This window comes from Coenobita brevimanus, chromosome 67, assembly GCF_032717465.1.
Source record: "Coenobita brevimanus isolate Jiangsu-jjx chromosome 67, ASM3271746v2, whole genome shotgun sequence".
Lineage (NCBI taxonomy): Eukaryota > Metazoa > Arthropoda > Malacostraca > Decapoda > Coenobitidae > Coenobita > Coenobita brevimanus.
The window spans coordinates 18,141,421-18,213,509 of NC_137020.1; positions in this window are offsets into that span (position 1 = coordinate 18,141,421).

The window sequence follows — 72,089 nt, forward strand, 5'->3', positions numbered from 1 at the left end:
GAAAGAATTTTCCGTTAGGAAAATACGTTCTTAAGAACGTGACAAACAATCAGCGATGATACTGTCAATACCATTAATATGTCTAACATCCAAATGAAAATGTTGAAGGAACAAACTCCAACGTGTCAATTGCTGATTCTTCACCTTCGAATTATTAAGAAATTTGAGTGGGTGGTGATCAGTATATACAATGACAGTAGGTCCACATGCAGGGACATACACAGAAAAGTGCTGCAGGGCGAGGATCAGGGCTGATAGTTCCTTTTCGATAACAGCATAATTATGCTGAGAAACAGAAAACTGCTTACTGAAATAATAAAGAGAATACTCTATGCCATGATCATCGTCCTGCATTAACACAGCTCCTGCACCCATGTTAGTAGCATCTACAGCAAGTTTAAATGTCTTATTAAAGTTTGGTGCAGCCATAACTGGATCATTACATAAGACATCCTTTGCTGCATCAAAACTATTCTGACACATATCAGTACAGACGTGTTTTCTTTCTTAACCTTAGAACCCAAACCCCGGGTGAATTCCATCTGACTCGCATGACGTCATCGCCATTGTGTATGGTTCCCGTGCTCCCAGGGTTACCAGTCCTCCAGTACCTTCATTTGGCAGCCAGTTATGGTAGTGGAACGATACACCATCACTGTCTGCACGTGGGTCTCTGCTGTAGGCCTTGGTTCATAGGTGCAAAGACTGAAAATCAAAGTGAACATCAGGTTTCTACCACAGGAGCAGGGGCATGGGAACCCCTTCAGTGGTGTCCGTAAGGACCTGGGAGGACGTGGGAGGTTTTCCAAAGGCATGTGCTGAATTTTTTTGGGGGGAGTGATTTTTTTCATGAAACAAGCCAAAATATCTCTGCTTTTAGTCACTATTTTTATTACTCAGTTTCTATAACAAAGTGATGTAATTTTCAATACTTTGTAATGTTAACTTAAAGTACAAAGCCTAAAGTTCCTTCTTGTACATTTATCAAAGCTCAGTATTTGGTATTTTTTTCCAATTTTCCAATTTTGGGTGAAAAACACCCAGGGTTTGTGATAGTGTTACTAGAAAGAAGGGTTTGTGTTCTAGGGTTAAGCAATTCAGTGAGAAGGGCCTCTATTGTTGCAAAGTTCTTCAAAAAACGACGGTAGTAACTGATACTGCCAAGGAATCTCCAAAGCTCGTACCTGTTTTGTGGTGCCTTAAAACTCTTTATTGCCTGCACCTTAGAATCAGGGGGGCAAACACAATCATGACGAACCTCATAACCAAGGTATTGAACTTGTGCACATTTAAAATGAACTCACACTTCTTTAAATTTACTACAAGGCGGGCCTCAGAAAGCCTGGACAGCAAAACACCTAGTTCTCTCAAGTGGCTATCCCAATCATCGGTAAAGACTACTGCATCATCCAAGTATACCACACAATGTTTCATGCCACTGACAACCACGTTCTTTAATTGCTGGAACATTGCTGGGGTGTTTTTCACACCATACAGTATCACATTACATTGATATGTTTGTCCGTCTGCCACAAAACATGAGACTTCCTTAGCCCGTTAGGTCAAAGGCACTTGCCAGAAGCCTTTCTTGATATCTAGCTTGGTGATATAACTAGATAAGTCAATGCAATCGATGCAGTTCTCAAGCCGGGGTAATGGGTATGTATCAGTCTCGTTTAGCACATTCACCTGTCTGTAGTCTATGCAAAAATCTTGCGGTGCTGTCTGGTTTAGGCTGCAAATTCACAGAGGGAACTCCGGGACTAACACAGGGGGAGATAAGCCCTAGATCCAACATATAGTTGAGCTCCTGATGCAGCACGCCAACATGCTGAGGACTGACTCAATAAGGGGGCAACTTCACAGAAATGGCATCACCACATCCACGTCATGCTGAATCCAATTGGTCTTCCCAGGGGTTCTGCTGGACACTTCGTTGGAAGCTGACAAGAGGGCAATTAACTGTGATGCTTGGTCCCGAGGCAGATGTGCTAACTTGGAGTAGACAGTGGACTCCGCCTCATCATTCTTTGACGGGCTACAATCTGGAAACTCGCAGTCCACCTCAAATAAGCCGCTATCAACACCCTCCTCAGCTGAAGCAACAGTGACGGAGACAAGGTGTACTGGAGCTGAAGAATCTGGTGCATGATGGTACGGTTTCAGCATGTTCACATGGCATGTTCCTTCTATCAGGGGTCTCCACCAGGTAGCTGGTGTCTCCAATTTGCCGCACTACTGCGTAAGGACCACTATACTTAGTGGCCAACAGCTGCCCCTGGAGTGGCAGCAATGCCAAAACCTCATCGCCAACCTTAAACTCCCTCAACCTGGCCTTTCGATCGTACCACACCTTCAAGTTGTCATGAGCCTTCTTGAGGTTTTCCCTGGCCAGCTCCAGAGTCTTACATGGGTCTTGAAGTCCTGCACATAATGGAGTAAGCTCTGGCTCTTGGCGAGGTTACTGCTCCAAGTCTCCTTGTCAGGACTGTAAAATATCTTAATACATAAAAACCAGCAACATACATAATATAGTCTAGAGGTTAGGTCAATGTCAAACCTAGGGGCCAAAGGAAGTGACGTTAGCACCTCTCCAGAATGCCTCTCACCAGCACAATAGCCCACAAACAGCGCCTCGTGACCTTACACACACATACACACACAAAGGCTTCTAGAACATTTCAACAACAGTATAGCCCACGTGACACGACCCCTGTGAAACGAGAATGTAGGAATCAGAGATTAGAAGGGGGCTGGCGATCGTAGCAAGAGGTTGTACAGAGAGAGAGAGAGAGGAGGAGACTAGCAACAGGGCGAGAGTGTGGCAGAGAGAGAGAGAGAGAGCAAGACAGGGAGGTAGCTAGCGGGACTCCACTTTATACTTCACTCGTGTGTGAGAGACTTGTTCATATTTCCAAGACAAATAAAAAAAGTCCCATACTAATCTTCATATATCCTGTCATTGCATGACAAAAGGGAACGAAGATTATCTACTTACAAAGCTACTCACGTATAACAAATGCTCGCCACGAGTCTAATATATGTATAACTGATGTACAAAACACACGACAAGAAGCTAAAAAGGTTTCTACAAGATATGGTGGTAATGAAAGTACGAACCTCGTCTACAAAAGCAGGCAAAACTGTAACGAAGATCAGCTCCAGTTCTACAGCTGATTCTACATTATTACAATTCTACGATCAAGTAACCACTAGCGGGTATAGAGCAAGAAGAACGAGTTTACAAGTTTACGAGTTTAGGCTACGAGTCTGCGAGTCTACAAGCCTATGAGTCTACGAGTGTACGAGTGTACAGTTGAGTCTACATTATCAAGATAAAAAACAAACAATACCTCTCACAACCAACAACTCACAACCAGCTCCTGACAGTATTCTCTCCAACCCCCACTCCGTCTCCCCGATCATCACGCTGATGTAGAGGTGAAGAGGTCACACGACGCCTTGCCAGTAGTTTAACAAAATACTGATACAAACAATCTTCCAATTTCTACGACGAACCAACGAACTACAACCATCTACTATCAACTACAAGTAACAAGTCTACAAGACATCTCTATAATCTTATACTACACGCACCTACAAGTAGTGACATTCTTCATCCCACAACGAGTAAATCACAAGCAAAAAGGACCGAGAATACATCGAGAAAGAAAAACAAAACAAGCAAACGAATAGTGAGAGTTAGCTCACAACCCAGGCGGTGGCTGAATCGGTAGAGAGGCGGCCTGCAGTCCTGATGGACCCAGGTTCGAATCCCGGCTGGGGCAGGGAACAGTTTAAGGATTTGAATTTCATAAAAACAGACTTTTCTGATCTACCAGATGACCCACCGACATGTCGTAAAAATACCCCCGCTAATACCATTACACCAGTCCTGTATGAGACAGCCCTAGCACGTATTCAATATGGATGGTGGGTGTTAGCCCCGAAGTGGTGACATGTGGAGGTGTAGGAGGACTACTGGGCCTTGGGATAGTCTACTGCCCCCGAGATATATAGGCCCTGAAGCCTTTGCCCAGAGTCAGACACGTAAAAAAAAAAAAAAAATACATCCCCCACCTGACCCCACCCTTCTCTCCAACCTACCCACCACCTCCACCACACCACAACGCTGATGCAGGGGTGACGACGGCTGCAAAAACCACGTGGGCCTGACCCAGAGCCCTCACTCACCACTCACCTTTCTCATCGTTACTCAACATTACTCATCGTTTCTCATTTACTCACCACAGCTACCAGGGTGTGAGAAGTCGACGTTGCTAGTGTTTTGTTTTGCTGAGAAATTAAGGACAACACAACACGTCAATCAACTTACCACCTGTACCACCACTAACACCATTCCCACCACAGTAAAAACTAGCGAGTTACATAGTTACTTCATTTATCAATACAATACACAGTGATTGAAAAAAAACTTCTGCAAAAACATATAAAATGTGCTGTATAGTTACTGTACAACTTAAATACTTATACCTGCTTCAGTTATATGCAAATTCAACCACTAAATACTTGCACCAACAATAAATATTCTACACTGTATATATTCATTCATTTATTATAGCATTTATTTACTACCAACGAGTATTACCATTTATACCTACATAAAATACGTGCTTCATACATACAGCTATACATTATTACATCCACAAAGTAATAAAGAAAATGTACTCTTCGCCGCACTGTTGCATCTTTATCTCTTTTCTATCGCTACTTCAATGGTCACTGCTCCTCTGAACTGTCTGCATGCATTCCTCCACCCCTACGACGGGCGCGTAGCACCCGTCTAGCAGCAAACTCTCATCCCTTTTCTGTCCAACTCTCTAATGCAAGAGTTAACCGTTACTCCCAGTCCTTCATTTATGCAACAGGTCAGCTCTGGAACTGTCTCCCTCTGTCTGTATTTCCTACTTCCTATGATCTCCAATTTTTCAAACGCAGTGTGTCCAGGCATCTGGAAATGATCGGATCTTGAATTTGGCTCTCTCTTATATTTTGTTTTTCTCTTGGAAGGAATAGTTTTGCAAGCTCGTTGCCTTTGGTTCCTTCTTCCTCACATAAAAAAAAAAAAAGAATCTGATCACCAGTCCAAACACTCCCTCTCTCAACGCCAGCCCCACAACAACTCTGTTCTCCATTCAAAATTCTCCCCTTTTTATACCCTCCGGCCATATGCATGCATCAACACGCAGCTAGAGGCAGACGAGAAGTATACAAAATAGAGTTAAGCAAATTAATCTCTCCTCCATACTCCAAGAAGTTATAAATATTGCTGGTGAATACAAATCTTTATGTCGCCAGTTTAAGCTCCACGGGAAGTCACTGATATTAAAACAATTTTAGTCACACCCGCGTCGAGAAAGCAAACAGAATTAACTAAGATTTTATAAATATGTGCATACCAAACACAAAACATGATAGCCAGTGCATGTGCGTGGATGCTAGTATACATAGCATCAACGTACACATCTCGCTAGGTGACACGCATGCATTATACATACATGAATAATATACATAAAATATATAGACATTCTTACACATGTAACATGCCTACACCTAAGAAAGAATTTTCCGTTAGGAAAATACGTTCTTAAGAACGTGACAAACAATCAGCGATGATACTGTCAATACCATTAATATGTCTAACATCCAAATGAAAATGTTGAAGGAACAAACTCCAACGTGTCAATTGCTGATTCTTCACCTTCGAATTATTAAGAAATTTGAGTGGGTGGTGATCAGTATATACAATGACAGTAGGTCCACATGCAGGGACATACACAGAAAAGTGCTGCAGGGCGAGGATCAGGGCTGATAGTTCCTTTTCGATAACAGCATAATTATGCTGAGAAACAGAAAACTGCTTACTGAAATAATAAAGAGAATACTCTATGCCATGATCATCGTCCTGCATTAACACAGCTCCTGCACCCATGTTAGTAGCATCTACAGCAAGTTTAAATGTCTTATTAAAGTTTGGTGCAGCCATAACTGGATCATTACATAAGACATCCTTTGCTGCATCAAAACTATTCTGACACATATCAGTACAGACGTGTTTTCTTTCTTAACCCTAGAACACAAACCCCGGGTGAATTCCATCTGACTCGCATGACGTCATCGCCATTGTGTATGGTTCCCGTGCTCCCAGGGTTACCAGTCCTCCAGTACCTTCATTTGGCAGCCAGTTATGGTAGTGGAACGATACACCATCACTGTCTGCACGTGGGTCTCTGCTGTAGGCCTTGGTTCATAGGTGCAAAGACTGAAAATCAAAGTGAACATCAGGTTTCTACCACAGGAGCAGGGGCATGGGAACCCCTTCAGTGGTGTCCGTAAGGACCTGGGAGGACGTGGGAGGTTTTCCAAAGGCATGTGCTGAATTTTTTTGGGGGGAGTGATTTTTTCATGAAACAAGCCAAAATATCTCTGCTTTTAGTCACTATTTTTATTACTCAGTTTCTATAACAAAGTGATGTAATTTTCAATACTTTGTAATGTTAACTTAAAGTACAAAGCCTAAAGTTCCTTCTTGTACATTTATCAAAGCTCAGTATTTGGTATTTTTTCCAATTTTCCAATTTTGGGTGAAAAACACCCAGGGTTTGTGATAGTGTTACTAGAAAGAAGGGTTTGTGTTCTAGGGTTAAGCAATTCAGTGAGAAGGGCCTCTATTGTTGCAAAGTTCTTCAAAAAACGACGGTAGTAACTGATACTGCCAAGGAATCTCCAAAGCTCGTACCTGTTTTGTGGTGCCTTAAAACTCTTTATTGCCCGCACCTTAGAATCAGGGGGGCAAACACAACCATGACGAACCTCATAACCAAGGTATTGAACTTGTGCACATTTAATGAACTCACACTTCTTTAAATTTACTACAAGGCGGGCCTCAGAAAGCCTGGACAGCAAAACACCTAGTTCTCTCAAGTGGGTATCCCAATCATCGGTAAAGACTACTGCATCATCCAAGTATACCACACAATGTTTCATACCACTGACAACCACGTTCTTTAATTGCTGGATCATTGCTGGGGTGTTTTTCACACCATACAGTATCACATTACATTGATATGTTCGTCCGTCTGCCACAAAACATGAGACTTCCTTAGCCCGTTAGGTCAAAGGCACTTGCCAGAAGCCTTTCTTGATATCTAGCTTGGTGATATAACTAGATAAGTCAATGCAATCGATGCAGTTCTCAAGCCGGGTTAATGGGTATGTATCAGTCTCGTTTAGCACATTCACCTGTCTGTAGTCTATGCAAAAATCTTGCGGTGCTGTCTGGTTTAGGCTGCAAATTCACAGAGGGAACTCCGGGACTAACACAGGGGGAGATAAGCCCTAGATCCAACATATAGTTGAGCTCCTGATGCAGCACGCCAACATGCTGAGGACTGACTCAATAAGGGGGCAACTTCACAGAAATGGCATCACCACATCCACGTCATGCTGAATCCAATTGGTCTTCCCAGGGGTTCTGCTGGACACTTCGTTGGAAGCTGACAAGAGGGCAATTAACTGTGATGCTTGGTCCCGAGGCAGATGTGCTAACTTGGAGTAGACAGTGGACTCCACCTCATCATTCTTTAACGGGCTACAATCTGGAAACTCGCAGTCCACCTCAAATAAGCCGCTATCAACACCCTCCTCAGCTGAAGCAACAGTGACGGAGACAAGGTGTACTGGAGCTGAAGAATCTGGTGCATGATGGTACGGTTTCAGCATGTTCACATGGCATGTTCCTTCTATCAGGGGTCTCCACCAGGTAGCTGGTGTCTCCAATTTGCCGCACTACTGCGTAAGGACCACTATACTTAGTGGCCAACAGCTGCCCCTGGAGTGGCAGCAATGCCAAAACCTCATCGCCAACCTTAAACTCCCTCAACCTGGCCTTTCGATCGTACCACACCTTCAAGTTGTCATGAGCCTTCTTGAGGTTTTCCCTGGCCAGCTCCAGAGTCTTACATGGGTCTTGAAGTCCTGCACATAATGGAGTAAGCTCTGGCTCTTGGCAAGGTTACTGCTCCAAGTCTCCTTGTCAGGACTGTAAAATATCTTAATACATAAAAACCAGCAACATACATAATATAGTCTAGAGGTTAGGTCAATGTCAAACCTAGGGGCCAAAGGAAGTGACGTTAGCACCTCTCCAGAATGCCTCTCACCAGCACAATAGCCCACAAACAGCGCCTCGTGACCTTACACACACATACACAGACACAGGCTTCTAGAACATTTCAACAACAGTATAGCCCACGTGACACGACCCCTGTGAAACGAGAATGTAGGAATCAGAGATTAGAAGGGGGCTGGCGATCGTAGCAAGAGGTTGTACAGAGAGAGAGAGAGAGGAGGAGACTAGCAACAGGGCGAGAGTGTGGCAGAGAGAGAGAGAGAGAGCAAGACAGGGAGGTAGCTAGCGGGACTCCACTTTATACTTCACTTGTGTGTGAGAGACTTGTTCATATTTCCAAGACAAATAAAGAAAGTCCCATACTAATCTTCATATGTCCTGTCATTGCATGACAAAAGGGAACGAAGATTATCTACTTACAAAGCTACTCACCTATAACAAATGCTCGCCACGAGTCTAATATATGTATAACTGATGTACAAAACACGACAAGAAGCTAAAAAGGTTTCTACAAGATATGGTGGTAATGAAAGTACGAACCTCAACTACAAAAGCAGGCAAAATTGTAACGAAGATCAGCTCCAGTTCTACAGATGATTCTACATTATTACAATTCTACGATCAAGTAACCACTAGCGGGTAGAGAGCAAGAAGAACGAGTTTAAGGGTTTACGAGTTTAGGCTACGAGTCTACAAGTTGACGAGTCTGCGAGTCTACGAGTCTACAAGCCTATGAGTCTACGAGTGTACGAGTGTACAGTTGAGTCTACATTATCAAGATAAAAAACAAACAATACCTCTCACAACCAACAACTCACAACCAGCTCCTGACAGTATTCTCTCCAACCCCCACTCCGTCTCCCCGATCATCACGCTGATGTAGAGGTGAAGAGGTCACACGACGCCTTGCCAGTAGTTTAACAAAATACTGATACAAACAATCTTCCAATTTCTACGACGAACCATCGAACTACAACCATCTACTATCAACTACAAGTAACAAGTCTACAAGACATCTCTATAATCTTATACTACACGCACCTACAAGTAGTGACATTCTTCATCCCACAACGAGTAAATCACAAGCAAAAAGGACCGAGAATACATCGAGAAAGAAAAACAAAACAAGCAAACGAATAGTGAGAGTTAGCTCACAACCCAGGCGGTGGCTGAATCGGTAGAGAGGCGGCCTGCAGTCCTGATGGACCCAGGTTCGAATCCCGGCTGGGGCAGGGAACAGTTTAAGGATTTGAATTTCATAAAAACAGACTTTTCTGATCTACCAGATGACCCACCGACATGTCGTAAAAATACCCCCGCTAATACCATTACACCAGTCCTGTATGAGACAGCCCTAGCACGTATTCAATATGGATGGTGGGTGTTAGCCCCGAAGTGTTGACATGTGGAGGTGTAGGAGGACTACTGGGCCTTGGGATAGTCTACTGCCCCCGAGATATATAGGCCCTGAAGCCTTTGCCCAGAGTCAGACACGTAAAAAAAAAAAAAAAAAAAAACTACATCCCCCACCTGACCCCACCCTTCTCTCCAACCTACCCACCACCTCCACCACACCACAACGCTGATGCAGGGGTGACGACGGCTGCAAAAACCACGTGGGCCTGACCCAGAGCCCTCACTCACCACTCACCTTTCTCATCGTTACTCAACATTACTCATCGTTTCTCATTTACTCACCACAGCTACCAGGGTGTGAGAAGTCGACGTTGCTAGTGTTTTGTTTTGCTGAGAAATTAAGGACAACACAACACGTCAATCAACTTACCACCTGCACCACCACTAACACCATTCCCACCACAGTAAAAACTAGCGAGTTACATAGTTACTTCATTTATCAATACAATACACAGTGATAGAAAAAAAACTTCTGCAAAAACATATAAAATGTGCTGTATAGTTACTGTACAACTTAAATACTTATACCTGCTTCAGTTATATGCAAATTCAATCACTAAATACTTGCACCAACAATAAATATTCTACACTGTATATATTCATTCATTTATTATAGCATTTATTTACTACCAACGAGTATTACCATTTATACCTACATAAAATACGTGCTTCATACATACAGCTATACATTATTACATCCACAAAGTAATAAAGAAAATGTACTCTTCGCCGCACTGTTGCATCTTTATCTCTTTTCTATCGCTACTTCAATGGTCACTGCTCCTCTGAACTGTCTGCATGCATTCCTCCACCCCTACGACGGGCGCGTAGCACCCGTCTAGCAGCAAACTCTCATCCCTTTTCTGTCCAACTCTCTAATGCAAGAGTTAACCGTTACTCCCAGTCCTTCATTTATGCAACAGGTCAGCTCTGGAACTGTCTCCCTCTGTCTGTATTTCCTACTTCCTATGATCTCCAATTTTTCAAACGCAGTGTGTCCAGGCATCTGGAAATGATCGGATCTTGAATTTGGCTCTCTCTTATATTTTGTTTTTCTCTTGGAAGGAATAGTTTTGCAAGCTCGTTGCCTTTGGTTCCTTCTTCCTCACATAAAAAAAAAAAAAAAGAATCTGATCACCAGTCCAAACACTCCCTCTCTCAACGCCAGCCCCACAACAACTCTGTTCTCCATTCAAAATTCTCCCCTTTTTATACCCTCCGGCCATATGCATGCATCAACACGCAGCTAGAGGCAGACGAGAAGTATACAAAATAGAGTTAAGCAAATTAATCTCTCCTCCATACTCCAAGAAGTTATAAATATTGCTGGTGAATACAAATCTTTATGTCGCCAGTTTAAGCTCCACGGGAAGTCACTGATATTAAAACAATTTTAGTCACACCCGCGTCGAGAAAGCAAACAGAATTAACTAAGATTTTATAAATATGTGCATACCAAACACAAAACATGATAGCCAGTGCATGTGCGTGGATGCTAGTATACATAGCATCAACGTACACATCTCGCTAGGTGACACGCATGCATTATACATACATGAATAATATACATAAAATATATAGACATTCTTACACATGTAACATGCCTACACCTAAGAAAGAATTTTCCGTTAGGAAAATACGTTCTTAAGAACGTGACAAACAATCAGCGATGATACTGTCAATACCATTAATATGTCTAACATCCAAATGAAAATGTTGAAGGAACAAACTCCAACGTGTCAATTGCTGATTCTTCACCTTCGAATTATTAAGAAATTTGAGTGGGTGGTGATCAGTATATACAATGACAGTAGGTCCACATGCAAGGACATACACAGAAAAGTGCTGCAGGGCGAGGATCAGGGCTGATAGTTCCTTTTCGATAACAGCATAATTATGCTGAGAAACAGAAAACTGCTTACTGAAATAATAAAGAGAATACTCTATGCCATGATCATCGTCCTGCATTAACACAGCTCCTGCACCCATGTTAGTAGCATCTACAGCAAGTTTAAATGTCTTATTAAAGTTTGGTGCAGCCATAACTGGATCATTACATAAGACATCCTTTGCTGCATCAAAACTATTCTGACACATATCAGTACAGACGTGTTTTCTTTCTTAACCCTAGAACACAAACCCCGGGTGAATTCCATCTGACTCGCATGACGTCATCGCCATTGTGTATGGTTCCCGTGCTCCCAGGGTTACCAGTCCTCCAGTACCTTCATTTGGCAGCCAGTTATGGTAGTGGAACGATACACCATCACTGTCTGCACGTGGGTCTCTGCTGTAGGCCTTGGTTCATAGGTGCAAAGACTGAAAATCAAAGTGAACATCAGGTTTCTACCACAGGAGCAGGGGCATGGGAACCCCTTCAGTGGTGTCCGTAAGGACCTGGGAGGACGTGGGAGGTTTTCCAAAGGCATGTGCTGAATTTTTTTGGGGGGAGTGATTTTTTCATGAAACAAGCCAAAATATCTCTGCTTTTAGTCACTATTTTTATTACTCAGTTTCTATAACAAAGTGATGTAATTTTCAATACTTTGTAATGTTAACTTAAAGTACAAAGCCTAAAGTTCCTTCTTGTACATTTATCAAAGCTCAGTATTTGGTATTTTTTTCCAATTTTCCAATTTTGGGTGAAAAACACCCAGGGTTTGTGATAGTGTTACTAGAAAGAAGGGTTTGTGTTCTAGGGTTAAGCAATTCAGTGAGAAGGGCCTCTATTGTTGCAAAGTTCTTCAAAAAACGACGGTAGTAACTGATACTGCCAAGGAATCTCCAAAGCTCGTACCTGTTTTGTGGTGCCTTAAAACTCTTTATTGCCCGCACCTTAGAATCAGGTGGGCAAACACAACCATGACGAACCTCATAACCAAGGTATTGAACTTGTGCACATTTAATGAACTCACACTTCTTTAAATTTACTACAAGGCGGGCCTCAGAAAGCCTGGACAGCAAAACACCTAGTTCTCTCAAGTGGGTATCCCAATCATCGGTAAAGACTACTGCATCATCCAAGTATACCACACAATGTTTCATACCACTGACAACCACGTTCTTTAATTGCTGGATCATTGCTGGGGTGTTTTTCACACCATACAGTATCACATTACATTGATATGTTCGTCCGTCTGCCACAAAACATGAGACTTCCTTAGCCCGTTAGGTCAAAGGCACTTGCCAGAAGCCTTTCTTGATATCTAGCTTGGTGATATAACTAGATAAGTCAATGCAATCGATGCAGTTCTCAAGCCGGGTTAATGGGTATGTATCAGTCTCGTTTAGCACATTCATCTGTCTGTAGTCTATGCAAAAATCTTGCGGTGCTGTCTGGTTTAGGCTGCAAATTCACAGAGGGAACTCCGGGACTAACACAGGGGGAGATAAGCCCTAGATCCAACATATAGTTGAGCTCCTGATGCAGCACGCCAACATGCTGAGGACTGACTCAATAAGGGGGCAACTTCACAGAAATGGCATCACCACATCCACGTCATGCTGAATCCAATTGGTCTTCCCAGGGGTTCTGCTGGACACTTCGTTGGAAGCTGACAAGAGGGCAATTAACTGTGATGCTTGGTCCCGAGGCAGATGTGCTAACTTGGAGTAGACAGTGGACTCCACCTCATCATTCTTTAACGGGCTACAATCTGGAAACTCGCAGTCCACCTCAAATAAGCCGCTATCAACACCCTCCTCAGCTGAAGCAACAGTGACGGAGACAAGGTGTACTGGAGCTGAAGAATCTGGTGCATGATGGTACGGTTTCAGCATGTTCACATGGCATGTTCCTTCTATCAGGGGTCTCCACCAGGTAGCTGGTGTCTCCAATTTGCCGCACTACTGCGTAAGGACCACTATACTTAGTGGCCAACAGCTGCCCCTGGAGTGGCAGCAATGCCAAAACCTCATCGCCAACCTTAAACTCCCTCAACCTGGCCTTTCGATCGTACCACACCTTCAAGTTGTCATGAGCCTTCTTGAGGTTTTCCCTGGCCAGCTCCAGAGTCTTACATGGGTCTTGAAGTCCTGCACATAATGGAGTAAGCTCTGGCTCTTGGCAAGGTTACTGCTCCAAGTCTCCTTGTCAGGACTGTAAAATATCTTAATACATAAAAACCAGCAACATACATAATATAGTCTAGAGGTTAGGTCAATGTCAAACCTAGGGGCCAAAGGAAGTGACGTTAGCACCTCTCCAGAATGCCTCTCACCAGCACAATAGCCCACAAACAGCGCCTCGTGACCTTACACACACATACACACACACAGGCTTCTAGAACATTTCAACAACAGTATAGCCCACGTGACACGACCCCTGTGAAACGAGAATGTAGGAATCAGAGATTAGAAGGGGGCTGGCGATCGTAGCAAGAGGTTGTACAGAGAGAGAGAGAGAGGAGGAGACTAGCAACAGGGCGAGAGTGTGGCAGAGAGAGAGAGAGAGAGCAAGACAGGGAGGTAGCTAGCGGGACTCCACTTTATACTTCACTCGTGTGTGAGAGACTTGTTCATATTTCCAAGACAAATAAAGAAAGTCCCATACTAATCTTCATTTGTCCTGTCATTGCATGACAAAAGGGAACGAAGATTATCTACTTACAAAGCTACTCACCTATAACAAATGCTCGCCACGAGTCTAATATATGTATAACTGATGTACAAAACACGACAAGAAGCTAAAAAGGTTTCTACAAGATATGGTGGTAATGAAAGTACGAACCTCGTCTACAAAAGCAGGCAAAATTGTAACGAAGATCAGCTCCAGTTCTACAGCTGATTCTACATTATTACAATTCTACGATCAAGTAACCACTAGCGGGTAGAGAGCAAGAAGAACGAGTTTAAGGGTTTACGAGTTTAGGCTACGAGTCTACAAGTTCACGAGTCTGCGAGTCTACGAGTCTACAAGCCTATGAGTCTACGAGTGTACGAGTGTACAGTTGAGTCTACATTATCAAGATAAAAAACAAACAATACCTCTCACAACCAACAACTCACAACCAGCTCCTGACAGTATTCTCTCCAACCCCCACTCCGTCTCCCCGATCATCACGCTGATGTAGAGGTGAAGAGGTCACACGACGCCTTGCCAGTAGTTTAACAAAATACTGATACAAACAATCTTCCAATTTCTACGACGAACCAACGAACTACAACCATCTACTATCAACTACAAGTAACAAGTCTACAAGACATCTCTATAATCTTATACTACACGCACCTACAAGTAGTGACATTCTTCATCCCACAACGAGTAAATCACAAGCAAAAAGGACCGAGAATACATCGAGAAAGAAAAACAAAACAAGCAAACGAATAGTGAGAGTTAGCTCACAACCCAGGCGGTGGCTGAATCGGTAGAGAGGCGGCCTGCAGTCCTGATGGACCCAGGTTCGAATCCCGGCTGGGGCAGGGAACAGTTTAAGGATTTGAATTTCATAAAAACAGACTTTTCTGATCTACCAGATGACCCACCGACATGTCGTAAAAATACCCCCGCTAATACCATTACACCAGTCCTGTATGAGACAGCCCTAGCACGTATTCAATATGGATGGTGGGTGTTAGCCCCGAAGTGTTGACATGTGGAGGTGTAGGAGGACTACTGGGCCTTGGGATAGTCTACTGCCCCCGAGATATATAGGCCCTGAAGCCTTTGCCCAGAGTCAGACACGTAAAAAAAAAAAAAAAAAATACATCCCCCACCTGACCCCACCCTTCTCTCCAACCTACCCACCACCTCCACCACACCACAACGCTGATGCAGGGGTGACGACGGCTGCAAAAACCACGTGGGCCTGACCCAGAGCCCTCACTCACCACTCACCTTTCTCATCGTTACTCAACATTACTCATCGTTTCTCATTTACTCACCACAGCTACCAGGGTGTGAGAAGTCGACGTTGCTAGTGTTTTGTTTTGCTGAGAAATTAAGGACAACACAACACGTCAATCAACTTACCACCTGTACCACCACTAACACCATTCCCACCACAGTAAAAACTAGCGAGTTACATAGTTACTTCATTTATCAATACAATACACAGTGATTGAAAAAAAAACTTCTGCAAAAACATATAAAATGTGCTGTATAGTTACTGTACAACTTAAATACTTATACCTGCTTCAGTTATATGCAAATTCAACCACTAAATACTTGCACCAACAATAAATATTCTACACTGTATATATTCATTCATTTATTATAGCATTTATTTACTACCAACGAGTATTACCATTTATACCTACATAAAATACGTGCTTCATACATACAGCTATACATTATTACATCCACAAAGTAATAAAGAAAATGTACTCTTCGCCGCACTGTTGCATCTTTATCTCTTTTCTATCGCTACTTCAATGGTCACTGCTCCTCTTAACTGTCTGCATGCATTCCTCCACCCCAACGACGGGCGCGTAGCACCCGTCTAGCAGTAACCTCTCATCCCTTTTCTGTCCAGCTCTCTAATGCAAGAGTTAACCGTTACTCCCAGTCCTTCATTTATGCAACAGGTCAGCTCTGGAACTGTCTCCCTCTGTCTGTATTTCCTACTTCCTATGATCTCCAATTTTTCAAACGCAGTGTGTCCAGGCATCTGGAAATGATCGGATCTTGAATTTGGCTCTCTCTTATATTTTGTTTTTCTCTTGGAAGGAATAGTTTTGCAAGCTCGTTGCCTTTGGTTCCTTCTTCCTCACATAAAAAAAAAAAAAGAATCTGATCACCAGTCCAAACACTCCCTCTCTCAACGCCAGCCCCACAACAACTCTGTTCTCCATTCAAAATTCTCCCCTTTTTATACCCTCCGGCCATATGCATGCATCAACACGCAGCTAGAGGCAGACGAGAAGTATACAAAATAGAGTTAAGCAAATTAATCTCTCCTCCATACTCCAAGAAGTTATAAATATTGCTGGTGAATACAAATCTTTATGTCGCCAGTTTAAGCTCCACGGGAAGTCACTGATATTAAAACAATTTTAGTCACACCCGCGTCGAGAAAGCAAACAGAATTAACTAAGATTTTATAAATATGTGCATACCAAACACAAAACATGATAGCCAGTGCATGTGCGTGGATGCTAGTATACATAGCATCAACGTACACATCTCGCTAGGTGACACGCATGCATTATACATACATGAATAATATACATAAAATATATAGACATTCTTACACATGTAACATGCCTACACCTAAGAAAGAATTTTCCGTTAGGAAAATACGTTCTTAAGAACGTGACAAACAATCAGCGATGATACTGTCAATACCATTAATATGTCTAACATCCAAATGAAAATGTTGAAGGAACAAACTCCAACGTGTCAATTGCTGATTCTTCACCTTCGAATTATTAAGAAATTTGAGTGGGTGGTGATCAGTATATACAATGACAGTAGGTCCACATGCAGGGACATACACAGAAAAGTGCTGCAGGGCGAGGATCAGGGCTGATAGTTCCTTTTCGATAACAGCATAATTATGCTGAGAAACAGAAAACTGCTTACTGAAATAATAAAGAGAATACTCTATGCCATGATCATCGTCCTGCATTAACACAGCTCCTGCACCCATGTTAGTAGCATCTACAGCAAGTTTAAATGTCTTATTAAAGTTTGGTGCAGCCATAACTGGATCATTACATAAGACATCCTTTGCTGCATCAAAACTATTCTGACACATATCAGTACAGACGTGTTTTCTTTCTTAACCCTAGAACACAAACCCCGGGTGAATTCCATCTGACTCGCATGACGTCATCGCCATTGTGTATGGTTCCCGTGCTCCCAGGGTTACCAGTCCTCCAGTACCTTCATTTGGCAGCCAGTTATGGTAGTGGAACGATACACCATCACTGTCTGCACGTGGGTCTCTGCTGTAGGCCTTGGTTCATAGGTGCAAAGACTGAAAATCAAAGTGAACATCAGGTTTCTACCACAGGAGCAGGGGCATGGGAACCCCTTCAGTGGTGTCCGTAAGGACCTGGGAGGACGTGGGAGGTTTTCCAAAGGCATGTGCTGAATTTTTTTGGGGGGAGTGATTTTTTTCATGAAACAAGCCAAAATATCTCTGCTTTTAGTCACTATTTTTATTACTCAGTTTCTATAACAAAGTGATGTAATTTTCAATACTTTGTAATGTTAACTTAAAGTACAAAGCCTAAAGTTCCTTCTTGTACATTTATCAAAGCTCAGTATTTGGTATTTTTTTCCAATTTTCCAATTTTGGGTGAAAAACACCCAGGGTTTGTGATAGTGTTACTAGAAAGAAGGGTTTGTGTTCTAGGGTTAAGCAATTCAGTGAGAAGGGCCTCTATTGTTGCAAAGTTCTTCAAAAAACGACGGTAGTAACTGATACTGCCAAGGAATCTCCAAAGCTCGTACCTGTTTTGTGGTGCCTTAAAACTCTTTATTGCCCGCACCTTAGAATCAGGGGGGCAAACACAACCATGACGAACCTCATAACCAAGGTATTGAACTTGTGCACATTTAATGAACTCACACTTCTTTAAATTTACTACAAGGCGGGCCTCAGAAAGCCTGGACAGCAAAACACCTAGTTCTCTCAAGTGGGTATCCCAATCATCGGTAAAGACTACTGCATCATCCAAGTATACCACACAATGTTTCATACCACTGACAACCACGTTCTTTAATTGCTGGAACATTGCTGGGGTGTTTTTCACACCATACAGTATCACATTACATTGATATGTTTGTCCGTCTGCCACAAAACATGAGACTTCCTTAGCCCGTTAGGTCAAAGGCACTTGCCAGAAGCCTTTCTTGATATCTAGCTTGGTGATATAACTAGATAAGTCAATGCAATCGATGCAGTTCTCAAGCCGGGTTAATGGGTATGTATCAGTCTCGTTTAGCACATTCACCTGTCTGTAGTCTATGCAAAAATCTTGCGGTGCTGTCTGGTTTAGGCTGCAAATTCACAGAGGGAACTCCGGGACTAACACAGGGGGAGATAAGCCCTAGATCCAACATATAGTTGAGCTCCTGATGCAGCACGCCAACATGCTGAGGACTGACTCAATAAGGGGGCAACTTCACAGAAATGGCATCACCACATCCACGTCATGCTGAATCCAATTGGTCTTCCCAGGGGTTCTGCTGGACACTTCGTTGGAAGCTGACAAGAGGGCAATTAACTGTGATGCTTGGTCCCGAGGCAGATGTGCTAACTTGGAGTAGACAGTGGACTCTGCCTCATCATTCTTTAACGGGCTACAATCTGGAAACTCGCAGTCCACCTCAAATAAGCCGCTATCAACACCCTCCTCAGCTGAAGCAACAGTGACGGAGACAAGGTGTACTGGAGCTGAAGAATCTGGTGCATGATGGTACGGTTTCAGCATGTTCACATGGCATGTTCCTTCTATCAGGGGTCTCCACCAGGTAGCTGGTGTCTCCAATTTGCCGCACTACTGCGTAAGGACCACTATACTTAGTGGCCAACAGCTGCCCCTGGAGTGGCAGCAATGCCAAAACCTCATCGCCAACCTTAAACTCCCTCAACCTGGCCTTTCGATCGTACCACACCTTCAAGTTGTCATGAGCCTTCTTGAGGTTTTCCCTGGCCAGCTCCAGAGTCTTACATGGGTCTTGAAGTCCTGCACATAATGGAGTAAGCTCTGGCTCTTGGCGAGGTTACTGCTCCAAGTCTCCTTGTCAGGACTGTAAAATATCTTAATACATAAAAACCAGCAACATACATAATATAGTCTAGAGGTTAGGTCAATGTCAAACCTAGGGGCCAAAGGAAGTGACGTTAGCACCTCTCCAGAATGCCTCTCACCAGCACAATAGCCCACAAACAGCGCCTCATGACCTTACACACACATACACAGACACAGGCTTCTAGAACATTTCAACAACAGTATAGCCCACGTGACACGACCCCTGTGAAACGAGATTGTAGGAATCAGAGATTAGAAGGGGGCTGGCGATCGTAGCAAGAGGTTGTACAGAGAGAGAGAGAGAGGAGGAGACTAGCAACAGGGCGAGAGTGTGGCAGAGAGAGAGAGAGAGCAAGACAGGGAGGTAGCTAGCGGGACTCCACTTTATACTTCACTCGTGTGTGAAAGACTTGTTCATATTTCCAAGACAAATAAAAAAAGTCCCATACTAATCTTCATATATCCTGTCATTGCATGACAAAAGGGAACGAAGATTATCTACTTACAAAGCTACTCACGTATAACAAATGCTCGCCACGAGTCTAATATATGTATAACTGATGTACAAAACACACGACAAGAAGCTAAAAAGGTTTCTACAAGATATGGTGGTAATGAAAGTACGAACCTCGTCTACAAAAGCAGGCAAAACTGTAACGAAGATCAGCTCCAGTTCTACAGCTGATTCTACATTATTACAATTCTACGATCAAGTAACCACTAGCGGGTATAGAGCAAGAAGAACGAGTTTACAAGTTTACGAGTTTAGGCTACGAGTCTGCGAGTCTACAAGCCTATGAGTCTACGAGTGTACGAGTGTACAGTTGAGTCTACATTATCAAGATAAAAAACAAACAATACCTCTCACAACCAACAACTCACAACCAGCTCCTGACAGTATTCTCTCCAACCCCCACTCCGTCTCCCGATCATCACGCTGATGTAGAGGTGAAGAGGTCACACGACGCCTTGCCAGTAGTTTAACAAAATACTGATACAAACAATCTTCCAATTTCTACGACGAACCAACGAACTACAACCATCTACTATCAACTACAAGTAACAAGTCTACAAGACATCTCTATAATCTTATACTACACGCACCTACAAGTAGTGACATTCTTCATCCCACAACGAGTAAATCACAAGCAAAAAGGACCGAGAATACATCGAGAAAGAAAAACAAAACAAGCAAACGAATAGTGAGAGTTAGCTCACAACCCAGGCGGTGGCTGAATCGGTAGAGAGGCGGCCTGCAGTCCTGATGGACCCAGGTTCGAATCCCGGCTGGGGCAGGGAACAGTTTAAGGATTTGAATTTCATAAAAACAGACTTTTCTGATCTACCAGATGACCCACCGACATGTCGTAAAAATACCCCCGCTAATACCATTACACCAGTCCTGTATGAGACAGCCCTAGCACGTATTCAATATGGATGGTGGGTGTTAGCCCCGAAGTGGTGACATGTGGAGGTGTAGGAGGACTACTGGGCCTTGGGATAGTCTACTGCCCCCGAGATATATAGGCCCTGAAGCCTTTGCCCAGAGTCAGACACATTAAAAAAAAAAAAAAAAAAAACTACATCCCCCACCTGACCCCACCCTTCTCTCCAACCTACCCACCACCTCCAACACACCACAACGCTGATGCAGGGGTGACGACGGCTGCAAAAACCACGTGGGCCTGACCCAGAGCCCTCACTCACCACTCACCTTTCTCATCGTTACTCAACATTACTCATCGTTTCTCATTTACTCACCACAGCTACCAGGGTGTGAGAAGTCGACGTTGCTAGTGTTTTGTTTTGCTGAGAAATTAAGGACAACACAACACGTCAATCAACTTACCACCTGTACCACCACTAACACCATTCCCACCACAGTAAAAACTAGCGAGTTACATAGTTACTTCATTTATCAATACAATACACAGTGATTGAAAAAAAAACTTCTGCAAAAACATATAAAATGTGCTGTATAGTTACTGTACAACTTAAATACTTATACCTGCTTCAGTTATATGCAAATTCAATCACTAAATACTTGCACCAACAATAAATATTCTACACTGTATATATTCATTCATTTATTATAGCATTTATTTACTACCAACGAGTATTACCATTTATACCTACATAAAATACGTGCTTCATACATACAGCTATACATTATTACATCCACAAAGTAATAAAGAAAATGTACTATCACAGTTACTCAGTGAGCGATTAAAAGAACTGTATTAAACATTTATTAATTAAAGTTACCTAGTGGAAACAGAGAAATTAAATTACAAGGAAAACTAGAAAAACAAAATGGCCAAGACAAATGACGTTAGCAAGAATGAACAACATCTTTCATACAATCGTGAAGACAAAGATTTCCACACAGTGCTGACACATATATTGCCCAAGATAGGTACAAGTGAACAACAAGTCAGTGTATATAGTTAATACTCTATAATTATAGTGTATATACATTTTTTATATAAAATAAAAATATATGGGGCTGTATAATATCATTTGCAGTAATATATGTGCAATATATACTAAACCTAAAAAAAGGGTCCCAGGGGAATTAGCCAGCAACGTGCAACCTCGGACAACACCGAAAAAGCGTAGACAAATGATGAAAAGCAAACTATAGAAAATCAATAGACACACACACACACACACATACACAAAAAAAAAAAAAAATACAGTAAGATCACATAACAAACAAATGAACCTAGGTGTGTTACTACAAATGCCAAAATACCACATAAACTCCTTCTATAAGTGAAACAAAAAGCAAATTATTGTTCTCCACGAGCCAGTGGCAAAACACATCATCATTATCATCGACCGCAGCATGACCGGAGTAGTGATGTCAGGACTGGAATTATTACAATTATGTAATGACAAACGATTGAATTATGTTACACTTCCTACAATTACGTAACTCCAAACGATATGTAACAATTACAATACAATTATGTAACAATTCTTACAATGTTACAATTATGTATTACTGCAATGTTAGTACAATATTATGTAACCATTCATACAATGTTACAGTTATGTATTACTACAATGTTACTACAATATTATGTACCAATTCATACAATGTAACAATTATGTATTACTACAATGATACTACAATACTATGTAACAATTCATACAATGTTACAAATATGTATTATTACAATGTTACTACAATGTTACCACAAGTCTGTATTACCAGAATCATCGTACAAGTTAGGTGAAATATTAGACATTACTAAAGGGATAACTCCATAGGTAATGTAATGACCTAGCAGTATTACCATTGCACAATTATATGCGTGTGTCTGTTATACATACACATTTTACAATATCCTATGTTATATAATCAATTTAACTATAGTGCATTTGTTCAATTATGTATACAACTTGTTAAAAATGTATTATGTTTCTAGAGTATTATTAGGCAAGTACAAAATTATCACGAATATTATGTCTATAAAATATTATAATCAATATTATGTATTAATATTTTAGCATAATATTATGTCAATGATGATTGCTGTCAGAGGACCACCAGCTGCGTGACCGAGCGATGTCAGGAGTGTAAAATATCTTAATAAATAATAACCAGCAACATACATATTATAGTCTCGAGGTTAGGTCAATGTAAAATGTAGGGGCCAAAGGAAGTGACGTTAGCACCTCTTCAGAATGCCTCTCACCAGCACAATAGCCCACAAACAGCACCTCATGACCATGGTGGAGTAGACTGTAGCACCAGTCGAGCAGGGCAGTACTCCCGAGATGAATGGAAAGCTGATGATAGGGAGTGCTTGAGTGCCCGTTTCGTCAGCCCTCAGGACTAGTTCCTGACCATCCCCCTTTGCTGAACTTTTTCAGTGTCTCAGTTACACAGAGAGTAGGCCAGCATGCTCTCCAACACAAATTTCTCTATCTACACCAAACTACATGCACAGTACACACTACACTTCCTTTTCCAAAAATCAAAAAAAAATCATGGCGTTTCATCACCCAGCCTCGGAGTCCCCAGAGGGGGGGACCATAAATGCCCCCACCTTACGCCCCTCTCTCGGTGACAACTCAAGGTGCCTGGAACCATTGTCTGAGTCTCTTCTTCTTCATTTCTGCAACATTCGGGGCCTTTCCTCTAACTTTCTCTCTGTTGAGCATCACCTCTCCTCCTCTAAACCACACCTTCTTTTTCTAACTGAGACTCAGCTGTCTGAGGCAACTGACAGCAAACCCTTTTCTGTAACCTCCTACTTTCTCTATACTCATTTCAAAGCCAAAGGTGGCTGTCGTGTATATATACACGCAACGAATTATCTTGCTCTCGTGTTCCTGAACTCGATTCTTCTGAATTCTCTACACTCTGGCTTCGGCTTTCCTGTCATTCTCTGACTAAATTTATCTGTGCTGTTTACTTATCCCCTAATTCTACTGACTATCAAAAATTCTTCGACTATCTTACTTCTATGATGGAACACATTCTATCCATTTCTCCTTTGTCTGAAATCTCCATTCTAGGAGATTTCAATGTTCACCACCACCTTTGGCTCTCTTCTCCTTTCACTGATCCACCTGGTGAACAAGCCTACATCTTTTCTATCCTTAATGACCTAGAGCAGCTTGTACAGCACCCTACCCGTATCCCAGACCGCCTTGGAGAGAGCTCCAACATACTTGACCTCTTCCTTACAACTAATCCTTCTGCTTACACTGTTAATCTTTTCTCTCCGTTGGGCTCCTCCGATCACGACCTTATCACCTTAACCTGTCCTATCACTCCGGTATGGCCTGTGGACCCTCCAGGGAAACGTCGTCTGTGGCATTTTGGAGCCACGGATTGGGAGGCGCTCAGGCAGTACTTCTTTGATTTTCCCTGGAATGATTATTGCTTCCATGGCCAGGAGCCATCTGAGTGTGCCTTGCGCATTACGGAGTTATTCTCTCAGGCATGGAAGCATACATTCCTTTCTCATATCCTTTGACTAATGCAAGAAAGCCTTGGTTTAATCATGCTTGTTCTCGTGCTGTCCACAACAAGGAGAGGGTCTACAAAAGGTACTGCAGCCAACCCACCCCTGAATCACATCATCTTTACGTTTCTGCTCGGAATTGTGCTAAGTCTGTTCTTTGCTCTGCTAAAAACAATTTCATCTGTACTAAATGCTCTCAACTCTCCAACTCGAATTCTTCCCGCTCCTTCTGGCACCTTGCCAAAAACCTTTCTAACAACTTTACCTCATCATCCTTCCCTTCTCTTTTCTACTCTGATGGCTCTGTAGTTGTTTCTTTACTGATAAAGCAGATCTCTTTGCACAGAGTTTCTCCTCCAATTCCACCTTAGACGATTCCGGTGCTGTTCCTCCATCACTTCCCGCCTCTGACTTCCTCATGGCTGGCATTAAAATTTCTTCAGCTGATGTATTTTCTGCCATCACTGGCCTCAATACTAACAAGGCATATGGGCCTGATGGAGTCCCTCCTGTTGTTCTCAAGAACTGTGCTTCTGAGCTTACACCCTGCCTAGGCAAACTATTTCGCCTTTGTCTGTCAACTTGTACCTTTCCTTCTTGCTGGAAGTTTGCTCTCATTCAGCCAGTCCCAAAGAAGGGTGACCATTCCCAACCCTCCAACTATCGTCCAATTGCTTTAACATCCTGTATTTCAAAAGTTTTCGAGTCAATTCTCAATAGAAAAATTTTAAGGCATCTTTCCTATCACAACCTTCTTTCTGATCGTCAGTACAGGTTCCATCAGAGACGCTCCACTGGCGATCTTCTCACCTACCTTTCAGACTCCTGGTCATCCTCCTTTCGGGATTTCGGCGAAAGCTTTGCCATTGCACTTGACATCTCAAAGGCTCTCGATCGAGTCTGGCATAAATCTTTAATTTCCAAACTGCCCTCTTACGGTTTCTATCTTTCTATCTGTGCCTTCATCGCTAGCTTCCTTTCTGGTCGTTCTATAGCCGCTGTTGTTGACGGCCATCGTTCTTCTCCTAAATCTATCAACAGCGGTGTTCCTCAGGGCTCTGTCCTATCACCAACTCTCTTCCTTTTATTCATCAACGACCTTCTAAGCTGTACATCTAACCCTATCCATTCATACGCTGATGACTCCACCCTTCACCTTTCCATTCGGTTCCCGCAACGCCCATCTCAGCAGTTACTTCAACAAACAAGGGATGAGGCTATGGCACACCTAATGTCTGACTTGGCTCGTATCTCTGACTGGGGTAAAAATAATCTTGTTTTTAATGCATCTAAGACTCAGTTCTTACACCTGTCAACCCGACAAAATCTTCCACAGGAAATACCCCCTAATGTTTAATAATATTCAGCTTAATCCTGCATCATCCTTGAACATGCTTGGGGTTTCATTTACTCGGGACTTATCTTGGAAAGATCATGTTACATCTCTTGTAAAATCTGCTTCCAAGAGATTGGGTGTGCTAAGCCGACTCGATTCTTTCTTTACCCCTGCACAATTGTTGACTCTATACAGGGGTTTTATCCGCCAATGTGGAGTACAACTCTCGTGTGTGGGGAGGCTTCCCACATACAGCTCTTCTCAATAGGGTGGAGTCAAAGGCTTTTCGTCTCACTAACTCTCCTCCTCTTACTGTCTCTCTTTAACCTCTGTCTCTTCGCCACACTGTTGCATCTTTATCTCTTTTCTATCGCTACTTTAATGGTCACTACTCCTCTGAACTATTTGCATGAATTCCTCTACCTCTACGACGGGCACGTAGCACCCATCTAGCAGCAAACTCTCATCCCTTTTCTGTCCAACTCTCTAATGCAAGAGTTAACCGTTACTCCCAGTCCTTCATTTATGCAACAGGTCAACTCTGGAATTGTCTCCCTCTGTCTGTGTTTCCTGCTGCCTAAGATCTCCAATCTTTTAAACGCAGTGTGTCCAGGCATCTCGAAATGAAATGAACGGATCTTGAATTTGGCTCTCTCTTGTATTTTGTTTTTCTCTTGGAGGGAACTGTTATTGCAGGCTCATGGCCTTTGGTTCGTTCTTCCTCACATAAAAAAAAAATACACACACATACACACACACAGGCTTCTAGAACATTTCAACAACAGTATAGCCCACGTGACATGACCCCTGCTAAAAGAGAGTGTAGGAATGAGGGATCAGAAGGAGGCTGGCGATCGTTATGAAAGGTTGTACTGAGAGACCGAGAGAGGAGGAGGCTAGCAACAGGGCGAGAGTGTGGCAGAGAGAGAGAGGGAGAGTGAGACAGGGAGGTAGCTAGCAGGACTCTACTTTATACTTCACTCATGTGTGAGAGACATGTTAATATTTCCAAGAGAAATAAAAATAGTCCCATACTAATCTTTACCTCTCCTGTCATTGCATGACAAAAGGGAACGAAGATTATCTACTTACAAAACTACTCACGTATAAAAATCACTCGTCCACGAGTCTAATATATGTATAACTGATGTACAAAACACACGACGAGAAGTTACGAAGTTTCTACAAGATCCTTAACCAAGCTCAGTGGACCCCGAACTCGATGAGCAAACACGAGCTCGTTAGAAGAGAAACCCAAACAATCCTGAGGGACTTCCCTCGTAGCAAACAGGAGGAACGGCACATCACGGTCCCAGTCCTTAGAGTGCTCCAGACAGTTCTTCTGGAGCATATTCTTGAGCGTCTGGTGGTAACGCTCCAAGGCACCTTGCGTCTCCAGATGGCAGGCACTGGGCTTGATGTGTGTGATGCCAGATTGAGCTAATGACTGCTGGAAGATGTTGGAAAGAAAATTAGACCCCCTATCTGACTGAACCTCCCTGCTCAAACCAAACTTTGTAAAGAAATCTAGCAAAACTCTAACCACTGCCTTAACTTTGATAGAATGTAGAGGTATTGCCTCAGGGTACCTAGTGGAGGGGTCAATGATAGTGAGCAAATGTGAGTTACTGCTAGAAGATGGGGGCAAGGGTCCCACCATATCAATAATTAACCGGAAAAAAGGGGATCAATGGCAGGAATGGGGACAAGAGGGGCTTTAGGGACAGATTGATTCGGCCTACCCACTACTTGACAGGTATGACAATGTTTGACACACTTAGCTACATCTGCTGCCATGCAGGGCCAGTAGAATTCTGCACACAGCCTCTCCATGGTCTTCCTACACCCATGTGAGCTGCAAATGGAGTAGAATGGGCCAGTTGAATTAACTCCTGCCTGCACACATTAGGTACTACGATCTGATGGTAGTCCCACATTCCATCATCTACATTCACATGTGGAGGTCTCCACCGTCTCCACAAAATATCATCATCTTTCACATAAAAACATCCACCCTTCTCCTTCTCAAAACCATCTACTGCACACAACTTCAACCTCTGAATCTCTTGGTCTCCAGATTGTAACTTCTTTAACTTCTCAATGTTCACCTCCTCCAATGAAACAGGTGGAATATCTTCCAAAGAACCTATAAACGTATCTCCTAAAGATATCTCATTGTCTGATTGTTTCATGTCATCAGATGTAGGACTAACTGTTGCCTCTGGTACAGTAACATAGGACACACTACAAGCAACCTTCTCCTGTCGACTCCTGTCTGCATGTGACAAGGACCTAGTCACTGCACAAACTGGGAATACCTCTGCATCATTGGGATCAACCTGCGGAGGAACTTCGGGTACTGGCACCTCTGACAAAACTGGAGTGGTAATCTCCTCACTTCTCACTAGGTCACTGCCAGGTATTAAATCAACACCACTCTCTGGTAAATAATCTACAACACCCAATCGTGCTGATCCATCAAACAACTGACATTGAACCTCACAAGAAACTAGCGGCACAGTCTCTGCACCAGTTATTCCCATAATCAGAACAAACTCTCCTCCTGCAACATCAAAACCTTCATTATTTGGCCTTACCCACAAAGAAAATGAAGAACCAGTGTTACGAAGAATGTGTACAGGATGCTGCACGCCATTCAGCTTCACTGAACCAGAATACAGGTAGGGGGTATATGAAGAAGCAGGGGCAACACTGCTCATCACCGCCTGTACCACACCTCCTGAAACAGTGGGCTCTGACACAACTGTGGCCTGCTCCTTCCCACCTTCTGGAACATCAACCCTAGAAGGGGGTAAAACATCAGAGTTTCCTCGACTAACAACTGGGGAACCAACTGAAGGGGTAACCACGGAAGCTCCAGAGAAACAAAGCTCAATGGTTTCACAACACCTGACTTTCGCCCACATCTATCTACAGTGTGACATGGCCTCTTGCAATATAAAAAGTAAATGGGTCGCATGTAGGTTTTGGGAAAATGTGAGGTGTATCAGGTTTGGGTGTGGAGTAATTCGTGGAGTTGGGTTTCTGAGTTGGTTGTTTAGGGAGCTGAGAGGGGTAACACTTCTGAGGAACACTCCTAGAAACTTCCTTATCTTTATTCAAATTCTTAAACAATAAATAATCATCTACATAAACTGCAGCTTCAGCAGCATTCTTAACTTTCTTATCAACAAGGTAAGTTCTTAAATCTGTATCAATCATATCAAGGAGGTTCTCGAGGATAACAAGTTCCTTAAGCTTAACATAAGATTCTGAGACATCTTTACTTCGCATCCATTGATTAAGAGCATCAGTCATCTATCTACTGAAATCTACAAAAGTGTCATGAGGGCACTTCCTACAATTCCTAAATTTCTTTCTGTAAGCTTCAGGTCTCATCTCGTATGCGCGCAGTATGGCTTTCTTTAACTCTTTAATACATACGCGGGCATATCACACGCGACGCATACCCGAGTTCATGTGATCACCGCGTGGGTTATTGTCTGAGACGGCTGGCCGCCCAGATACCCTCCTTCCATGTGTTGCGCTAGTAGGGAGAGGTAGTGTCGCTCCACTCTCTTCGAAGGAAATTTCCATATCGGCTCCTTTGGGTATCTTACACCCATCATATGTACTCCCGTACATATGTGACACAGAGTTTGTCTTACCCAGCAAGTAGTTTGAGTTTAATTTCTAAATTACTCTTCCTTGCAGGAAGTGAATATTTCTTAGAACACAGGTATATCTTTGTGAACTGTGAAATCATGGCCCACCATTTTTTGAGTGATGAACTTGATAAAATAATGAATATCACTGGGTGCTAAGAATCGGAATCCACCTGTCCGGTGCTGGGAATGCCCTGTTCGGATTGACAGGAAGACACGCTTCCAATGCACCAAATTCCAGAAGGCTGTCTGCCAGGGGCACTATTACCCTGTCTGTGGCGATTGTTTGTGAGTCCAAGTAAGTGTTCATGATTTTGAGAATTGTCAAGGAAAATTTGAACAAATTATTTTTCATATATATATTTTTTTTTTTCATGCGAGGAAGAAGGAACCAAAGGCCATGAGCCCGCAGTAACAGTTCCCTCCAAGAGAAAAACAAAATACAATAGAGAGACAAATTCAAGATCCGATCATTTTGAGATGCCTGGACACACTGCGTTTGAAAGACTGGAGATCATAAGCAGCAGGAAATACAGACAGAGGGAGACAGTTCCAGAGCTGACCTGTTGCATAAATGAAAGACTGGGAGTAACGGTTAACTCTTGCATTAGAGAGTTGGACAGAAAAGGGATGAGAGTTTGCTGCCAGACGGGTGCTACGCGCCCGTCGTAGAGGTGGAGGAATGCAAGCAGACAGTTCAGAGGAGCAGTGACAATTAAAGTAGCGAGAGAAAAGAGATAAAGATGCAACAGTGCGGCGAAGAGACAGATGTTGAAGGGAGTCAGTAAGAGGAGGAGAGTTAATGAGACGAAAAGCCTTTGACTCCACCCTATTGAGAAGAGCTGTATGTGGGGAGCCTCCCCACACATGAGAGTTGTACTCCACACAGGGGCGGATAAAACCCCTGTATAGAGTCAACGATTGTGTAGGGGTAAAGAAAGAGCGGAGTCGGCTTAATACATCACAAATGACAAATAGCAACTATTTTGGATTGCATACCACTGTGTTTTGCAATTATGAGGTTTCAGTAATAAATTAATAACATTCACTACTCAAGAAATGACATTTCCTGATAATTGTAAGTTTTATCTTAGTTACCCCCTAAAACAAGGTTGTGGGGGTGGGTGAGAGGTAAAAATCACTGGGTAAAGCCTTAGAGAGGTCCAAATACCATGTAGTGTTCAATTTCGAGGGTCTGGGATTGCATGAAAAATTGTCAATCTTCATACTCTATTTTTTGACTAAAAAAATACCCCATCTACCTCCACCACAGCCCACAGTGAGTCTGTAAGGGTTAGAGTGTCATGTGCTGCAGCCCCCATGACCCAGGAGTGTGTGTGCAAGTGGAGAAGTCCGCAGCTCCTGTTTCAAATTTTGCACATTTTTTTTTTTTAAGTTACATCAGAATTTCCCCCCATTTTTGATACTTTTTTTTTTTTTCAAGTTACCACTTAACCTTTAAGATATCACACAAACTCATTTACATAAGGTTCAAATGAAAGTAAAAAGCTTGTTTTGTTTTTTTTATATATGTACTTGGTTTTATTAAATTTTGATTTTCACATGGGTGTATGATTTTCTGAAAAATGAGTTTATCAAACCCAGAGTACTGTATGTATTAAGATGCAGTAAAATTAGCGTATGTGTTAAAGGGTTAATACCTCGTAATCCTATGATTGTCGGTGGTTGAGACTGTCATAGGCCTTTAGTGTTTTACCTTTGATTACTGTCTGAACTAGAGCTGACCAGCTATCTCTGGGCCACTTGTTACCTGTAGCAATCTTCTCAAATGGTCAAAACACTCTAGGACTAAGCACTCATCGAATGGGGGAACTAATTTACTGGGTTCAATGGCTCTAAATTCTGAAAAAGAGTGGGGAATATTAGTTGGGGCACTTGGGCAATTCATATGCATTTCACAGTTGCTCTAGTTTTATTTTCTCCTGTAGTTTAAGCAGTGACATCCTATACTCATGATTGCACTTAGCCTGTTCTGCATCAATAAATTCTTTCTGCTGGATTACAGTGTCCTCACGTAAATTATCATGGGATGAATGAATTGATCTAGAAACTAATTCAAGGTCTGGCATGGATCCGGGGACCTCGTATGGTTCTGTGCCAAACAGTTGGTGACAAATTAAGTTAACTAATGGGAAGGCATTACCTAACTCTCTCTGAATTTCAAGAGCTTGGGTAGCTAAGATTAACTCCTACCTCTGCAACCTCCTAACCTTATCTCCGTTGGTCCTGAGTTGATGAAGTCAACTGCATCCTGCTGACTCATGATATGTAGGGGTGCCACAGTAACATCACTACTTCTACCCTCCATGATGACACAACCATAATGACACAATAATAATCAAAATATCAGGGTATTATCCCGGCGAGGTTGCCAATTTATATGTTACGAGATGAGAGTAGGCAACACAAGATAACTAAATCTGACTGCGTAAGAAAACTGAGAAAAAACAAAACTCAAAGTGAAAATGGAAACGACTAAATAATTAATAAAAACATTAAAAAGACACTAACTCCAATCTCGCAACACAGGTCCGAAAGTAAATAAAATTAGCTGAGGTTAGCAAGGGCAAAGTAAACACAATGAAATATACCTAATATAACACAAGCTAATCATATTTACAATATTTACAATGAGATAATGACACACAAGAGAATAAGAAAAAACAATAAGCCAACTGATAATCTATCTATCGCCAGACGCCTCAATCCCGTTCGGGGTGGCCACAAACAAATCGCCTCCACGTCGCCCTGTCCCCCCACCTTTTCACTGCCCCGCTCCCAACTCACACACCCCTCTCTCATATACCTCTCCACCCCATTCCTCCATCTCATCCTCGGCCTCCCCCTACCTCTTCCCCCCTCCACCTCACTCACATACACTCTCTTTGTCAGTCTTTCACCCTCCATCCTCTCCACATGACCAAATCACCTCAGTGTATTCCTCCTAACGCTTCCTATCACATCCACATCAACACCACAATGCTCCTTTATATCCTCATTTGTCAGCCTGTCTCTCCATGTGACTCCACAGGCTCCTCTTAAATAACTCATTTCCACTGCTCTCACTCTTGACTTGTGTCCTTCCAGCAACGTCCAAGCTTCACTTCCATACGTTAGAGTTGGTATCACAATATTGTCATGTAGTTACTTTTTCACTTCCAAACTCACTTCCCTGCATCTTATCACTGCTTTCAAGGAACCAGCAACTTTCTTCCCTGCTGTACCCTTTCAAGCACTTCACCCTCCAAACCTCCATCCTTACTCATCACACTACCCAAGTACTTAAACGTACTCACATTTTCCAATTCCTCACCATCCAACCTCGCTGTACATTCACTGACTTCACCTCTCTCAAAGACCATCACTTTACTCTTCCCTACATTCACCTTTAGGTTCCGTTTCTTACACACTCTCCCAAACTCATCCACCAAGCCTTGCAGCTCCCCTTCGTCTTCACTCAACAACACAGTATCATCTGCAAACAACAGTACAGGGAGTTTCCAAACACTACCCTCTCTCACCAGGGCCACTCCAACATCCATTACCCTACCGTGTACCTCTTGTATTACCCCATCCATGTACAGATTGAACAACCATGGGGACATGACACATCCTTGTTTCAGTCCAATCTCCAAACAGAAAACTTCACTCATTTCACCATCCACGCACACTGCAGCCTTATCACCATCATACATACTCTTCACAGGATTCAGCAACTTCCTATCTGCTCCATATATTCTTAATACTTTCCACAATCCTTGTCTATCCACCCTGTCACATGCTTTCTCCAAATCCATGAAAGCCGCATACAACTTCTTTCCATTCTCTAGAAACTTTTCCACTAAAGATCTAAGAATGAATATCTGATCTACACAACCTCTTCCCTTCCCAAAGCCTCCCTGTTCTTCTTCAACTAATTCCTCTGTTCTTTCTCTAACTTTGTCAATAAGTATCCTACCATACACTTTTCCTATTATACTAAGAAGACAAATGCCCCTATGATTACCACACACTTCTTTTTTCACCTTTTCCTTTGTACAAGGGAATAATTATACCTGACTTCCAATCCTCCGGGACTCTACCTTCATCCCAGGCCAATCTGCACATTTTTCACATCCATTCTACTACTATCTCTCCCCCATACTTCAGCATTTCACCACACACTCCATCAATTCCTGGGGCTTTCCCCAATTTAACTTTCTTCATTGCTTCCACAACTTCTATCCTACTGATTTCTTCCTGTCTTCTCACCTTCCTCCTCCTCCCAGCCATTCCCCAGCCACTTATACTCGCATTACTTCCATCCCCTATGTTCAACAATTCCTTAAAGTGTTCTCTCCATCTGCTCACTTTTTCTCCATTCTCCACTAGTAATCTACCATTTTTACCTTTCACTCCCCTGCTAACTTCACTTCCACCTTGTCTTACTCTCTTCACCTCTTTCCAGAACATTTTTTTACACTCCCTCCACTTGACACTCAAGTTCCTTCCAAATTCCTCATCGCTCTCTTCTTCCTCTCTCTTACTAATCTTTTCACCTCTCTCTTTCTTTCTACTTATAACTCTCTCTTCCACCTCACAACTTCTTCCACGCCCCTATTTCTCATCCATTCATTGTATGCTTTCTTCATTTGTGCCACAGCCTGTCTCACCTCTTCATTCCACCATGCTGTTCCTTGCACCCCCCTCCGTCTTCTCTTCATCCAACACACCACATAACATGCTGCACATATTTCTTCTGTAAATATCCTGCACACACCTTCCACGTCCCCCATCTGCTCCAATTCATATTTGCCCAATTGTTCCTCCACCTCTCTCTTATACTCTGCCTTTTTCTCATCCTCTTGTAACCTTTCCACTCTCCTTACAAATACTCCTTCTTCCCGTCCTTCCCTTCTTCTATTTCTCCATCCTAATTGGACCTTGATTCTGGCCACCACCAAGTAGTGGTCAGAAAGTCCACTCCCCCAACCTTTATAAGCTCTTGTATCCATTACACATTTCCGCATCCTTTCATCGACACACATATAATCAATCATTGCCTTCCTTTCATTCAGTTCACCATCCACCCTTCTCATCACTCTCCATGTATACCTGTGGATCATTTTTTGCCTGAAGAGGGTATTGGCTATCACCAACCCCTTCCCAGCACAAACGTCCACTAACGCACTGCCATTCTCACCTATCTCAGCAGGCACACCCCACTCACCAACTATTCCATCCACCTTCACATTTCCTACTTTACCATTCATATCACCGATCAAAAACACTCTCTCATTCCTTCCAAACTTTTCCATACACACTTCCACATTTGTCCAGAACTCTTCTCTCACTCTGCTTGCACGGTCTTGCGTTGGCACATACACACACACAATCGCCCACATTTGTATTCCAACTTTCAATCTTACCCACACAATCCTTGACCCAGCTGATCCATACTCTCTTATGCTCTTTTTCCATCTTTTACTCACAACTATACATACTACTTCTTTTGCCCTCTCATTCTCATCTACTCCTGCACATATACCCCATCTCCCATTCTCTCACACTTTCTCCTCTCCATTTTGTTTCAGTTATTCCGCATACATCAACTTTCGCACCCTCAAGCACCTGGACAATCTCTCTCTCTCTTTCACCTCATCATTCACTCCTCTTACATTCCAAGTTCCAATTACCATGTCCTATGTCCGGTCCTTGGTCGTCATCTTTTGGTCAGTCCTTGTTCGAGGCATATTGTTTGTCTTTTTAGTTAGTTGTTCTCCGGGGAGGGGCACCAACCCTTTTAGTCGCCTTTTACCACAAGCAGGGATACTGGAGGAGTATTCTTGAAAAAAAAAAAAACTACACCCAGGGGGTGTAGCACCGCTATTAGTAGTGGCGCTACATAGCGCCTTTACTATTTTATTAGTGATGGTGATAACGCCATTACTTTTTTTAGCCAGTAGCGGAACCAAGAGTGCCGCTACTTTTTGGCCGTACTCCTGTTACCGCGCTCCTCGCTACTCACGCGACAAAATACAGGTCTGGAGTCGGTGAGTACATACAGATGTGCCGACGGTTTGGTTGTATTTATTAATGACGAAACATAATACTTTCGTCAATTCTGTCAATTAATGATGTTTGTTCTACATTACAATATCAAGCTCAACAGAGTGCAAATGAAGTGACCCTACTTCTCAGCAGTCCCCCCTCCTGGATCATTAAATACTGATTGTGATAGCTTTCCATCAAAGAATTTTAAATCAGTGTTCATTGCACTTAACACTGCAATTCCTTCTAGTGGCGCTGTAGAGAGAGTTTTTTCTGTAGGAAAAGACATACTGTGACCGAAACGAGTTAGCATGTCCGATTCAAATTTTGAAAAGATTGCATTCCTTAAGATAAATAAGGATGTAAGCTAGAAGTAGGCAACACACACACACACACACACACACACACACACACACACACACACACACACACACACACACCTCTAACTATCCCTGTCTCTAACTCCTGCTATTTCCATCACTCTCTCTTTCAGACTAATTCTTACTCACTGCATTATTATTTCAGTTTAAAGTAATGGAAAAAAAACATTGCTATTGTATAAATAGCCTTTGAAGGAAAGCCCTAGTTCATTTTTACTTTCGCTTTCGTACATATCTTTAATAGGTATCATTGAAAATATTAAAAATCTATGTACTATGTATCAGTGGTAGGCCACATTTTTTGCCTTTTATTTACGTATGTTACTTTCAGTAGGTATACTAGGTAACAGTGTAAAAGAACATTTGTTACATTATACAGTAAATAGCTTTTTCCTATACCTTCGGCTCTAAGCTTCATTAAAGTTACACTGACATGTATATGATTTTTTTTTTATTTAATATAAGTATATACTGACACTGATGATACACAACATAACCACTCAGACTGACCAGTATTATTAAAACGGTATATAGTGTATTTCTATATTACAGAATTCTGTTAACCTTTCCTTTGTGTACCTTTTTCATATCCAAAATAGCGGGAGCGCCGCTACATTTCGTATCAAGTAGCGAAACCAGTAATGCCACTACTTTTTTGAGCTAGTAACAGGAATGGGAGCGCCGCTACTTTTTATTAGTAGCATTCCCAGCATTGTTAAAGTCTGGGAACAAACTTGCCAGACAAAAGACATAAAATCATTCAAAAAGAGATAACTAAATTGCATTCTGTAATTGCCACTAATAATAATAATAACAATATTACTTGCGATTGGATGCTGATGTGAAGTGAAAAGATGTTCAGAAATCTATACAACACACAAAATACTGCATCTCCTCCCTCTCTGATCTCCAGTCCAAACGCTCCCTCTCTCGATGCCAATCCCACAAAAACTCTGTTCTTCATTCAAATTCTCCCCTTTATATACCCTCCAGCCGTGCACACGCATCAACACACAGCTAGAGGCAGACAAGAAGTATACAGAATAGCGTTAAGCAAATTAATCTCTCCCCCATACTCCAAACGTTACAAATATTGCTGGTGAATACAAATCTTTATGTTGCCAGCTTAATCTCCACCGGAAGTCACTGATATTAAAGTAATTTTGGTCACACCCGAGTCGAGAGAGCAATCAGAATTAACTAAGATTTTATAAATGTGTGCATACCAGACACGAAACATGATAGCCAGTGCATGTGCGTGGATGCTAGTGTACATAGCATCAACGTACACACCTCGCCTGGCGACAAGCACGCATTATACATACATGTATGATATACATAAAATGTTTAGACATTCTTATACACCTAACACACACACACACACACACACACACACATGGGACGGGTGTTGTGACTGGTCTCCTATTGCTGTTGTATTCTTGGTCAAAGCGAGTCATTGGTCACCTCACTGCCCAACAACAACAGTGATAGGTCCATTGAGAGTGTTGTACCAAACCCGTAATGAACGTGTATGTTAGACTGTTTTGCTACTTATAATGTTTTGCTGTACGTAGCCCGTTGTGCATAGTTTATTAGGTCAATGTGTATGTGATTCAGGAAGGTGTACCAGAAAAAGTGGAGGTGTACAAAAACATGTTTTACTGGTACCAGTATGGCGTATGTTATTAATTAGTTTACACATGAATATACGGCAGGGGCACATGATAATTCGTGTATTCTCTGCCTACGGCATTTCCTTTCATTAGATTTTAACTTTTTATTATGATGATAACAGGACAACTTTGATAACCTCAGACACCTCAGCCGTATCCACCTCTCCAAACGCACCCTAAAATGTATCCTTAGTCTCTGGGCATACCCCTTAAACACATCCCAGATACACCTCACACATACTGTACATTTCAAACACACCCCAGACATGCTCCAAACACACTACCAACACCAAAAATTCTTATCATCCCCAAGTACGAGTAAGTGCTACGCTTATAAAATTCTGCTGTGGCAGTTTGACAAATTTCGTCCCTCTAAACGTACAGTGACTCGGTGAAAGGTAGTAGGTTTATGGCTGAAACAATTAAAGACACTTTGTTTTGTCGCCACAGTGTTATCTATCTCTCTATCTATCTCTCTATATATATATATATATATATATATATATATATATATATATATATATATATATATATATATATATATATATCTGTCTATCTATCTATATATATATACAGTATATATATATATATATATATATATATATATATTGGATCCTGGGACCAAAATATCCGGTAAGTGGGGATGTCCGGAAAGTGGGCGTCCGGATAGTATGGGGATTACTGTATTTACAGTACATGGCCAAGTGAGTCAGGTGGGAAATCCAGTAATATATAAATGGAAGAGAAAAATGTATATCGTGGAGAGAGTATTTCTAGTAATATATAGATTAGCATTGTTATCACTCAATAGTCGAAATTAATTTTTCAGATACAATATTATATTATAATGATTCACTGGAATAGTGATCTTTCAACAGTGGGGCACACAAGGATTGTCTGGATATGTTCACACTTTTTTTTTCTTATGTTTTGCCAAATTTGAATATTATTCCTCGTGTCATTTTCACGCTATTTACTGTTCATTTTGTTTTCCATTATGTTTTCTGTGTTACTATTTTGATAATTTTCTGTACCCTTGTTCTACCTTATTTTTTTTTTATCTATCAACCTTTTCCATTATCACTTTATTTCATCAGTCTTTCGGTGTTGTCATGGTACCTGTCAACTTGTCATTTTACTTTCCGCATTTGTTATGATTCTTTTGGCACTTTTAGCAGTCACATGAGGTGATACTTCGTACAGCCACCTTCAATGTCCCGGGGTGTCTGTACTAATCTTGTTGCATGAGAATTTCATGTAGTATGCATTCCATTTTCATAACACAACAATGCACTGCACAAATGGACAGAATGAATCCAATAAATGAGTCACTGGAGGAATCACAAAGACTGAATGTACACCCACGCACCAAAATTTCTGTACTCTCCTCGGTGGAAGTGGAAGTCAGGGTTAGAGAGAGGGCAGGCGAACGGAAAATCATGAGTGGTATTGAGCTATGAGGCGAATGGTGAGAAACCTAATGAAATTGGATTCGAAACATTTCCAGGCTATTCACCTGCAAAACATTATGTGTTCTCAACGTACGTAGCATATATTATAATATAGACTACTATGTTATCTTGGAGTTCTGTGAAACGTGGTCCAGACACGACCCATCTGTTTCGGATCCTCATCAGACAAATAAAGCAACGAGCCAGTTGTATATAAGCGGCGACTGGTCATTATCACTGCGACTGTTTTGAGGGAGTTCGACCAGAGCAGCCATGGAAGACAGACGTGCTGACATTGCCTGTGACCCGATGAGGGGGGCAACCAGCCAGCCACAGTCGCCTGTAGCCCAGAAGATCTGGGGGACCATGGTTTGGTTTAACATATGGACGGGGTATGGATTCATCAAACGCCAGGATACTGGCGTTGATGTTTTTGTGCACCGCCAGGCAATAGTTAAGCCAAACCCACGGCACCTCCAAAGCTCCCTAGGTGACGGAGAGCCGGTGGAGTTTAGCCTGTTTGGGACCCCTAAGGGTCCTGAGGCCCGGGATGTTACTGGGCCGGGAGGTGTGGCTGTACAGGATTCTGCCCATGCACGGCGACGTCTCATGGCCCAGGGACGTCAGGCCAGGGATCCTAGTTGTCCTGGACAGGTAAACCTTGTCATGGAGATGTTCATCACGATGGTGAAGGCTTTTTGTGGGAGTGATAAGGGGGCTTTGTGCAATTTTCTCCCTAAGATCTTTGAGAAAAATGAGCTGCCCCGCCTTATCATCCCCGAGTGCTTCGTCCGCGATGTACACTCGGTTCCTCGCCGACGGGAGTGTCGGGCTCAGCAGCCATGACCTGCTGCGCCTAGCACCACCCTGAGGAAACGGCTTAGGCTGGATGCTCCCCTCAACAGGCGGACTGCTACCATGGTTATTGACCCGGCTACGGACGAGACTACGGCCCAGCCCACCACGGACGTCCACGACCCACCATCGATAACAGAGGAGGGGCAGGACTCTTCAGACACTGCCTCCATGGCCGAGGATGCGTCGACCGGTTCCTCGGCCAAGGAGGAGGGCAGTGAGTCCTCCTCTCCTCCGGTGGTGGAGGGCACCCCATCTCGCCCTCCCATCATTGACCTCAAGGATCGGCTAGACGTAGCCTCCTACTGACACCTCCTGGCCCTCAGCGCCCACACCCGGTCGTACCAGCTTGGAGCAACGATCTATTCCACCTTATACGATCTGCTCCGGGCTGCCGACCAGGGTGAGGAGATACGACCTGTCCTGATGGTCACGGGGGCGGAGGTGCGTCTGGCCGATCTACGAGCATTCTACCACATGCTCCCTCCTCGATTGGCCCCCTAGATCGGCTTTTTTTTGTGCGGTGCAGGAGTTGGATGGCATTAGAGTGCTACACATACACACGAGGCTGGCCTAATACCCCACCAGGAGGGTGATGGCCATTAAGCCTCAATTAAAAAAAAAATTATCACTGCAGTGATAAGTTTTGTGAATGTTGTTCCTGGATAGTCTATATCTGTAATATAGAATGATTGCGAATTTAATGCTGATTCGCACAGCAGCTGTGCGGATGGTTATAAATGTTAAAACTATTTCATGCGGACGAATAAACCACATTGTGATGGGCAACGGAGAGCATTCACTAATAATTCACTCTAACCAGATAAAATTAGAAGCAAACAACACAAAATATTATGAGACAATGATGATACAGCTTTGATATCCTGTTCGTCTCGTTATCCAGGGCTTAATTGTTGCTTCACCTCATATGTGCTTTATTTTCCTTCAGTCTCTGCCTCTTCTATTACTCTTACTTCCCAGTATTCTCTACTGTGTGCTGTCATATTCCTTAGGGGGTTTCTTGTCGTCCGGTCTTACAGAATAACCCCTACTGTATTACATTATTCGTCACATCACTCCCAGACATACTACATAACCACAAGACTACTGAATCTGTTACTACCATTATTGGCACTGCCACTACTAACCCCCTCTTTCCCCCTGACTGTGTCTAATTTCCCTTAGAATACTACTACTGCTACTCCTACTACTAATCCACTATAAATCGGCATAATAATACATATGATTGTCCTTATGTCTGTGTGTTGGTTATCTGTTAATCACATTGTCCCCATCCCACCGACGACAACTCGTCACTTACCCCTCCCCCCCGCCGCCCCAATTGCACTCCCCCAGTCTCACAGCCACCGTTGACTCTACTCCTCCCCCATTCCGACACCACACTACCCCTTACTTCATCCCTGGGCCACCATGCCTCTGTCCTTTTACCGGTGAATATATGAGGTATGCATTAATAATGATTATAATAATAACAACAACAATAGCAACAACATCGAAGTGCAGTATTCCTAACATTACATATAAAAATTGCAGATCCAAACGTGCCTTATGTTATGGAACACTGATATATTAGCCACAGAACCGACCACAGACCGTTCTTATCATTCATCACCACTGAACCTTCCCTATAGCACTTCACCATGGTAATACAACCCATTGTAGTCCATTGTGGGATCATTATAGCTGTTTGAGAAAAATAAGATAGTGCACGGCATGCCTACGGTGCCCTAAAATACGCATGTGACGTTTCACTAACATCCATCAAATAGCCTAGGAAGAGTTAGTAGACAAACAAATAACTCGACATAGACAGAGGCAGAACGTCTCACATTGGTATATGACGACCTGGCAAAATTGTTACCTTCCTGCTTTGCAGGTGTCATATTCATGGCAATAATAATAATAATAATAATAATAATAACAATAGTAGTAGTAGTAGTAGTAGTAGTAGTAGTAATCACGTTATTAGGCACGATGCAGAGGACAGACACCACACTCTCCCTCATTAAACACGTGAACACAGCTCTGACATATGAAACCAAACAGGGTCGTAATATGCTGTAATGGTATGGTTATAGTAATACTGACCAAATTAATGTTTGACAGCAACCCAACCTTCTGTCATGGCAAACAGATACTGCATTGCGTTAACACATGCTGTTTCAGTGTTTGTCCTCCTCTGTATCGTGCCTAATAGCGTGTTTATTACTGCTACTACTACTACTACTACTACTACTATTATTATTATTATTATTATTATTATTATTATTATTATTATTATTATTACTGCTGCTGCTACTACTACTACTACTACTACTACTACTACTACTACTACTATTGCTATAACTATGATGACACCTGCAAAGCAGGATGGTAACAGTTTTGTCAGGTCGTCATATACCGATGCGAGACATTCGGTATCTGTCTATGTCCAGTCGTTTGTCTGCTTGTCCGCTAACTCTTCCTACGCTATTTGAAAGATGTCAGTGAAGCGTTGCAGGAGTATTTTAGTGGGTTGTAGGCATGTCGTGCACTATGTTATTTTTCCCAAACAGCTGTAGTGATCCCACAAAGGACTACAATAGGTTGTATTACCATGGTGAAGTGCTATAGTGAAGTTTCAGTGGTAATGGTAAGAACGGTATGTGGTCAGTTCTGTGGCTAATACTCGTTAATTAGTGCTCCGTAATATAAGGTACTTTTGGGTCTGCAGTTTTTATATGTAATGTTAGAGACATTACACGTCGATGGTGTTGTAGTTATTATTATAATTAGCATTATTAATGCATACCTCGTATTTTCACCGGTAAAAGGATAGACAACAGGCCTGGTGGCCAAGGGATGAACTGAGGAGTTGTGTGGTGTCGGAGAGGGGGAGGAGTAGAGTCGATGGTGACTGGGAGAGTAGGGGGGTGCAACTGGGGCAGCGGTGGGGGAGGTAAGTGACGAGTTGTCGACGGTGGGATGGGGACAATGTGGTTAGCAGATGAGCAACACACGGAAATAAGGATAATCATATGTGTTATTATATGGATTTGTAGTGGATTAATAGTAGGAGTAGCAGTAATAGTAATGTGAGGGAAATTAGACGTAGTCAGGGGGAAGAGGGGGGTTAGTAGTAGCTCTGTTGTCAGGCCTTGCTGCAGATGTCGCTGATTGCACTGCGCAGTTGACCCTCGTGCGGTGTGGTGCGCTGAGGATCTGTCCCTTCTCACCTTGGGGCTAAGATACGATAAATGTGTGAGTGTGGATGAGTAAATTGGAAGTGTGTCTTCCCGTTTCGGCTACCTCCCTTTATTTGGGGGAAGCAGCGTAGGTATATGGATGTAGATAGATATTAGTGACAATGCCAATAATGGTAGTAACAGATTCAGCAGTCTTGTGTTTATGTTGTTTGTGTGGGAGTGATGTGACGAATAATGTAATACGGTAAAGGTTATAAGACTAGACAATAAGAAACCCCCTAAGGAATATGACGGCACACAGTAGAGGATACCGAGAAGTAAGAGTAATAGAAGAGGCAGAGACTGAAGGAAAATAATGCAAGTATGAGGTGAAGCAACAGTTAAGGCCTGGATAACGGGGTGGAGCAGGATACAACAGCTGTATCATCGTTTTCTCATAATATTTTGTGTTGTTTTTCTTCTAATTTCATCTGATTATAGTTAATTATTCGTGAATGCTCTCTACTGCCCAACAGAATGTGGTTTATTTGTCTACATGTAAGTGTTTTAACATTTATAACCATCCGCACAGCTATTGTGCGAATCAGCATTAAATCAACAATCATTCTATATAACAGCTATAGACAATCCAGGAATTACATTCACAAAACTTATCACTGCAGTGATAATGACCAGTCGCCGCTTACATACAACTGGCTCGTTGCTTTATGTGTCTGATGAGGATCCGAAACAGATGGGTTGTGTCTGGACCACGTTTCACAGGACTCCATCATAATATAGTAGTCTATGTTATAATATATATGTAGTTATGAAAACATTATGTTTTGCAGGTGAATAGCATGGAACTGTTGCGAATCCAATTTCATTAGGTTTCTCACCATTCGCCTCGTAGCTCAGTACCAAACTACCACGCAGTTGTCCGTTCGCCTGCCCCCTCCCTAACCCTGACTTCCACTTCCTCCCACCGAGTGGGGTACAGAAACTTTGGTGCGTGGGTGTATCCATGAACGGTTGAAGGCCATGGAAAACTGATCCATAACAAAATCGCTCTGGTTGAGAAAGTCCAACATACGCAGGTCTGCGGAGGTGATGGATAGATTGTCAAATGGGAGGCTGGAAGTCAAGTTGATGGTTTGAAAGATCTCATATGTGTGATTGCATAAGGCCTGATGATAACGAGTGGTATAGGTAATCACAGATTCTGATTTGACTGTGCAATAGTCAGGCGCCTTATACAGACCACTAGCAGGTACTGAACGAACAGAAGTTCCAGGACACATGACACTAACAGAGATTGGGACAGTGAAGAAGTAGTATTAGATGTGGTTTATTCAAGCATGATGCACTGGGAGTTGAGGAGCTGGAATAAAGGAACAGGCAGAGTTTACAGAATGGGTACGAACCAAGGCAGGTGCGGCGCAACTATGAAAAAAAAAACAGGTGGGCAGCACGAAGACAAGAAGTAGGTGTAAGGAAAGAACACTTGTCGAGATTACTGGAGGATGTGAAAGCAATGGGGAGAGGATCATGGGATAGAAGGAAATACTCCGGGAAAACAGTGGCCTGCAATAAGTAATTATTGAACAAGAAGGGAAAAGGAATAATTTGGAAGAGATCGAATGTGATGGTAGAACGAAGAGGAATATGAACGACAATGTCCATTGTGAGGAAGGTGGCCTCATGTACTGGGTAGTAGAAAACCAGAGAGGAGAATGAAAGCACAGGAGACAGATCAAAAGTAGAGTGAGTCAATTCCAATACAGAACGAAGATCAGAGATATGTACTAAGTCTGCAGTGACACGATCACCAACAGCATCAACCAGAATACGAGCTAAGGAATGAAGAGAGTCTAGGGAGAGTTGAAGGTTGTCCATGTGTAGTTTGACATATTGGAGCTCGTAGTGCAGGAGCTAGGTGACTTTTATTCAACATGAAAGGTGCAGAAGGTTTGGAGTACCAGAAATGTTCGTCAGGCGCAGGAGGGCCTAGAAACCCAATTCTTAAGTTTCGCAAGTGGTGGGTGTGGCTAGGGGCGACCCCCAAAATACCCCCAAAAATGACATTACATAACATGTGAGGTGCAGACTTCGTTTCATTGCCATTTGATAGAGGTGTATTCAATGAATTAAAAAAAACAACTTAAGAATGTTTTTTTCGGTGGAACAGCTAATTAAGAACAATGTTAATTAGTGCTAATTAAACTTCTATTGAACATGAAAGGTGCACAGCTGAAACCTACTTCATTACAAACTACCACATCTCAGTGGTCAGAAAAATGATCTTAAGAAAAAAAATGATGGTGGGAAGATCCCTTAAGAAAAGGGTCACACCCAAAGTACCCCCAGAATCACGTTACATAACATGTGAGGTGCAGACTTCGTTTCAGTGCCATTTGATAGAGGTGTATTCAATGAATAAAAAAACGTACTTTAAGAATGTTTTTTTTCGGTGGATCAGCTAATTAAGAACAATGTAATTAGTGCTAATTACACTTTTATTGAACACGAAAGGTGCACATGAAATGAAATGAAAGAAAAAAAGAAAAGAAATGAAATGAAAGAGAACTGCTAAAATAAAACATCAAAATCTGTTGCCACAAATCAGTCGAGCATGAGTTTGCTGACTTCAAATACATGTGGACTTTTAAAGGGAAAAAACATGTTGCATTAGCCACATCAGTCCTATACATTTAGAGTGCCACTAAGAAGACTATGTTTACTCTTCGTCTGAGGAGAGGCAACTCTCTTCATCTGAGGATGAAATCTCAAAGTTGTCATCCGAGTCGTCCTCATGAAGGTCACCTTCCTCAGGAATCAATGAATCAGGCAGCTCAGGACCTTCGAACCATATGACCTCGTAATGCCCGTCCTTCAGCTTCCATCCATCCTCTGGCAAAGGATGCTATATTATCTCTGGATCAGTAGCAGTGGCCCACATCCTTGCTACAAATGAGGCTCGCTTGATGTGTTGTGACAACTACGGTTCACATGGAGGAAGCATGCTACCATCAATGCCCTTCAATTTTTCTAGTGCATTCTTACATTTGGCCTTTGGTCCATATGCCCTCTTGAAAACCTTGTAGCGATACCCATTCAAAGAGGAGGAGGATTTGCCCTTTGCTCCATTATACTCTGCTGTAAAGGTTTTCAAAACTGTTTCCTGATTTTCTGTTAGCTGTCCACTAGACATCAATGAAAAAGCCTTCTGAGCAGAAGTGTCTTTCAACATCTGGGCATAGGGTCTGACTTTGCCTTTTCGATGGAACGCAGAGGCGTAGTCACAGCCTGTGAAGGCGTGGAATCCTAGAAGTGCACTGCATATTTGATGTCCTACTGTGTTGGGAATTGAAGTGATATTCAGGTACCGTCTGTTGTTTTATGATGAAGTCCCGACGTCCATCCATACATGCGCCTTCATATCCCAACAGTGATGTAAGAGAATGACTGCGATGTCGGTGTCGGATCATCTGACTACAATGTTCTTGACACATCCTTCCTCATCTATGGACTTGGCATGGGCTGCTATCAGTGTATCCGCCTCCTCATGATTAGTTACCAACTTCTCAACCACTTCTCTGACTACCTGCCCATCAATGATATAAAAGTGAAAACATGAACCAGGGCAGGAGAGGTAGATGTGCCTCTTCTCGATGAGATGGGCATAATGTGGCGATTTCCACTCGGCTGCCAGGAATTTTGGGAACTCTTCTTTGAACGATCTTGCCTTCATCAGGTCTTTGATGTCACTAGGACGATGCTGTTCTGCTCCAGTGATCACATACACCCGAGCTTCCTTTTCATCCAAGCCTCTACGATTTCTTTCACCCTCCTTGATTGATAGTATGGGTATGCATCAAAGACAATATCAATCCTTTTTATCGATAGTTTTGCTGCTTGTTGTAGAACACCAGTTGCTAGCCCCCCATATGTTGGTGGCAAGTTGGGAGGAAGATTATGAAGAAGGAAATTCCCGTCAATGATACAAACATCAACTGTACTGGGCGCAGAATGGTTTTGAACTTTCTTTTCCAGCAAGTCCATGAAAGTATTCTTTCGCGTCTTCACCATCATGCCATCTCCATTACACATGGAAAGAGGCACTGGAGTGAGTGGAAAGGAAAAAACATATTCAAGGTCAAGATCCCGTCTGCAAGCCAGAATGAGGAGTCGGCCCAGTAAGTCCCTGTTACAAGTCAGGACAGTGATTCTGACATCCTGAGTGTGCTTATATCTTACATTTTCATTTTTAAATGATGTAAGTGATTCTTTTGTTATGGCACTCTCAAATCTCTCAGGGTCCTCAAGGCATGCAGCAACAAATGTCTCCTTTTTGATTTTCCTCTGTCTTTGATTCCGAGAAGACAAGCTTTTGTACTTTCTGATGCAGCTTTACCAGTACTGATGTTGAACAACTTTGATGATTCACTGACAGTACCTGTGAATGGATTGCAGGTATCTTGGATTTGTGCGATGACTTTCCTTACATCAGTGTTGTCATGTCTCACTCTTGCACCTTTCAACTCAGCAGTTGGGTCATCCACATTACCAATACCGGCCATTTCTTGCACAGAGGTGACAATGGCAGACCTTGTGGATTTTGTCAGCATCCAGCGCATGCGTGCACTATAGTTGTTGGTCAATGATGCAATCCCCGTTTGTCGAGATGCAGCATCAGCATTGATCGTTTGTTCGAGGGTGAGGTCCACTTGACTGCGACTGAAAACTTTTTTGGTGCGTTTAATGGTGAATGCTCCCTTTTCAAGAATGGACCGCAAACCAGGATGTGTTTGGTCGATATTCAGGAGATCTAACTGATACTATGTTAACCACCTTGCATAGCTGATGTGATTTGTGGTGAAGAAGATTTCTATCAGCGGTGTCAAAGCATGAGTGAAGTGGGCAACATTGTTGGTGCGGATGGCTCGCTCGAGGTTGTGGTATGCATGTATTAGGTCCACATACAACATCCAATACTGTGCTGTGGCACCGTGTTCTCCAGTTCTTGTAGCAGCTGTGTATTCAACATACAGAGTGACACAGTCTCTGAAAAACTCTGATGCGTTGACCATCTGCCACGTTTCCTATATGCATCCGCGACAGTTAACACACAAACACACACACACACACACACACGCAGACACACACACACGCATACACACACCCACACAGACGCACAGTGGCATACTCATATCCATTACCTCATAACGCGCAAAAATAAAAGTGCCAATATTTCAAAATACACGATGACGCGTCAGCAATTTGCCCACCGCCTGGTGGGGGGCCCTCGTGGTGGGAGACCCCGGGCCCAGATCCCAGGCCCCCCACTAAATCCGGCTCTGACCTCTTCTATTAACTCTGTAACATAAAGAATAACAATTTTAACAACGGAAATAATTTGTGAAATTCTTCTTAAAGGGGTCTTCCCACCATCATTTTCTTTTTTAAGTTCATTTTTCTGACTACTGAGATGTGGTAGTTTGTAATGAAGTAGATTTCAACTGTGCACCTTTCATGTTCAATAAAAGTGTAATTAGCACTAATTACATTGTTCTTAATTAGCTGATCCACCGAAAAAAAACATTCTTAAAGTATTTTTTTTTATTCATTGAATACACCTCTATCAAATGGCACTGAAACGAAGTCTGCACCTCACATGTTATGTAACGTGATTCTGGGGGTACTTTGGGTGTGACCCTTTTCTTAAGGGGTCTTCCCACCATCATTTTTTTTCTTAAGATCATTTTTCTGACCACTGAGATGTGGTAGTTTGTAATGAAGTAGGTTTCAGCTGTGCACCTTTCATGTTCAATAGAAGTTTAATTAGCACTAATTAACATTGTTCTTAATTAGCTGTTCCACCGAAAAAAACATTCTTAAGTTGTTTTTTTTAATTCATTGAATACACCTCTATCAAATGGCAATGAAACGAAGTCTGCACCTCACATGTTATGTAATGTCATTTTTGGGGGTATTTTGGGGGTCGCCCCTAGCCACACCCACCACTTGCGAAACTTAAGAATTGGGTTTCTAGGCCCTCCTGCGCCTGACGAACATTTCTGGTACTCCAAACCTTCTGCACCTTTCATGTTGAATAAAAGTCACCTAGCTCCTAGACTATTGGAGACAATGTTAATTTTTGAAATTACTTTGTTTAGAATTCCTGTGAAGATGTTTAAAGTGTATGTAACATTAAGTGGGCTGTGATCTTCTGTAGTATAGTGTGTTGAATCTTTATTACTCGATTTTGAGACTCAGGGGCACCGGTTAACTGGGCAAGGTTTGATTTGAAATTACAGTAGATAGGTCACGAGTTGTTGTCACTCCAAATAAGCCAATCAAAATTACTCCCCCAAGGTCAGAGAGACCACGCCTGGCTGAAAAATGTGTCATTCAAGTGAGAGAAGTGTGTTTGAATATATCAAGTTTCCAACAAACTGGTAAATACAGAGGGTACAAGAACGTACCCGCATTGTGATTCTCCACAATGGGCAATAGGAGGGTCTGTATCTCATTCAGTTGGTGTGCGTAGTGAGGCAGGGCGATGGCTATGTCGGCCAGGGGCTCAAGACAATAGCACAGGGAGACTATATCTTCTATCACCGTTATCCTGAGCCGACCAAGGCGCCGGGACATACTCCACCACCATCCTCACCCAACCCAGACCCTCTTAGGGTCAGCATTGCCAGCAGGTAGACCTCAAACATCTTACCTATAAAATAAGTTTGAAATAATGGGAATGATTATGAGGTGGTGCATATGCAAGAAACAGGAGGTTTGTGTCCGGAGCCAAACTATGATCGATATTCATTAGCTGAGGGGGGTGAAGGTGTGTGTGAAGAGGGTTCAGGAGGAAGGATAGGCGAAGTAGATAAATTATTCAGACTATGCATTTGTACTTCTTCACTCCCTATTTCATTGAAAGAACCTAGTATCCACCCAATTCCAAAGAAAGGAAGTTCCTCTGACCCCTAAGATTACAGACCAATAGCTGTAACTTCTCCTGGTAAAGTATTTGAAATTGTACTTAATAAGCACATAGTTAAACACGTTGAATCCGACAACATAGTTAGTGATAGACAATAGGCCTATGGTTTTCCCGATAAAAGATCCACCATTAACATACTCAGTTTTCTGACTCATACCATCCATCAATCAATTGACCAACATGGAGAAACTCAAGCAGTAGCCCTTGATATTTCTAAAGCTTTCGACAGAGTATGGCACCGTTCCCTGCTGTCCAAACTCCCTTGCTGTGGACTAACGTATTTGTTCCTCTGCTTTCCTCATATCTCAGTGACAGAAAAATAAAAGCATATGATGTATATTCCAATTTCCACTCAGTCAACGTCTGCGTGCCACAAAGTTCGGTTCTGGCGCGAACCCTATTCCTAGTTCATATCAATGATCTCTTATCTATCACTCACAATCCCACCCATTCATATACAGATGACTCAACACTTCACTGTTGATTCACACTCAGACATCCACAAATACAAACTTTAATATCACAAACTCTCAACTCAGTGCAGGATCTCCATAAATCAAGATCAAGACTTATCTAAGATCAGTGAATCGGGACAAAATAACCTTATCTTATTTTTATTTATTTATTTTTTTTATGTGTCCAACTCTGGGCATAGGCTTCACAGCCTGCTATCAAGGCCCAGCAGTCTTCCTCCATACCATGCACCTCTACATGTCACCACTTCGGCGCTAACACCCACCGTCCATATTGAATACATGCTAGGGCTGTCTCATACAGGACTGGTGTATTGGTATTAGCGGGGGTATTTTTACGACATGTCGGCAGGCCTTCTGGTAGATCAGTAAAGCCTGATTTAATGTAATTCAAATCCTTAAACTGTTCCCTGCCCCAGCAGGGATTTGAACCTGGGTCCCTTGGGACTGTAGCCCACCTCTCTGCCGATTGGGCCACTGCTAGTAAAACCGATTGTGTAGGAGTAGGTGATAATGAGAGGGCAAAAGAAGGAGTGTGTATTGTTGTGGGTAAAAGATGGAAGAAGAACATAAGAGAGTATGGATCAGTTGGCTCAAGAATTGTGTGGATAAGACTGAAAGTTGGAATACAAATGTGGGCGATTGTGTGCGTGAATGCGCCAATACAAGATCGTGCAAGCAGAGTGAGAGAAGAGTTCTGGACAAATGTGGAAGTGTGGATGGAAAAGTTTAGAAAGAATGAGAGAGTGTTTCTGATTGGTGATATGAATGGTAAAGTAGGGAATGTGAAGGTGGATGGAATAGTTGGTGAGTAGGGTGTGCCTGCTGAGAGAGATGAGAATGGCAGTGTGTTAGTGGACATTTGTGCCGGGAGGGGGTTGGTGATAGCCAATATCCTCTTCAGGCACAAAATGATCCACAGGTATACATGGCGAGTGATGAGAAGGGTGGGTGGTGAACTGATTGAAAGGAAGGTAATGATAGATTATGTGTGTGTGGATGAAAGGATGCGAAGATGTGTAATGGATGCAAGAGCTTATAGAGGTTGGACGAGTGGACTTTCTGACCACTACTTGGTATTGGTCAGAATCAAGATCCAAGTAAGATGGAGAAATAGAAGAAGGGAAGGACAGGAGGAAGGAGTAGTTGCAAAGAGAGTGGAGAGGTTACAAGAGGATGAGAAAAAGGCAGAATATAAGAGAGAAGTGGAGGAACGATTGGGTAAATATGAATTGGAGCAGATGGGGGATGTGGAAGGTGTGTGCAAGATATTCGCAGAAGAAATATGTGCAGCATGTGATGTGGTGTGTGGGGTGAAGAGAAGATGAAGTAGGTGCAAGGAACAGTAAGGTGGAATGAAGAGGTGAAACAGGCTGTGGCACAAAAGAAGAAAGCATACAATGAATGGATGAGAAATAGAGACGTCGAAGAAGCTGAGAGGTGGAAGAGAGAGTTATATGTAGAAAGGAAGAGAGAGGTGAAAAGATTAGTAAGAGAGAGTAAGAACAGAGTGGATGAGGAGTTTGGAAAGATTTGAGTGTAAAGTGGAGGGACTGTAGGAAAATGTTCTGGAAAGAGGTGAAGAGAGTAAGACAGGGTGGCAGTGAAGTCAGTAGTGGAGTGAAGGGTAAAAAATGGTAGATTGCTAGTGGAGAATGGAGAAAAAGTGAGCAGATGGAGAGAACACTTTAAAGAATTATTGAACTTAGAGAATGGAAGTAATGCGAGTATAAGTGGCTGGGGAATGGCTGGGGGAAGGAGGGAGGCAAGAAGACAGGAAGAAATCAGTAGGATAGAAGTTGTAGAAGCAAGCAAGAAAGTCAAATTGGGGAAAGCCCCAGGAATTGATGAAGTATGTGGTAAAATTCTGAAGCATGGAGGAAAGATAGTAGTAGAATGGATGTGGAAGATGCAAGCAGATTGGCCTGGGAGGAAGGTAGGGTCCCGGAGGATTGGAAGTCAGGTATAATAATTCCATTATACAAAGGAAAAGGGGAAAAAGAAGTGTGTGGTAATCATAGGGGCATTTGTCTTCTTAGTGTAACAGGAAAATTGTATGGGAGGATACTTATTGACAAAGTTAGGGAAATAACAGGAATAAGTTGGAGAAGAACAGGGAGGCTTTAGGAAGGGAAGAGGTTGTTTAGATCAGATATTCATTCTTAGATCTTTTTTTGGAAAACTTTCTAGAGAAGGGAAAGAAGTTGTATGCAGCCTTCATGGATTTGGGGAAAGAAAATGACATGGTGGATAGACAAAGGATTGTGGAAAGTATTAAAAATATATGGAATAGAGGGGAAGTTGTTGAATGCTGTGAAGCGTATGTATGATGGTGCTAAGGCTGCAGTGCGTGTGGATAGTGAACTGAGTGACTTTTTCTCTTTGAAGGTTGGGTTGAAACAGGGATGTGTCATGTCTCCATCTAGTGAGGGAGGGTAGTGTTTCGAAACTCCCTGCACTGTTGTTTGCAGATGATACTGTGTTGTTAAGTGAAGACGAAGGGGAGCTGCAAGGTTGGTGGATGAGTTTGGGAGAGTGTGTAAGAAACGGAATCTAAAGGTGAATGCAGGGAAGAGTAAAGTGATGCTCTTTGAGAGATGTGAAGTCAGTGAATGTACAGTGAGGTTGGATGGTGAGGAAATGGAAAATGTGAGTATGCTTAAGTACTTGGGGAGTGTGATGAGTAAGGATGGAAATTTGGAGGGTGAAGTGCTTGAAAGGGTACAACAAGGAAGAAAGATTGCTGGTTCCTTGAAAGCAGTGATAAGAGACAGGGAAGTGAGCATGGAAGTGAAAAAGTTACTACGTGACAATATTGTGATACCAACTCTAACGTATGGAAGTGAAGCTTGGACGTTGTTGGAAGGACACAAGTCAAGAGTGAGAGCAGTGGAAATGAGTTATTAAAGAGGAGCCTGTGGAGTCACATGGAGAGACAGGCTGACAAATGAGGATAAAAAGGAGCGTTGTGGTGTGGATGTCATAGGAAGCGTTAGGAGGAACACACTGAGGTGGTTTGGCCATGTGGAGAGGATGGAGAGTGAGAGACTGATGAGGAGAGTGTGAGTGAGGTGGAGGGGGGGAGAGGGAGGGGGAGGCCGAGGATGAGATGGAGGGATGGATTGGAGAGGTATATGAGAGAGGGGAGTGAGTTGGGAGCAGGGCAGTGAAATGGCGGGGGACAGGGCGACGTGGAGGGAATTTGTGGCCACCCCGTACGGGGTTAAGGCGAATGGCTATAGATACATTGATAGAAAACCAAAGATATACAATTTACTAATAGACAGATATTGCCAGTTTCATATATTACTTTCAGTACTACTAATATTCCCATCTCCAAATATTTTTGAAATTGTCGTTGTTTGACATAACAATGCCCTCAGCTGGACCTCTCATGTCAGATCACTTGCTAAAACCGCTTCAGAGAAACTTGCATTATTGTACAAAGTCCGTAACTCCTTCACTGACGAGCAGGTAGCTTTAATTTGTAAGAGTCATGTGTGCTCTCAGCTTGAATATTGCTCACCCTTGTGGAATGGATGTTGAGAGGTTGCACTAAAACAGCTAGACAAAATTCAGACCAAAGCTGTTGGAGTAATTAATAACCCTGCTATTATAAATATGCTACCTCCCCTACAAGTAAGAAGGAATGTTGCCTCCCTTGCATTATTTTACAGATTGTTTTGGCAAATGCTCAGAGGAAGTTGCGTCCATTGTGCCACCTCTCCATGCCTTCCTTCATGCTACACGGGCATCTGGTAGCATTCATGACTGGAATGTCACACATCCATATTACAGAACTTCTGCCTATCAGAATTCTTTTATTCCCCAAACTGCATCTCTCTGGAACTCGCTTCTCTGGAGTTGTTTTCCCCCAAACTTCAACCTACAGCTCTTCAAGTCCAACTGTTACAGATATCTTATGAATGGGGGAAACCAGTAATCTGGTGTATGGATTTTTTTTTTATTCATTTGTTTTTCCTTCATCTCTTCTGTTATTTGAAAAAAAAAAAGAAAAAAACTCAGTGCACACTTAACATCGTCCGCATGTACTCACTTGGTATCTCTAGGTGACAATTCCTGTATTTCAAACCTGTTTCCTTGTCGAGTATCACGTTATGTGGGCTCGTAAATCTGTCATCCGATTTAGGCATAAATGAACAAGCAAATACCAGATCTCCAATACTGATACTGATAGGTGAGGTAGACTTATGCTGGCGTTGCAACATGCTTTCCTGAGATGAAGCCAGATTTGCTTTTACATACTGATGTATTTTCTGGAAATCTGACATTTTCACTTTTACACAGTCATCCATATTACTGAGGGGACCAGGCCTTGATGACAACATGGAATCGGGGTGGCCTTTATTGAACCCATATTAGGCAAACAAGGGAGATTCGGCAATAAGAGCGTTGATGGAACTATTTATAGTGGCTACAATTTGGGGTATCGATTCCTCCCAGGACACACTGTGTGATCCTCGATGTCTTAAACAGTCCAAAACCTTCCAGTTATAGCACTCAACGAGACCATTTAAAGTTGGACGGTTAGGAATAACATTACATTATATGATGTTGTATTGTTTACAAATTTCTACCAGGAGACTGTTAAATCTCTGCCATTATCTGTAATAATAGTAGGCGGGACAATGAATGGGCAGATGACATGGCCTATGAAAACATGTGCAACACTCATCGCAGTCTTTTCTGGGAGAGCCATGAGGACACAGCAGCACGAGAAGTGATCGACTGCTACTAACAAATGCTCTGCACCAGATTCTGTAGGAGGTAATTTGAGGAGGTTGATATAGTTTCCCATGAGTGTGATGGAACTGGATATTGCAAGAACGATGCAAGTGAGGCGGTTGATCCTTTGAGGCGATTACATGAATTACAAGAGTCACAGTGCACGTTAATGTCTCGATGCATAATGGGCCAGTAGTATCCAAGACATGTTTGTTTCAAACATTGATCTTTACCTGGGTGAGATGCATGAGGAGTGTTATGAACGATCTGAAGTACCGAAGGGATAAGGTCAGTGGGGACAACGAGTTGGTGTACTTCTCAATTGGGTATGTCTTTTCCTGTATATAATGTTTTCCTCTACAAGATACCATTATTTAACATGAATTCATCTATTTCTAAAGCTTTTGACAGAGTGGGTAAGGTCGAATTATCTCACCAATTAACTGGGCAAGGTTGGATTTGAAATTACAGAAGAGAGGTCACGAGTTGTTGCTACCCCAAAGAAGCCACTTACAATTCCTCCCCCAAGGTCGAAGAGACCACGCCTCACACGGAAACGACCTACGGATGCCTGGCTGGAAAATGTGTCACTCATGTGAGAGAAATGTGTTTGAATAATATCAAGTTTCCAACAAACTGGTAAATAAAGAGGGTACCAGAACGTATCCTGGTTGTGATTCTCTACACTGGTCAATAGGAGGGTCTGCATCTCATCCAGTTGGTGTGCGTAGTGAAGCAGGGCGATGGCTAATCGGCCAGGAGCACGAGATCATAGCACAGGGAGACTATATCTTCTATCACCATTACCTTGCCTCCTGAGCCGACCAAGGCACCGGGACATACTCCACCATCATCCTTACTCAACCCGGACCCTCTTAGGGTCAGCATTGCCAGCAGGTAGACCTCAAACATCTTACCTATAAAATAAGTTTGAATTAATGGGAATGATTATGAGGAGGTGAATATGCAAGAAACAGGAGGCTTGTGTCTGGAGCGCAACTGCGATCGATATTCATTGGCTGAGGGGGGTGAAGGTGTGTGTGAAGAGGGTTCAGGGGGAAGGATAGGCGAAGTAGATGTAGTTTGTGTAAGTCACTCTTACCCAGAACTTACCTCTGTTCTAGGTAAATTATTCAGACTATGCATACGTACTTCTTTATTCCCTATTTCATTGAAAGAACCTAATATCCACCCAATTCCAAAGAAAGGAAGTTCCTCTGACCCCTCTGATTACAGACCAATAGCTATCACATTTTCTCTTGGTATAGTATTTGAAATTGTACTTAACAAGCACATAGTTAAACATGTTGAATCAAACATAATTAGTGATAGACAATAGGCCCTATGGTTTTCCTCACGAAAGATCCACCATTGACATACTCAATTTCCTGACTCATAGCCCTTGATATTTCTAAAGCTTTCGACAGAGTATGGCACCGTTCCCTGCTGTCCGAACTCCCTTGCTATGGACTAACGTCTTATGTTCCTCTGCTTTCCTCATATCTCAGTGACAGAAAAATAAAAGTAGATGATGTATATTCCATTTCCACTCAGTCAACGCCTGTGTGCCACAAGGATCAGTTCTGGCACCAATCCTATTCATAGTTCATATGAATGATCTCATATCTGTCATCCACAATCCTATCCATTCATATGCAGATGACTCAGCACTACATTTCGTTCACATTCAAACATCCATTTACAATTTTTAATATCACAAACTCTTAACCTAGTGCAGCCATCCCCATAAATCAAGACTTGTCTAAGATTAGTGAATGTGGACAAAGTAACCTTATCTCATTTACTGCTAGTAAAACTAAATATATACACCACTACATACAGCAAATATTGCAAGATGCATATATTACTTTCAGTGTTACTAATATTCCCATCTCCAAATGAATTGAAATTGTCGGTGTTTGACTTAACAGTGCCCTCAGCTGGACCTCTCATGTCGGATCACTTGCTAAAACCGCTTCAAAGAAACGTGAAGTCCGTAACTTCTTCACTGACAAGCAGGTAGCTATAACTTACAAGAGTCATGTGTGCTCACAGCTTAAATATATACAATTTACTAATAGACAGATATTGCCAGATTCATATATTACTTTTCAATGCTACTAATATTCCCATCTCTAAAACTATTGAAATTCTAGTTGATTCACTTAACAATGCCCTCAGCTGGACCTCTCATGTCAGATCACTTGCTAAAACCACATAAACTTGTATTATTGTACAAAGTCCGTAACTTCTTCACTAGCGAGCAGGTAGCTTTAATTTATAAGAGTCATGTGTGCTCTCAGCTTGAATATTGCTCACCCTTGTGGAATGGATGTTGAGAGATTGCACTAAAACAACTAGACAAAATTCAGGCCAAAGCTGTTGTAGTTATTAATAACCCTGTTATTATAAATATGCTACCTCCCCTACAAGTAAGAAGGAATGTTGCCTCCCTTGCATTATTTTACAGATTGTTTTGGCAAATGCTCAGAGGAAGTTGCGTCCATTGTGCCACCTCTCCATGCCTTCCCTCATGCTACACAGGCATCTGGTAGCATTCATGACTGGAATGTCACACATCCATATTACAGAACTTCTGCCTATCAGAATTCTTTTATTCCCCAAACTGCGTCTCTCTGGAACTCGCTTCTCTGGAGTTGTTTTCCCCCAAACTTCAACCTACAGCTCTTCAAGTCCAACTGTTACAGATATCTTATGAATGGGGGGACACCAGTAATCGTTTTTTTTTTTTTCCTTCCTCTCTTCTGTTATTTAAAAAAAATAAGCCCTCTCGGTGCACACTTAACATTGTCTGCATGCACCCACTTGGTATCTCTAGGTGACAATTCCTGTATTTCAAACTTGTTTCCCTGTCGAGTTATCACGCTATCTGGGCCCGTAAATCTGTCATCCAATTTAGAGGTGCGCATAAATGAACGAGCAAATACCAAATGTCCAATACTGATACTGATAGGTGAGGTAGACTTATGCTGGCTTTGCAACATGCTTTCCAGAGATGAAGCCAGATTTGCTTTTACATACTGATGTATTTTCTGGAAATCTGACATTTTCACTTTTACATAGTCATCCATATTATAAAGGAGACCAGGCCTTGACAACATGGAATAGCGGAGGTCTTTATCGAACCCATATAAGACAAAGAAGGGAGATTTAGCAATAAAGGTGTTGATGGACTCTTTATAGAGGCTGCAACTTAGGGTATCGATTCCTCCCAGGACACACTTTGTGATCCTAGATGTCTTAAACAGTCCAAAACCTTCCAGTTATGGCACTCTACGACGCCATTTGAAGCTGGACGGGTAGGAATAACATTACATTTTATGATGTTGTACTGCTTACAAATTTCTACCAGAAGACTGTTGTTAAACTCTGTGCCATTATCTGTAATAATAGTAAACAGGGCAGTGACTGAGCATATGACATGGTCTATAAAATCATGTGCGACACTCTTCTCAGTCTTATCTGGGAGAGCCATGAGGACACAGTAGCGTGAGAAGTGATCGGCTGCTACGAACAAATGCTCTGTACCAGATTCTGTAGGAGGCATTTTGAGGAGCTTGATATAGTTACCCATGAGTGTGATGGAACTGGATATTGCAAGAACAGTGCAGGTAATACGGCTGATCCTTTGTGGCGATTACAGGAAATACAAGTGTCACAGTGTACGATGATGTATCGACGCATAATGGGCCAGTAGTATCCGAGACGTGCTTGTCTCAGACATTGATCTTTACCCGGGTGAGATGCATGAGGAGTATTATGAATGATCTGAAGTGCCGATGGTATAAGGTCAGTGGGGATGAGTTGGTGTACTTCCCTATTGGGTATGTCCTTTCCTGTATGTTTTCCTGTACAAAATACCATGATTTAACATGAACTCATCTATTGGCACTGGCAGAGTAGGTTATGTCGAATTATCTCCCAATTCTAGGAAGTCAATTACCTTGGACCATACAGGGTCTTTGCGCTGTCAATTTTGAATGATCTCGGAGGTGAAGATGGTGCTAGAAATTTCGTTTGGCTGATATGATGAGACTGCCACTGCTACATGGCGTGAAAGTGGTTCTGAAACTACGGTACATTCGATGTCCCTGGCACTTCCTGAAAAGTTGAATTACAGTCTTGGACGATGACTGACCATCGAGCCAGCCGACCTGTATAGTCTACGTCGTCATTGCCTTCTTCAGTCAACATCTTAGTTGTGACCATCTGGTGCTCCAGGTCGCCTCTGATTAGTGGAATTCAGTAGTAACGTCATTATCCTCTCTTTCCAACCAGCGTCTCGGTTTCCCTGTGAGGGAAGGGCTCGCCTCGTTAAAGTTGTTCCTCCAGACAACTGTTTTCTTACTTCCTTCGGCATCTCTTCGGTATTCAGTAGCCTACATGTAAATATATCGTTTCATTTCACATGTCCATACCTTGACGTTCTATAGAGATTATCCTAAGATAGTCTCTACAGATTGTGACTCATATTACCATTTATCTGCTTTCACTCACTATATCGCATTTCCTGATTCATATTAATCAATCCTTTCCCTCACTTCAATCATCAGGCTCCTCTCTCACTTTATTCATTCTTGACCCAAGTGATTTTCTTTCATAAACGCTTTCATTGTGCATATTCCCCTTCACTATCATTCTATATAGTTCATATTCTCTCATCCTTTCATTGTATATTATATATTTTCATCCTCATAACTATTAATATAAATTTTCTTACTTTACTACATGTCATACTTCAAAAGATTTAATCTCTCTCCTTTTTGCCAGCAACTTGAGACTGAAAGTGAAGATGTTGACCTTGGTGATGTAAATACCTTGACTCATCTTCGTAGAGGGAAATCATACTCCAGCGTATCCACTCATACAACACCAACCACTGACCTCTTTCACGCCACCTGCGCTACCACCACTACTACCATTACTACTTCCATTCAAGAAATTCCAGATAATTTTCTTCCAGATAAATCCACATACACAACCCTTTCTAAATGATTCTCTAGAAATTTCTCTGCCCATTCTCCAACCACTCCTAATTTATCTACTGCATCATCACAGCTCCGAACTCTGCCACACACAACTACCGCTACTTTCTCTGCATCTCGACCCAGTACATTACGTACTTCCACAACTTCCCAACTTCAAACTCTTCCAGCGACGGCGAACGCGACTCCCCCTCCACAGTCCATATATTTGAACAACAGTAACTGCCCAAAATATGCTTTAGAAGATAACTCTGTGTCTGTCTATGACTTACCTAGAGAAGTCGAAACAGATATTCACAATTGACAGATCACGACTGAACCCCTAAAAGTCTCCTATCTTAAACGCCAATTACATCAAGACAAATCACAAATGGAAGCCACACTCTGAGCAGGTTATTTCGATCCCTGCAGCACATTCGATTAATTCTGTCAGAAATTAATACAGCTCTGTTATACCCATTCCAAGGCCGGGTCTCTCATTGGTATCTCTAATCTCCTCAAACAAATGCAGAAGGATATGGAAATTCCAACTAAAGATGCAACGCTGTTTGAGGCAACAGCTGTAGCAAAAGCTACAAGCTCAGAGATTAGCCAGTTATTGCGAGATACTCCATGGCTAACACGTAGTGATGTAAATCATGTTCTTAACCCGCCGCATGCCAGCTATTTTTAGCCCTATTGGTCACCCCCGTGCCGGCAATTTTTTTTACCTTTTTTTCTTATTGGCTAAAATGATAGATTTTGATGTGAAAATAACGAATTTCACCAATAAAGTACTCAGCAAAGCTCGGAAATGGGTTTTATTGAGTCCTTCATACTTGTATACAGTATTCCACTTCTCTCATGCTTGACACGTAGGTGAGAGAAAACAGTTTTCTATGTAAGGTAGACTCAGCTATTTATGTTAGGAAGGTATAGCAATGTTCAGTACACTTTTCTGATTACTTATTACTTCAACATCTGTCACAGTTTGCGTGTCTGTCTCAAAGTGAATGCATTGTCTTACACTTACTTGAAGATAGGTATAACCTGACTTCACTATGAACAGTCCTGGCACTTACAAGAAGGTGTTTACAGCTTGACATCACTATGTACAGATCTTACACTTACAAGAGATATTTACAACTTGATTTCCCTTGACTTACGTGAAAATATTTACAACATACCTTCACGAAGTACAGCACTGGGTGAGGCACACAGGCAGAGTGAGGCAGTGCAAGTGTGAGGGGGGGGGTAGTGAGGTGGATGTATGGCCTTGACTGCCAATGGCATGATACAGGAACAGTTAATATACATGCCTGCCAATTTTTACCCGCAAATCTTGAAAAATGTGGTCACAGTGAATGTTTTAATTTTAAACCGTTTTAAAACGGCATTGCCACTGACCACAGATTTTTGTTAGACCGTTTTTAAAACGGCACTGGCAGGCGGCAGGTAAAATTGGAAGATTTGGGAGACTTTATGGGTTACCTTCAATTTATCAACTGGTTGGGTAGTTAACAACAGGGAATAGCCTTACAGATAGGCTTTAATCCAGGAGACTAACTCCTGGATGTCTCAAAGGCAATAGCAGAAAGACTGGGGTCAAGAATCAATCACCGGGGAAGTACTCGCACCTCAACCTCTCACACCGCCAATGGAACTGTATGTCTTTCATATTTCTAACACTTAATCGGATTCCACGACCGACTACTAGAGGCAAACCTAACACTATCTGTTCCTAATCGCAGCGCTGGGTAAAGATCAATGAGACAAACACGTCTCAAACATCGATCTTTACCCAGTAGAGATGCATTAGGAATGTTAAGAACGATTTGCAGAACTTCAGGGATTAGGTCAGTAGGGACATTGAGTTGGCATACTTCCCTACTGGGTATACCCTTTCCTAAAAGAAATGTTTCCCTGTACTATACCATTATTTTACATAAACTCATCTATTTTCACTGGCAGAGTAGCTAAGGTCGAATTATCTCCCAGTTCTAGGAAGTAAATTGCCTTGGACCATACAGGATCTTTGTGTTGACAATTTTGAACGATCTTGGAGGTTAAGGTAATGCCAGAAGTTTCGTTTGGCTGATATGATGAGACTGCCGCTGCTATATGGCGTGAAAGTAGTTCTGCAGCTACATTCGATTTCCCTGGAACGTACTGAAATCTTGGATTAAAGGCTTGAATTATGACTGACCATCGAGCCAGCCGACCAGTAAGGTTCCTTCCCTTAAACAAATCACAAAGAGGGAGGTTGTCTGTCTGGATATGCACTGGGTAACCATATACTATATCTTTAATATATTTCAGGGACCAGACCAATGCTAGGGCTTCCAAATCCAATTACATCAAGACAAATCACAAATGGGAGCCACGCTCTGAGCAGGTTATTATAACCATTTTCTGTAACCATACCATGCAACCATACCTTGTAACCCATACCATGTAGCCATATCTTTATACTATAAACATACACTGATAATCTCTTCAAACTTTGCTGATATGTGCACTAATTGTCACATAGGCACCCACTACTTGATACATATACTGTTAACTTATACACCGTTAGTTCTAGTTTGCAAGTTCAAGAGATTAACAACGTATGGTTACAGTATAAAGATATGGTTACATTGTATGGGGTTACAAAGTATAGTTACACAGTATGGTTACAGCACTCACCCATACAATTAAGATGGTGTCTCCTGACACCTTGAGTTTATACACTTTTACTGCTTATACTACACTTACACTACTGAAGTCCACCAATCAGAGGCGACCTGGAGCACCAGATGATTACAACTAAGAGGTTGATTGAAGAAGGCAACAATGATATAGACTTCATTGGTTGGCTGGCCATGGACCCAGGGAAGGCGGTGGAGGTGGTGGGGTGATGAGGAGGTTGCTGGGTATGGGTAGTGGGGCAGGCTGGCTAGGGTGTTGGCTGGTTGAGAGCTGCGTCAGCATGGCACGATTGGGGTGATAGCTGGGTGGTTGGGGTGTGTAATAGCTAGAATTTTCTAAAACAGGAGTGGTGTGACAATTGGTATTTGATGGTGAGTGGCTTACTGATTGCTTGGCCATGTAGCTGCTGGTGAGGACTGATGGGGGCTGAAGATCGGTAGAGAAATGAAATTCAGGAACCCACTATAGCAAGATCTCACCCAGAAATAAGGTGACACAACCACAAGGCAGGTGATCGGAGAGGAGTGTGATAGGTGTGGAGACTGGAGCAGGTACAGCGCTCCGGCACAAGCGAGGTGTGGCCAAGAGGCTATTTCACTCTATGGAGGTGATGCGATTGACATCCGACTCACCGCTGTCACCAATTTGTTCCAACCCTTTTGTAATCCCAGTTAGGAATAATCCAGAGGTCTTGGTGTCGTTTCAACGGGAGTATATTTAGGGAAGACAAACACAGGTCCAACCCGTTCTATGCCAGCCCCTCAACTCCCACTTGAAAGCAGTGCGGGGTACCGGCTTAGAGGGCATTATGCAGGTGTTAGCATTCTTCGAACTTTGCTGACATGTGCACTAATTATCACATAGGCACCCACTACTAGATACATATTCTGTTAACTTATACACTTATATACTGTTCGTTCTAGTCTGCAAGTTCAAGAGATTATCAACTTATGGTTACAGTATAAAGGTATGATTACACAGTATAGGATTACAAGGTATGGTTACAGAGTATGGTTACACCACAGAGATGGGGAGCGAGCTGTTCCTGAAGAAGATCACAGAGACTTGCTCAAAGAATTCTCTCAAGGACTTGCATGTCCAGAAAGTTAGGGAAATGGGACAGTAATCAGAGGAATTAGGCTTTGGGATAAGGATGAAGGTGCTACGGGTCCATTCTGCTGGCAGACTACTTTCTGAGAGACTCAGGGTGAAGAATATAAGTAAGGGATTGCCAGGAAATTGAGTGGTAAGTCTGAGTGTGGCATAGGTGATCCCATCATCACCTGGGGCAGTTGCAGTGCCTTGCAATAGCGCAAGGCACAACTCGTCACTGGTGATAAGGTGATCATCAAGGGGAGAGAGCATGGACCAAGCCTCTGCAATGCGTTCTAGCCTGATTCTGCTAGCAGCCAAGAGGCAAGCCTCGATGGGGGGAGGCAGGGATGTCAGCTGAGATTGGGTGGACCATTTATCAACTAGGTTGTTAACATATTCCACAGGACTGTCGTGAAGAGGAGAGGAAGGGGGCTCACGTGACTGAACAACTCTGTTTACAAGTCTCCAAGCCCTAGACTGAGGAGTGTGTGCATTAATATACACTCCTGTGTTAGAGGTCGTGGAATGACCTGGCTGTGGTGGAATAGGAGTGGAGGTTGTCAGCTGAGCGGTCAGCATGGGACACGACCTCCATTTGCTGCAGGTCCTCCTCGCTGTCATGTAGACGGCGATCCTGTACCCACTCCCCAGCCTGATGGGCAGAGGATTTCGTGTGGTTGACTTGTAGCACACACTGATCATAAAAGGTCTGTATTATGGTAATTAGAAAAATGTAAAACTCAGTTAATGTGGTGAATGAATGACTGACAAATCAGGTGGTTTGCATGTCCTTGAAAGCGGGTTGCATCAGAGTAGGGATATTAACCTTTTTTCTGACTTGGCAATGCTGAGAGTGTTTGGATGGGAATGGAATATGAGGCAAGGATGACATTGTGATCAGAGCTAAGAGTAGGAACAATGTTAACCGTGACAGCATGTTGTACCATGTTGCTGCCTAAGACGAGATCGATAGCCTCCCACAACATGAATGGGATGAAGAGTGGGGGAAGGATGCAGATGATGATTACTGGCAAAGTCATAGAGACAATGACATGTAGGAGAAACACAGGAACCCCCAAATGACTGATGAGAGGCATTAAAATCGCCCAGGTAAATGGTAGGTGAGGAGAGGCAAGTAAGTTAAGTGGTGGGGTCACCCCCAGCTGGACTGATATAGATGTTACATATATGCAAAGAGGTATCATTGACAGTGAGGTGAAATAAGTGAAAGCAGGAGGAGTGAGAAGAGGCAGGTAATTTGGCTGTGAGAATGTTACGAATATCAAGTGACAAATGTATGTAACCAGGCCTTGACAAGAATGGGTATAACAATGGCATCCCCGAAACCTGAGTGGGAGTCTAGGTCGACGAGAGAGAGAAAGCTTCCTGAAGGCAGTTATCAGCAGGGAGATGAGACGAAGCATAATGAGAATGGTCAGCCAGGCGACGGTGCAAGATCCGTATGTTTCAAGACCCCGCTGAGGGGGGTCACATTGACGTGGTGGCGGGGCTTGAAGCGTGGCTGGCAGTGCCACCTACTTTGGAGGCATGCCTACCTTTGTAGGGTTCGGCATTTGTCAGTGTCGTGGACCAAGCACCCCCTACATCACTGGTAGAGGAGGCCTACTGGTGATGTCAGTCCCTGCCCATTTGCCATCTAGGGCGGGACTGTTGCCTCCCCACGTGTTTGCCGTGCGTGGCGTCCCGTATTGCTGGGAGACGGGAGTCCTGGAGGTTGAGTGATGCTGCATGGTGCGCCCTGAAGCTAGCAATACACCTCTTTGGTCCCTTATTCTGGCTAGACGGGTGGCCTGGTTGGGCCCGACCAGGTCAATCGGCTGGTCACTGGCTAGCCATCCAGGCTAGTCACCTAGCGGCTTTAGGGTCAAGCGGGCACTGGGGGACCTGGTGGCTCCTATCGTCCTGGAGTCATCCTTGTCAGGGTCCCTTGGTGGTTACCTGCGTATACTTTCCCACTACCTCTGGGGTCGCCAGTGGTGCTTTCCCTGGCATATGGCCTCCCCTTGTTGGGCTCCATGGTGGGTGGAGGGGTGGGGGAATGAAGGTAGTTTTTTTATAATATGGCCAAGAATAAATTTTCATCTGCTGACGACCCTGGTTCTGTCCCTGACCACCCTTTACAATCGCCCTCCTGTGCGCCTCTTGTGCCTCTGTCTGGTGAGGCCCATATTGCCACCCTGGATCCATACCTACCTGGTTCCAGTGGTTTACGGTCAGCGGCCACTACAAAGAAGAGCCGGACACAGACAACAACATATAGTGGACATGCCCGTGAGGTCCTGCCGGGTGTCTTTGAGAGGGTTGATTTTGCAAGGTACTACACCATTCGTACTTTGGATGGTCAACCTATTGGGAATTTGGATATTTTTACTGTTCATCGGCGAATTATGTCAATCTGTGGGAGGGAGCCGAAGATTTCACCTCAGGGGGATAGTAGCCTACTAGTGGAGGTTACATCCCCTGAAGAGGGTTCCTGCTGGCTGCCCAGTGTAAGGACCCGGATGCGCTGTTTTCTTGTGTCCCTCATGCTTTTTTCAATCAGTGTCGAGGTGTTGTTTTCTCCAAAGACTTACTTCGCTACAGTGAAGAGAAGCTACTTGAAGAACTCCAGGTCCACAGGGTCGTTAAAGTGGAGAGATTTCAGAAGAAGGTTGATGGTATTCTTACCCCAACTCCATCCTTGTTGCTGACGTTCGACTGTACTGTTCTGCCTTCATCTATCAAGGTGGCTTGGTTGTCCCTTAGGGTCAAACCCTTTGTCCCAAATCCACGACGCTGCTACCACTGTCAGATGTACGGGCATGTTGGGCGAGTCTGTCGTCGTTTGCAACAGGGCCTCCCAGTGGTGTGTGTCAGTTGTGGAGCATCTACTCATGCAGGACAGGACTGTCCTGGACCTGTTTGTTGTTTGCACTGTGGTGAGGCACATCCTGCTTCATCTAAAGACTGTGCCCGGTTTTGCTTGGAGAAGGAGATCCTCCTCATCCGTAATCGGGATAAATAAGCTTTCCTGAGGCCAGGAGTAGAGCCATGTCATCTGTTTTCCGTAACGGAGTGTCTTATGCATCAGTTTTGTCCGGTCATAGCCGTCCTCGTCGTCCTGTCCAGCAGCAGACCCGAGTTCCTCCTGTTGTGTCAGCTCCTATGCCTTCATCTGTTGATTCCATGTCAGTGCAACAATCTCCCGCACTTGAGACGGTTGCCACTACAGTTCAAGACTCGACCTCTACATCAATGGTATCCCCTGGTAGTCATGGTGCACATTCTTCATTTGCTAAACGTCATCGTGGTTCCTCAGAGTCTTTGAGTCTTGAAGATCCTCCAAGCAAGGTGTCGGTCGTGGAGTCCACATCCTCTGTAGTTAGTCCATCTGTGCAACAGCCCTCAGACCCTACTTCTGGGTCTTCGGGGGCTTCTGGGGTGTCAGGTCAGTCTGGCACCTCTTCCTCCGCGGAATCGGATGTTCCTCCTCCGGTTACCTCTGAGGATCCTGTCCTGCCCCCTCCACATTTGGAGGCCAGGACCCCAATCCCTCCTGCTCGACCTCTTGGTTCACTGGGGGCCCCGGGCAGGGTTCGGAGTAGCTCTTCCTCTCCTGCTGGGCAGCGACGGGTGTCTGTGAAGTCTCCCAACACTTCGCAGACCCCAGGCCCTCGTTCTAGCCATGCTGCTGCCCGTGGCAAGCCCCTTACTGGGCGTATCCGCATTCCCAAGAAGATTGTCTCCCAGGGTCGCTCAGTGGTTTCCACTAAATGACCCTTTCTTTTGTGTATATAGTTCCTCCATTTTAATATTTTTAGTATTTTTTTTTTTATGGTCTTCTGTTTGTCCCTCTCCCCTGCCCCTTTTTATTTCAGTAGTTTTAATGGCTAATATTATTCAATGGAATTGCCGTGGTTTACGAGCCAACTGGGAGGAACTCCGTTGGCTTCTGGCTGAGTATTCACCTGTGTGTGTTTGCCTACAAGAGACAATGGTTGGTGATGCTGCGCCTCACAGTCCACCTGGTTACCAGGTTTTTTATTCAGATCCTCTTCCTGGACAAGGTCATGGTGGGGGTGTGGCTATTCTAGTACGCAGTGACATACCTTTCACTGCTGTGAATCTTAACACTCCACTGCAGGCTGTTGCTCTCCAGATTTTCCTTCCCCGTCGTTATTCTGTGTGCTCTTTGTACCTCCCTCCTAGTGTCACTATTGAGAGGGTTGATCTTGAAAATCTTATTCGTGCACTTCCCTCACCCTATTTCTTGCTGGGTGACATGAACAGTCATCATCCCCTGTGGGGTGGCTCCACAGCTGATGCTAGAGGTACTATGTTAGCCTCCATTGTGGAGGATGTGGACCTGTACATTTTAAATTCTGGTGAAGTTACTTACTTCCATAGTCAAACGGGTATTTTTACTTTTATTGATATGTCTCTGTGCTCTGCAGGGGTAGCCCTGAATTTTACATGGGCTGTGTTACCAAACTTACATGGCAGTGACCACTTCCCTATTTTATTAAGATCGACGCAGAGTGCGCCTCGGCGTCTTCGGGCTGGCGCTTGGATAGGGCGGTCTGGCCGGTTTTTGAGGAGCTGTGTTCCCCGAACCGATGTGTGGAGGATTTTGTCAGCACTGATGCTGCTGTTGAGTATTTTACAGACTTACTACACTCGGCGGCACTGCAGAGTATTCCGAGAACAGCTGGTCACTTTCCTTGCCGTCCAGTTCCCTGGTGGACTGATGAGTGTGCTTCTGCTGTTAGGGCTAAACGTGCTGCTTTCTCCCGACTTCGTTGTCACCGAGGTGACCCTGGTTACTTAGCGGCATATAGGAGAGCCCGAGCTCATGCCCGGCGGGTTATGAAGGAGGCTAGGAGGAAGTCTTGGGCATCATTTGTTTCTTCAATTTCTTCACAGACTCCTCTCACAAAAGTGTGGAAACGGGTGAGGAAGATTTCAGGGAAATTTCCTGTTCCCTCTCCTCCTGTTTTATCTCATGCAGGTGTGGTGGTGGCTCATTCTTCGTCTGTTGCCGAGATATTTGCAGCTCATTTTGCTAATGTCTCTAGGAAGGACACCTCATCCCCGACGGCACCTGGAATCTTTGGGCATTAGTTTTCCATCTACTGCGGAGGAGTCGTATAATGTTGCTTTTTCTGCTTCTGAACTTCAGATGGCATTGTCGCAGTGTCGTGACTCGTCTCCAGGCTTGGATGATGTCCCATATGCCTTCTTACACCACTTGCCTGATGCAGCCCTTCATTTTCTGTTGTCACTGTATAACAGAATTTGGTGCAATGGTGGGTTTCCGACCTCATGGGGTGTTGCTGTGGTTCTCCCCATCCCTAAGCCGGGTAAGGATCACTTGCAGGCCACTAATTATCGCCCTATCTCGCTGACATCTTGCCTTTGTAAGGTCCTCGAAAAGATGGTGAATAGTCGGCTCATGTGGTACTTAGAGAAGGGTGGTTACTTGTCTCCAGTCCAGTGTGGGTTTCGGAAGATGCGGTCGACCACAGATGCTCTCCTTTCTTTAGAATCTTCCATCTGCCAGGCTTTTGCAACTAACCAGCATCATATCACAGTGTTCTTTGATTTGGAGAAGGCGTACAACACTTCCTAGCGTCATGGAATATTGCAATCTCTTTATGAGTTTGGTCTCCGTGGGCAACTCCCCACTTTTATCCGGGAGTTTTTATCTAATCGTTTTATTCGGGTCCGAGTCGGGAGTGAGCTGTCTACTGCACGTCCCCTTGAGGATGGTGTGCCACAAGGGAGCATACTAAGTGTTACCCTTTTCGCAGTGGCAATTAACAGCGTTATTTCTGTGCTCCCTGATGGTGTTCGTGGCTCTCTCTATGTTGACGATTTATCAATCTCTGTCACTGCCTCACGGATGTCAATGGCAGAAAGGAGGATGCAGATGGCTCTCAACCGTGTCAGTAGATGGGCTGATGAACGAGGTTTTCGATTTTCCTTCAAGAAGACCGTTGCCATGCATTTTTGTCGCATTCGTGGAGTCCACCCTGACCCAAACCTTTTTTTAGATGGGCGTCGTATTTCGTGTTTAAAGGAAACCCGGTTTTTAGGGCTGATTTTTGACAGCCGGTTGACTTGGGTCCCTCACTTGAGGTACGTAAAAGCTGAGTGTCTCAGAGCACTGGGTCTCTTGAAAGTTTTAGCGCACACATACTGGGGAGCTGATCGCAAGACCCTCCTCCTCTTACATCAGTCTCTGATTTTATCCAAACTTCATTATGGATGTGAAGTTTATTCCTCTGCCTCAGAAGCCCGGCTTCGTATTTTAGATTCCATAAATCATGCTGGTGTTCGTCTCGCCACTGGGGCATTCCGATCTTCCCCGATTTCGAGTTTGTTGGCTGATGCTGGTGTCCTTCCTCTAGACTTGCTCCGCTCTTCCCTTTTGATGAGATGTTGGTATCGCTTATCTCGTCTCCCAGACTCCGTGCCCTTTCTCAAGGTCTCTCAAGATTCTCGGTCACCTATTTTTGCCACTCGGCCATCCTTTCCAAAGCCCTTTGGTTTCAGGGTGCAGTCGATTATGTCTAGCTTCTCTGTTCCTTCTGTGCCGATCACTCCCCACCGTGTCCCGAGGTTGGGCTACTGGCTTCTCCCCAGGGTGACATTTTGTCGTTTCTTCTCATCCAGTAAGGCCTCCCTTCCTTCTCAGGTTTTATTTTCTCTGTTTTTAGAGCATGCCTCTTCTCATGGGGACTCCATACCAGTTTATACTGATGGATCTAAGTCTGATGCGGGTGTGGGCTTTGGTGTGGTGTTTCCCACCTTCTGTCGAGGTGGGAGCCTCCCTGTGACTGCTTCTGTTTTTACGGCTGAGCTGACTGCTATTTTATTTGCCCTTCAGATTCTCTTCACTCTCCCCCACACTGCTTTTACTGTTTTTAGTGACTCACGAAGTGCTCTTTCTGCAATGGAGTCTTTTAATCCCTCATCCGTTGGTTTTATCCATTTTAGAGTGGCTTTTTCCTTTTAGGGCGTCGTGGACGTCGTAGATTTCTGTTGGGTTCCAGCTCATGTAGGAGTGGCAGGGAATGAACGAGCTGATCAGCTGGCCAAGGCGGCAGCGGCTCGTCCCCCTCTTGCACAGTCCCCTCTGTATCGTCTGCCTGCTGCAGATATGCGCTCCTTTATTGCCTTCAGGGTTTGGTGCTGTTGGCAGGAGCATTGGGATGCTGTGGGTGCCAATAAGTTGCGCTCGATTTGCCAGAAGGTGGGCTCATTCAGTTACCAGGGCTTCCCTCGTCAATGGGAGACTGCTTTGTGCCGCCTCCGCATTGGCCACACCCGTTTCTCTCACGGTTTTTTAATGAAGAGGGCTCCTCCTCCATTCTGTGATGACTGTCGGGTTCCCTTGACTGTTCGGCACCTGTTGGTGGAATGTCCTAGTCTTGAGAATTTGCGGCGTCGGTTCCTCTCTGACCACCAAACGGATGGAGGTGTGTATCATCTTTCCTCCGTGCTTGGGGAGGATGCCTGTGCCTTGGGAGGGGCAACACTCTCCTTTGTGAAGGAGGCAGGACTTCTTAAAGATATTTAGAATTTCTCCTTTTTTTATTGTGTGGCTTATCCTCTATTTTTAGTTTTTTGCTTTTTACTTCTTTGTTATACGGCGGCATATGACCCTGGCAGTTGCGCCACCATGATTATTATGAAAAAAAAAAAAAAAAAAAAAAAAAAGTATGTTTCAAGATAACACTTTATAATCTATGGGTTTGGGAGCCATCAGGACAAGGAGGGAGATGGTGAATTATCATGAAAGGGTTAGTGAATGGATGGTTGGGGAAGTGGAAGAAATGGAGAAGAGGCTGGATGGGTAGGTATTATAGAGGAGGGGTCCCTTATGTGTGGCTGCTGTGAGAGAGGGAGGTAGAGAGAGGGTGGGGAAGGGGAGAGGGTGGCAGAGAGGCGAGGTTGTATGAGGGAGAGGAGAGGGGGAGGAAATACAAACAGAGGAGTCTTATGTGAGAGGGTGAGGCTGGGACACAGGTGGAGGGACAAGGTTGGGCAGTGGTGAGATGGGAGGGAGGAAAGGTACAGGGATAGCAGCAGGGGGGGTAGCTGCATGGGAGTTGGTTAGTGGGAGCTGTGAAGTAGGCAGAGAAAGAATATTAAGGTGAAATAGTACATGTAGTAGGAGATTGCTTAGTTCATCATACTGTTGTTGTAGGAATCACAGTTGATGGTCTAATGGGTGGGGAAG